At 36.4% G+C, this 72,089-nt stretch overlaps 4 protein-coding genes across 4 annotated transcripts; 3 read left to right on the top strand and 1 right to left on the bottom strand.

Moving 5' to 3' along the window:
• The first annotated feature begins 10,866 nt into the window (after positions 1 to 10,866).
• Positions 10,867 to 16,162, top strand: LOC122304393. The gene is made up of 3 exons (XM_043116648.1): positions 10,867 to 11,041; positions 11,836 to 12,043; positions 15,715 to 16,162. The coding sequence occupies exons 2-3, from the start codon at positions 11,862 to 11,864 to the stop codon at positions 15,899 to 15,901; spliced, it is 369 nt and encodes a 122-aa protein (XP_042972582.1). The 5' UTR covers positions 10,867 to 11,041; positions 11,836 to 11,861; the 3' UTR covers positions 15,902 to 16,162.
• A 4,042-nt stretch (positions 16,163 to 20,204) lies between these two features.
• LOC122305699 lies at positions 20,205 to 47,143 on the top strand. Its single transcript, XM_043118262.1, has 5 exons — positions 20,205 to 20,261; positions 26,331 to 26,434; positions 43,522 to 43,693; positions 43,810 to 43,950; positions 44,119 to 47,143. The coding sequence occupies exon 5, from the start codon at positions 45,626 to 45,628 to the stop codon at positions 46,931 to 46,933; it is 1,308 nt and encodes a 435-aa protein (XP_042974196.1). The 5' UTR covers positions 20,205 to 20,261; positions 26,331 to 26,434; positions 43,522 to 43,693; positions 43,810 to 43,950; positions 44,119 to 45,625; the 3' UTR covers positions 46,934 to 47,143.
• On the bottom strand, positions 35,686 to 39,270 carry LOC122304867. Its single transcript, XM_043117130.1, has 5 exons — positions 37,852 to 39,270; positions 36,740 to 37,728; positions 36,526 to 36,613; positions 36,000 to 36,432; positions 35,686 to 35,891 (listed from the first exon to the last, which is right to left on the bottom strand). The coding sequence occupies exons 1-5, from the start codon at positions 39,268 to 39,270 to the stop codon at positions 35,686 to 35,688; spliced, it is 3,135 nt and encodes a 1,044-aa protein (XP_042973064.1).
• Positions 47,144 to 52,520: 5,377 nt separating the features above from the next.
• LOC122304868 (uncharacterized mitochondrial protein AtMg00310-like) lies at positions 52,521 to 53,365 on the top strand. Its single transcript, XM_043117131.1, has 2 exons — positions 52,521 to 53,060; positions 53,129 to 53,365. Exons 1-2 carry the CDS (start codon positions 52,521 to 52,523, stop codon positions 53,363 to 53,365), a joined length of 777 nt encoding a protein of 258 aa, XP_042973065.1.
• The last annotated feature ends 18,724 nt before the right edge of the window (positions 53,366 to 72,089 follow it).

The following is a 72,089-nucleotide window of genomic DNA, read 5'->3' on the forward strand; positions in this document are numbered from 1 at the left end:
TTATTATGGATAAATATAAACTAATTAGATATTAATTATTTATAAATTTTTAAAATATGACATAAGGTTCTATTTGTTAATTGTATAAATTCAATATTAGATTTTTTTATTTATCTAATTTATTAATTATTAAATCTTATTTAAAAAATAAACAATTCGAGCCGAGCTTGAGCTCGACTCGACTCAAGTTCATTTGTAGGACAAGCTCGAGCTCGAGTTGGAAATTTAGTTTACCTATTTTAGCTCAAATAAAGAATAAATAAAAATCTAGAGTTCGGCAAGTCAAACACCGGCTTGGCTCGACTTAATTATGACCCTATGTAGGGGTTTAAGCCAGTCAGTCCAGATTGAAAAAATCAACCGAACCGACCCATTCAGACTATGTGACGCCCCCAAATCCCCACGCACGAACACGAGAAAATCGAGACGTCCGGATGGTGACAACCCGGGTCACCATCCCATCGACGGGTGCCAAGTGTGTGCAAAGGCAACAAATGTGCAAAAGGAAACGCAGCGGATAACGAAAGTCATATAACTAAGTACCAGAATTTTTTTTTTCTTAATGTAATACAAGCTGTTTAAAACATACGTAAATAAAATATTACAAAAACCCAAATACAGTTTTAAACAAATATAAAACATATAATCAGCAACCCAGCGGAGCCGCATCCTCGGGCTCAGCCTCCTCCTCCTCATCCTCATCACCTGCACCAAAAGCTACGGAACCACAAATGGTTCCGCAGGTAAGTAAACCCAAACGCTACCAGATAAAAACACATAGGACTCAAACAATATGCATGAAACATGCCCAATGCACAAAGCCCATAAAACATAATTTTTTTCCACACACGCCAAAAATCCCATTTGGCCCAAAAACATATCCTTTCCGAAAAACACACCAAAAGTCACATTTGGCCGCCAAAAGTCCATTTGGCCCAATATCTCGCCAGAAGTCCATCCGGCCCAATATCTCGCCAGAAGTCCATCTGGCCCACGTCAAAAGTCCCATTTGGCCTCACAAACCATTATCCAATTTTAACCGTATACACCATGACCTCCCCTAGGGGTCATCCGCACACCCTGGCTCCAGTGTCACACCGTAGAGTACCACCACGCATGTGACACCTAACGAGCGATGCTCGGTTCCGCGCCCGGCGCGTTCGTAGCCAAGCATCCCCTAGCCCCGCTCCCGTCATCGCTCTCGACAACTCAGGGGACATCACTCAGTTTATTCCGCTCCCGAGTGACCAGAGGAGCTCCACCGAGATAATAACCCATCCCGACTTGGGCTCGTGATACACACGCACCCGCAATACACTTACGCCAATACACAGGCTTTTCACATAAATCCACAAACACACGTGCATGCACCATGTAATGCCATAACAATGCATAATAAAATAATCCAACAATCATAAATCAAATAAACAGGCAACTCCGTCCTCCATCCATCCGACCCCCGAAACTCCTCGGACTCAGTCCGGAATCAACAACCAACAACAGTAAATAATTGAATGAGCAATATATATTAAAATCTGAAAATAGGGTTTGGAAAATACTTACAGCGCTATATGGCAATTTTAGAAAACAAGCGGCGTTGCAAACGGCGGAGGAAAAGCAACGTAACAGTGTAATTTACACTGTTGCCGTGGGTAATAAATTACCCACTTTCGAACGAGGAAAAACCAAAGCTCGGGATTGATAGGGAAGGGTCTTGAGATATTTATGAAACTAAAGGAAACGAGTTTTGGCCGTGGGTGGTGGTGGAAACGGCGGTCGAAGGCCAAAAAGGGGCTGAACGGAGATGAGCTCGTGGGAGCTACTCCGGCAACGGATCGGGGCCAAAATTAGGTGGGTTAGGTCGGCAAGAGGTAGGGGAAGAAGCTGTGAAGAGATGGTAGCCGGAGGTGGTGCGACGGCGCCGAAATCGGTGAAAAACCGTGTGGCTTCAAAGGGCTTTTCCGGTCAAACGGCCAGCCGGATGGGGGAGATATTTGGTGGGAAGGTGCGCTGGAGGGAGGGGGTTCGAACGAGACTGGCAGCGAGCCAAACGGTGGCCGGACGGCGGCGGTCTGGGCTGAAGAAGATTCCGGCGACAGGGGTAAAAATAGAGCAGGTGCAGCGACTTCCGGCGGCTCTCGAAAGCTAACGGCTGGTCCAATGACTCTGAAAATTGGTGAGGATGATCTATGGTGGAAGGGGAAGAGAATGGTGGTGACGGTGCATCAAACGGTGGCCGGACGGCGGAGAACCGGCCGGTCAAAGGGGCAGCGACGGGATGGATAAATGAGAGAAAAACGCACGGGGGGGAGGGGTCGACGCACGGGAAGAAAAGCAGGAGAAGAAAAAGAAAAAAAGAAAAAAAAGAAAGAAGAAGAAAAAGGAAAGAGAAAAAGGAAAAAGGAAAAAGATGTGAAAAGAAATGAGGTCCAATCCTCACTCCGGGAAAACAAAACAAACTGCCGAAAAGAGATTAAAAACCACAAAACTAAAAGAAATAAAACACAACATCAAGTAAATTAAAAACCAATTTTAAAACGCATGTAAATTAAAATAATAAATTAATATATTAATTAAAATAAAAACAACCATTTCAGCGAAAATACACTCAAAAGCGGGTCGTCACATCCTCCCCTCCTTAAAAAAAATTTCGTCCTCGAAATTTGCAAGATCAACCATCAGCGCCAAGCAGAATACAATATACAACTCAGATTATACTTTGAGAAAATGATACCATCAACCAATTCCACATAAGTATGAATAAAGCTCTCCCCAAATATACTCCTATAAGCAATTCCATCACATTTGCACTAATCTCCCAGAGACGCATCACGTCTAGAACTCTTAAAGTGGCCACATAAACAGAAATCACTACATCCACAAGAATTTCAAAACCGCACCCAAGTAAATTCCAACAATTAGTGTCTTTCCACAATAAACTGTGTTAACCTCAATCAGCTCCTGTGTTATAACCTCCAAACCTTCATTATACACTATCTCTTGGTAACGTAATAATCACTGCCAAAATAAACCATCAATCAACATAATTTGTACAACCAAATGATTAACTTCTTACTAAAACTTCAAGTCATCACTAATTTTTCAAAATCAGCACAAGATTTAAACACCTAATTATCTCCAAAATATCACGCTTCCGTGCGCACTCTGATAACTCGCCAAAATGTAAAAAGACTATATCCTCATAAATTAACACCCTTAAGTACAAGCTAACTCTAACACCTGGAAGCAAGAAAATCCTTTACCACACTTTGATAGAAAATAAAATCTCCCAAAATCATGAATCATCACTCCTATCCCTCAATTATCTCTAGCTACCTTAATCAAATCAAAATCATCCCCTAAATTCTGAATATCGTCTAAATTTAGAGATGACTAAACACACTACGAACCACGATTGAATTCACCATAACCTTAATGAACTCTTCTTGAAAACTCACTTACCTACTTCCATTCTCATAATCCTAGTAGTAGCACGACTATTTCCTTCAATTGCATACAAAATTAAATCTCAAGATAGGCCATGCTGTACATATCTCCAATCCATCAAAACTATTGCACTACCCTCCTAACTCCTACTGCTTATTACCTCACGTACCTGTTTAGGCTAATCACCGTTGATCCCCAAGCTTCCACTTTCAAGATTTTATTATCCACTACACATTGCGACCCAACAATCTCTCAAGTTAAATAAAAAAAATCTATAATTCTCCCAACTGGACACTCAAAACTCCAAAGGAAAGTATAGCCTCAAATTTAAATTCCTGTGTGACCTCAAGTCACAATTAATTCTTGAAGATAGTCTCAACAATAAATGCCAACCATCACTCCAATTGGTAACCCACTTCAACTGTACACTCCGATCAACTCACCAAGAACTCGAAGTTAAAATCTATTGAATTTAATACTATCACATCTAACCCACTTCAGTACTCACCAAAGCTACTTCTCTCAAGCCAAAAAACTAGGATTTGTACTCTCCGAAATCCATAAACCCTCACCACCACTATAAATGGATCTCATGTACCCTTAGCTAAGATCAATAATCATTCTAACGTATAAGTGATCCATCACTTCCATTTCCAACATCCGTACCTTATCCTCCAAAATAAATAAAATTTCATTTCTCAAAACCTGCATCATCTATTATCCTCAACTCGGTATGAATCAATCTTAAAACTTGTCACTATAGCCTCGAGCTATAACAATTATTGCCAACCCACATTCCATTGAGTAACACGCTTTGACTGAACGCTCCAATCGATTCACCACTATCACGTGTCAATCTCATACGTCCTTAGCCGAAACCAATAGTCATTCCAACGTACAAGTAATCCATTACTACTATTTCCATCATCTGGACTTATATCCGCAAATCAACATGAATCATTCCTATATCTGCTTAACTTATACCCTTAACATCAGCAAATAGTTATCGCTCAAAGCTTTGTACTGAAAATGACCTTAAACCTGCTAATAATCCGTTCCCAAAAGTCTCAAGAACATAAGGTCTCAACTTCAATCGAATTCAATGCCAACAATTAAACTATTGCTTCCAAAACCTCAATGGATCTATATCTTCCGAACCGACAAAAATCATTTCCTAAAATCGATTACTACAACCTCGAGTTAACAATAGTCATTTTCTAAACTAAGTCAATATCTACAATCCTCAAAAAAGTATATGAGCTAAATCATTACCTTCCATTCTCAAAGAAATGTACCCCAGAAAAATTTCATATTATTAACTAAACTCTGATCAACCCCATTTTAATGGTTGCAAACTAATCACTCTCCAGAGTGGATCAAGCTAGCACCCCAAGTCTGTAAAATTAAGAACTCAACTCTTATTATAAATTGGTCCTTCAACTCTGCAATTCTAAAACCTTTAATCAAATAAGAATCATCTTCCGGAACTTCTAAGATCAAGGAACTTACATCCCATAATAGAACAATCGACTCCCAAATCTTTCAAATTCTAAAACATTAATAGATAATAAATCATTTTCTGAAATTCTCAAGATTGGTGGTTTTAATCCAAATCATTCACCTTAAAAGCTTGTAAAATCTAAAGCCCCAATTGCCACCAAATTGCTCATCCGAATCAGCGAAATTCAAAACTTGAAATTTAATTATTTCCCCCCAAAGCTTGTCGAACCTAAAACCTTAATTACCAAAATCTTATTTCCTAAAATCTATAAGGCCTCAAACCTTAGATAAAATTATCTTAAACCAATCCTTAAAGTTCGTTGAACCTACACTCTCCTATTCTATAGCTTCATTACATAAATTCTACAAAACCTAAGACCTCAACCATCTTAAGCGACTTAAAGCTAACTCCCCTCCTTAATTGCAACTTACATTCCTACTCCCAAGAAATTGCCTGATCCATGTCGTTCCCTTCTAGCCACAATATTATGAAAGTAACCCACCTTTATAAAATTCAACCCTACTTCACTAAGTTTTTTTTTTTTTTTTTTTTTTTTTTTTTTTTTTTTTTTATCAACGACATTCTCAATAGTACCGTCCTCCTGCCATAGCACAATCCTCAATCCCACTTTAACTCCGGACAAAACAAAACAAAACAACTTAAAACAAAATAAATAAAACAAATAAACAACATCCTTGCAATTCAAATAAAATCAAATCAAACCAAACCAAATCAAATGGAATTAAATAAAATAAATTCAAATCAGATAAAATCGAATCAAATAAAGAAAAACAATTCAACTTAAATAAATTAAAATAATTTTAACACCAACTTTTAAAACTTTCTGGTACTCCACCTATGGGACGCATGGTTTTACCCAGAGCCGAACCGCTCTGATACCACCTGTGACGCCCCTAAATCCCCACGCCCGAACACGGGGAAATCGAGACGTCCGGATGGTGACAACCCGGGTCACCATCCCATCGACGGGTGCCAAGTGTGTGCAAAGGCAACAAATGTGCAAAAAGAAACACAGCGGATAACGAAAGTCATATAACTAAGTACCAGAATTTTTTTTTTCTTAATGTAATACAAGCTGTTTAAAACATACGTAAATAAAATATTACAAAAACCCAAATACAGTTTTAAACAAATATAAAACATATCATCAGCAACCCGGCGGAGCCGCATCATCGGGCTCAGCCTCCTCCTCCTCCTCCTCATCACCTGCACCAAAAGCTACGGAACCACAAATGGTTCCGCAGGTAAGTAAACCCAAACGCTACCAGATAAAAACACATAGGACTCAAACAATATGCATGAAACATGCCCAATGCACAAAGCCCATAAAACATAATTTTTTTCCACACACGCCAAAAATCCCATTTGGCCCAAAAACATATCCTTTCCGAAAAACACGCCAAAAGTCACATTTGGCCGCCAAAAGTCCATTTGGCCCAATATCTCGCCAGAAGTCCATCCGGCCCAATATCTCGCCAGAAGTCCATCTGGCCCACGCCAAAAGTCCCATTTGGCCTCACAAACCATTATCCAATTTTAACCGTATACACCATGACCTCCCCTAGGGGTCATCCGCACACCCTGGCTCCAGTGTCACACCGTAGAGTACCACCACGCATGTGACACCTAACGAGCGATGCCCAGTTCCGCGCCCCGCGCGTTCGTAGCCAAGCATCCTCTAGTCCTCGCCAGCGAAGGGCCACGGAGTCGGTGAGTAGGGCGATGCTCGGTTCCGCGCCCGGCGCGTTCGTAGCCAAGCATCCCCTAGCCCCGCTCCCGTCATCGCTCTCGACAACTCAGGGGACATCACTCAGTTTATTCCGCTCCCGAGTGACCAGAGGAGCTCCACCGAGATAATAACCCATCCCGGCTTGGGCTCGTGATACACACGCACCCGCAATACACTTACGCCAATACACAGGCTTTTCACATAAATCCACAAACACACGTGCATGCACCATGTAATGCCATAACAATGCATAATAAAATAATCCAACAATCATAAATCAAATAAACAGGCAACTCCGTCCTCCATCCATCCGACCCCCGAAACTCCTCGGACTCAGTCCGGAATCAACAACCAACAACAGTAAATAATTGAATGAGCAATATATATTAAAATCTGAAAATAGGGTTTGGAAAATACTTACAGCGCTATATGGCAATTTTAGAAAACAAGCGGCGTTGCAAACGGCGGAGGAAAAGCAACGTAACAGTGTAATTTACACTGTTGCCGTGGGTAATAAATTACCCACTTTCGAACGAGGACAAACCAAAGCTCGGGATTGATAGGGAAGGGTCTTGAGATATTTATGAAGCTAAAGGAAACGAGTTTTGGCCGTGGGTGGTGGTGGAAACGGCGGTCGAAGGCCAAAAAGGAGCTGAACGGAGATGAGCTCGTGGGAGCTACTCCGGCAACGGATCGGGGCCGAAATTAGGTGGGTTAGATCGGCAAGAGGTAGGGGAAGAAGCTGTGAAGAGATGGTGGCCGGAGGTGGTGCGACGGCGCCGGAATCGGTGAAAAACCGTGTGGCTTCAAAGGGCTTTTCGGACCAAACGGCCGGCCGGATGGGGGAGATATTTGGTGGGAAGGTGCGCCGGAGGGAGGGGGTTCGAACGAGACTGGCAGCGAGCCAAACGGTGGCCGGACGGCGGCGGTCTGGGCTGAAGAAGATTCCGGCGACAGGGGCAAAAACAGAGCAGGTGCAGCGACTTCCGGCGGCTCTCGAAAGCTAACGGCTGGTCCAATGGCTCTGAAAATTGGTGAGGATGATCTATGGTGGAAGGGGAAGAGAATGGTGGTGACGGTGCATCAAACGGTGGCCGGACGGCGGAGAACCGGCCGGTCAAAGGGGCAGCGACGGGATGGATAAATGAGAGAAAAACGCACGGGGGGGAGGGGTCGACGCACGGGAAGAAAAGCAGGAGAAGAAAAAGAAAAAAAGAAAAAAAAGAAAGAAGAAGAAAAAGGAAAGAGAAAAAGGAAAAAGGAAAAAGATGTGAAAAGAAATGAGGTCCAATCCTCACTCCGGGAAAACAAAACAAACTGCCGAAAAGAGATTAAAAACCACAAAACTAAAAGAAATAAAACACAACATCAAGTAAATTAAAAACCAATTTTAAAACGCATGTAAATTAAAATAATAAACTAATATATTAATTAAAATAAAAACAACCATTTCAGCGAAAATACACTCAAAAGCGGGTCGTCACAGACTAGACCGAATCGAACTCTAGACCAATCAGTCTTTGTCCCATAAATTATGGACTGAAACCATTCGGTCCGATCCGTGGGTCTATAAATTTTAGACCGAATTGGATAGGACCGAACCAAACCCTTATATATATTTTTAAAATATTCTTAATAATTTAACATGATATTTTTACATAGTAATTATATAAGTTAATGATGTAATTTTCATCTAATTTATTAGCATTAATCATATAAATTATTTTTTTAATACATTAGTTACATAATCTATATTAATAATTCATTTAAATTTAGTAATTTAAATACATTTTTTTATTAATTTATTTAAAAAATAAAAATATAATTAAATCAGACTGACCGAACATTAGTTACCAGTCCAATACCTATAGATGTTTGATCCCTAGCCGTATGCGTGGTATTATTATAGGGTGTAATTGAGCCGGGCCAAGCCGAGTCAAGTTTTGGCTTGCCAAGTTCGGCTCGATTCAAAATACTCGAGTTTGAGTTTGAGCCCGAGTTCGAAATTTTTTTTAATTCTTTATTCGAACTCGACTCGATAAGTTAAAATCTCAACTCGAGCTCGAGTTCGAGCTCGTCTCACAAACGAGTTTGTTTATTTGTTTTTTTTAATAAGATTTAATAATTAATAAAATAAATAAATAAATAAATAACTAAGAACTAATATTAAATTTATACAACTAACAAGTAGAACCTCTATTAAATTATAAAATTATAAAATATTTATAAATAATTAATATCTAACTAGTTGATATTTATCCAAAATAACAATATATTATATGCTTACATATATTATTAATACATACACTTAATATAATAGAATATATCTATTTCATATATGGTTCCAACATATTAGTATATGAAATTATTAAATTTTATCAACTAATTATTATACAAATTATAAAATATACATATGAAATATATTTACTATATAGATATAAGTAATTAGAATACATATTATATATTTAATTATAAAAGTGGTATGCTTATATTATTAGCTAATACATATATACATGCATAGGTATATGTATATATTTATTAATATATGAATGAGTTTTAATCGAGTCGAGCTAACGAGTCGACTTGAGCATAAACGAGCAAGCCTAAACGAGCCTTAGTCGAGTCGAGTTAAGTTTTGTCGAATATGTGTCATTTACAAATCGAGCGGGTATCTGCTTTAACGAACGAGTTTTTTTTTTTTTTTTTTTTCACGAGTCGAATTTGATTCAAGTTTAATCGAGCGAGTACCGAGCGAACTATCGAACAGACTGGTTCATTTATAGCCCTAGTGGTATATAGTGTTATCGGGAAGAACTATATATGAATTCTCATAGTTTACTGATTTACTAAATCTGTACCAATTTCTAAAATCTGTTTTAATTTTCTACTGTGTAACATAATGATTTATGAGTATAATCTAATTATCACGCATCTTTACTTTTTCATTTTTTTTTTATTTTTTATTTTTATCTTTACTTTTTCATTGTTATCTCTACAAGGAGTTTATTCTATCTTTACTGTAGAATAGACAAATCATTGTTCCATATTTAATATGATAATTATATTCGTTTTGTTTTGTGATATTATCTGCCTCTGAGAGGATTTATATATTTTAATAGACAGTGTGTGTATATATATATACATATATCGCTTATGTGCTAAAATTAGTTTTTATTTTTTTAGCCAAAAAAATTTTAGGCCGCATTTGAGTATAAGAAATATTTAATCTTATATCATATCATCATTATAACTTTTCAAATTTTTTACATAAAATATAATAAATAATTTAAATTTTTTTAAATCTTATAATAATAATAATATTAAAAAATAATATTTTAATAATATTTAATTCATTATCTAAACAAAACCTTAGTTTTTTAACTTTTATAAAAAAATTAGTTTTTTAATAGAAGTAAACGTTTAAGGGAGATATTATTTATTGAGGAATGCTACACATCATTCCATACCACACACTTTATATATTAAAATATTATTTTTTATTTTTTTATTTCATTTTATTCTTATTAAACTAATTGAATTATTCTATTTATCATCCATACACTATATATTTATTATAGAAAAGATAAAAATAAAATAAAAATAAGTATTGTGTGTGAAGTGTGAGGATGATAAGAAGAATTTTCATTATTTTTTAGAGTGTTGCTAGGGTGTGCCCCAGAGGCTACTGTCGGGCATGTCTTTAGGTAAAATTTATTTTTTAATTTTTAAAAATCTTCTTATTCATATTTTTAACATTTTTAAATATTTTTAAAAAATATAAAAAATACTAATATACTAATAGTCATTTTTTTAATTAATAAAAAAAATTTTAAAAATAAATACATGAACTATCAAAATAAAAAAGTAAAATGTAACGACTTAATAGCATTATTCTATTTTTAAATTAACTTGGGAGTTATTTTCACATTGTTTAACTAATGAGTAATGTTATAAACAATTATTTTTAGGTATTTTTTATACATTTTATTAATATGATTATCAATATTAATTTTTTTATATATAATTAATTATATCAATAAAATATATAAAAAAATATATAAAAATAATTATATATAAAATTTTTATTAGCCATAAACATCCTTTTTATTTTCTTTTATTTTATTTTTTAATGATAAACCCATATTTCATTTCTTTTTCAAACAAACTAGTGAAAGGTCCAGGCACTGGTTAATTAAACCCCTCTCAATTCTCTTTCTTTTTCACGCTCACTGAACGTACCTAGCGGCGGCGGCGACGACAAAGCCAGCATCGACAGAACTAACAGGCTCCTATCCGTTTTGTCCTTTTCTCTGCCCTTGATTTCAAATCAAGAACAATAAAGGGTAAATCCTTAGAATTCACTTCGTCTGCATCTAAGATTTGCAGTATGTTAATTGTATGCTAGTCATATACGAATATTTAATTGGGTCGCTGGGGATTTTCATTTTCAGGCTTTAGATCTTGTGTTTTTTTGGTAGATCCACCTCTGTTCCTGCGCTTTGTGACACTCCCTTATTTTGGAAAAACGTACTCGTGAAGTATGACCATCGAAATGTAGCATGTGAATGCTTAAATTTAGAATTTTAGATTCATACCCCAACACGTTGAACGCGAAATGGTTATGAACTGAAGTATTGGCCTTTTTAGCGCAAGACTGGTATTTATGCTGTGATAGGTTGTGAATTGAATGAACCCTAATTGTTAGTCCTATCTGTATTGGTTGTGGCTTGTTTTCCCTCACTGGTCCTGTTGAACGAATAGAATAGCGATGGGGTTGTGTTTTTGTGCCCCTTGTTTATCACTTATGTAGGAAGTTGCCCCGCCATAGCTTACTAGGGTTGATTTGGTGCTAAAAAAACGTAGAAAAAGCTTGGAATTGAAAGTTTCCTAGCAGATATATCTGTAATTGGACCTGGGCTAATAAGAACTTTGCCTCACTAAATTTTGTGGCTCGGTTTGCTATGTTTAGAATAATAATGGAAGTTGCTTTGAATTTTTATTTTTAAGTCCCTTACCATCCTCAATACCCAAAATGGTGTTCATTTGATGTGAAAACTATTATCTTTGAAATAGTATATCCATGTTTTAGCATTGACATGGCTAACTGAGTATTCCATCATTATCGGCTTATTTTCAGTGATTAAAACTTAATTTGGGAAGGTGATGGCAACAAAGTTGCGGCAGTTACAATCTAAGGCTTGTCAAGCAACGCAGTTCGTCTCCAAACATGGAGGTGCTTACTACAAGCAGTTGTTGGAGCAGAACAAACAATACATTCAGGAGCCACCTACAGTGGAGAAATGCAACCTCTTGTCAAAGCAATTGTTTTACACTCGACTTGCTAGGTTGTAGTTCTACTACCTTTGTTGTCGTGGCATTTGAAATTAATTTTAAGTTGGGTTTGCTGGGCTTTTTCCCACTCATTTGTCTGATGAATTGTGTTCCTTGTTAGTGTCATAGATGGTTCAAAGACATTTGAATACAAGATTTTAGCATTCTAGATCTTAAGACAAAACAATTACTTGCAAATTTATCAAATGGGATGTTAAAATGCTATAAAAAATGTTTTAAATAAGGATAAAATCAGCTGAATAAGTTTTATAGTACAAGTTATATTTAATCGTATTCTAATGGCTTTGGTTGTGGACCATCTATATTAATGCAAATATCAAAAAATGAAGTAGGAGTTTGGTATGTTTTTTCGGTAGAGCATGACATTTATTCATGCGATACTGACTGGTGTTTTTGATTGCTCATAGTTGGTGCAAATTTAATATGTTTCTTTTTATTGGCTTCGTGGTAAGACACTGCATGTGATGGGCACTATAGTTACACACGATAGGGTAAACATCTCAAGTAATGCTCTTTTTTTTTGTGATAAGTAAAAATTTATTAATGTCAATAGGTGTAGGCAAGTAAACTGGCATCTCAAGTTATGCTCTTAACTTGTCCACTTGAACGTTTGAGAAGTTTCAAGCCATGCAAGATGACTTGGAAGGAGAGTATGGGATTTGGCACAATGGTCTATAGGACCGTTAGATAGCATCTTTGCCATGGATATAGCCACCAACTTTTCTTTTATACTAAGACTTGTTATTTTGTGTCTTTAGTTCTACGTAATTGCTGGAGTAATTAATGTTTAATTTATTTCTCTTGTTGGTCTAAGATCATATTTTATTACCCTTCTCATGATATTTATCATTTGTTGTGCTAGTTGGATTTCATGTATGTATGAGTCATAGATTTAAGATGGAAGGATATCGTTCCTTGTTTTCTGTGCACGGTAGTATATACAACATGCCAATTGCTGTAAACATACTTCAAAATAAATTATTATGCGGATATCTTCTTTAATAGGACAATTAATTACCAGTTTCAAATGTGCTAGTGTTAAGGTTTAGATATTGAATCAGGTGCCCTTTGAAGAGTCTTTTGGGATTATTTTGGGACTTTCAAGGACTGGTAATGGGTTAGGATACTTTTTTAATGTCATTACTTTTGGGGAGAGGTGATTATGAATGTTTGGAACTTCCACTCTGGTTTATATAAAATCGTCAACCTTAGTCACTTAATGAGTTTACTCTATGTAATGAGAGCCTACACGACCTTTTCCTTCTTCTATAAACCAATAACCATACGATCTAGTGTGGATTTAAAAAGTAAAGGTTCCCAATAAAGAAGATGATATTGTTCTAATGAGTCACACCACAAGTGTATAATGTTATATTGATGAGAATTTTGTGCTTTAAATCAGTATTGCAAAAAACTCTGCCAAAATTAGAATCTAAGTGAATTCAATACCACTAGAATGAATTAAGTATAATTAATGATAATTTCATTGCTTCTGCATCGTAGAAAAGGCTATTTTAGAAATTAGGTTTAATAGCTTGTGGAAAATTATTGTAGTGGTCACTGGGCTGTAATCTTTTTTCAAACTGGTTATTAGGGTGATATACTTTCAAAAAATTCCTGAGGTAATGAACTTATATCAAACCGGTGCTTTTATCCAAATTTCGTTAATTCATTAACTGAAATTGCTGACGTGTTGGTCATTTGCCATGTCATAAGAAAATATTAAAATGTTGGAAAACATAAAAAATAAATAAATGTATTAAAATATTAAAAAAATTGTATTAAAATTAAAGAAACATAAAAAGCTGACCGGAAAACTTAAGAACTTTAAAATAAAATAATAAAATATAATATAATTTATAGTAATATAAACAACATTAAGGATTGGAAAATGCCATGCACGAGTTTTTTTTTTATTTTTTATTGTTGAAATATTATTTTATTTAAGTTTTCTTTTTCTAACTTCAGTTTATAATGTTAAATTTATTTATTTTATTTTATTTATTAATTTTGTTTTTTTTTTTAGTTTTTCAAGTTTATATTTTTCTAAGTTGTGTTTTTTCTATGTAGACCTGGGGGGAGCATACCCCCAAACCCAATGCCTTTACCACTTGAATCAACCCTAAGGGTTGACTTTACACTTCCACAATACTGTTGATATAGATGTATGGTATCCCATTGTTGAAATCTGTCTGAGTCCGATTTGGGTTTTACATCTATTCTTTGTCCCTGCCATGCATCGAAGTTAACTTGGGTCTTAAATCTATTATGTGCTTTGACCAAGTTCCAGGTCTTGTCCTCCAAAGCGGCTGCTTTAGGGGTAGCTCCCTACAAAGTGGGGATAATTGCTACCCTACCTTGCAATCAATTATTCATTGGTTCGTGCGCTTGCTGGCATTCTCATTTTGCTACCAACTTTCTCTTTGTTTGTCATGATTTGATGTTGTGCATTTTTTTTTTATAGTTAATCAAGAAATTTTATTTATAGAAGTAGGCTAAGCCCAAGTACACGGTGTATACATGAGAATGTTTTGATGTCGTACATACACCCTGATCAGTGATATTCTTTAACTTTTCATTATGTGTTAGCATGTTCCAGTATATTTTTTCAAATTGACCATGTCTCAGTACTATTCACTACTACTTTTATCTTTATTTGACCCAAAAAATTCTTCTTAAAGACATCGCAGTGGCAAAGATATGGCTTCTGTTATGTTTTGATTTACTGTTGTATTACTTATACTTATCAAAGGAAATTATCAAAACTAACTTATACTTATCAAAGGAGTTATATTCATTTATAATAACATTTTACTGCCCACTATAAATGACCAGGGAATTGCATCATACTCTTATAGTTTTATCATCTTTTGTGAACAAAATATCATACTCTTATAGGTATTAATTATTGAGATGCTAATGCCTGATCACACTCTATTTCCTCTGTTCAATAAATGTTTTTACGCTGAGATGGAATAAAAGAAAGGAATATCATCAAGATGTAAAGCTTGAATTGGCATTTTAACTGTCCGTTCCAGTTCCCATCATGGATGGTTGTAAGGAGGAGAAGATAAGAGTTGAGGGGCTTAGATGATTACATAGAATGGATACTGTTCTAAATCAAATTTTGCACCTTAATGGAAAAGAACTTCAAAAACACTTCGTGGACAAAATAAATGTTGCCCCATGTCTTTTGCACAGTTGAACTCCAAAGTCTCAATCTGTTTCGGATTTTGGTAATAGAAAATCTATTGAATAACCTTACAGGACTTGGCAAAAAAATAAATATACTCTTTTGTAATTCTCAAATCACAATATAAGGTTATATTTTTCTGTTTCACGAGAATCCATTCATGAAAATGGTTTTATGATGTTTCTCATTCTCACTTTGCCTTGGGTTGTGCTTGCTAGAATCGGTCAGTGACAATGTGTCTGATACCTGCTTCACTAATATTTATTTGGGTCACAATGTTTCTTGCTATATGGTAAATGCTGTCTCAAAAGAAAAAAAAAATGAATAGCTTATCCCCTCTTCTGGAGAAAACTTAACATCACAAATGCATGTTTTTCTATACCTGTTAGTGAAATCTTGTTGTGGTTTTGCTTCAGATTTATAAACATACATCAGAAACTTTATGGGACTTATTTCTTATGTTCTGTACAGTATTCCTGGCCGTTACGAGGCATTCTGGAAGGAAGTTGATTATGTGAAGCATTTATGGAAGCACAGGCAGGAGCTGAAGGTTGAAGATGCTGGTATTGCAGCTTTATTTGGGCTGGAATGCTTTGCATGGTTTTGTGCTGGGGAGATTGTGGGAAGGGGTTTTACTATCACTGGTTACCATGTCTGAGAATGACAACTGTTTTTAGGGGTTTGAATGTGTAAGCTTCTCTTTTCATTTGAGCGATTGGAATCGCGGGAACCCTGCATCAAATTTTTGTTCTCAAAAACTTTTTGAAACTGGGAAATCGGTGAGAATTTCTCTGAAAGCCTTAATAATCCATGCATTTGAAGTAACTACTTCCTATGTACCTTTTTGTTTCACTTGTTATCTATGGTGGAAGCAACTGCTGCTCATGAATGAATGAAAAATACTGCAAATTTGTATTGATATGCTGATTTACTACTCCAACATAAGTAACTAATATTTATATGTTCGAGCTTCTTCTATGATTGATACACTCAAAAGTAGAATCGAGTTTGGTGTGATGAGACAATTTGGCTATTGCAATCCAGTCATTTTTGAAGTAGGCAATTTGGAGGAGCTTTTACTTCTATACAATATCACAACATTTTCTCCAAATTTTCGCGTCTGATATTTGGCAAATATTTACCTGCAATGACTTTTTGTTGTCCCATGTTGAAGGCCATGGCAGTCAACAGTTAGAATTCTGCGGACCAACTTCGATGCTATTGTCAGTCAGGAATCAGGGTGATTGTTCTTACGTCTTAGGTATTAACTGGGCGCAAGACCCTAGAAGAATTTCTCCCTTGATCTATTAACATGGTTTACACTTCACAAGCTAATGTGAAAAATACACCCTTCACACTGTTGATGTGCCAACACCTGGGCGGATTTTTGTCACTAGGCCCAAAGGGGGCTCTCAAGGCCTAATTTATCAAAAGGGCTTCACTAGAGGACAAAATGAGAGACAAGGAAGAGAATGGAAGAAATGTAGAATGACAAAAGGAAAAGAATGAAAAAGATATAAAAGAAGAGAAGAAACATAAAGGAGGAAAAATGAAGAAATAAGAGGGGAAGACAAATGACTTGAGGGGGGCTTCGGGTGACTTTCGACAAGGCCTCTTGGGAATGCTTCTTCAACTTCTAGACACGGGTTCTAGCTATAGAGTTAAGATTGAGAATATAGATCTTAAAATGTTTTGTACAATGAAGATGAGAGATCCTGAGAGATTATAAATCAAACTTATTATAATTAATTCTCCCATCTCCAAGCCTCCTGTAGACGTAGGTCTGGTGTCAAATCACATAAATTTATGTATCTATCTCTCTTTATTTTTCCTCGCATTTATCTTGTTCACCATCATGGGTATGCGCACGAATTCCGTATAACTGCACCAAATCAGCCAAGGGCCTACGCAACACCAATCCGGGCCCAATGCCACCTCAGCACACCGGGGAGGAATTCTTCTCCTCTTCCAGACCGTTGACAAAAACCTTCGTAAATAACTTGATTTGCAAGAAAAAAGCTTAAAAATCAATCTCTTACAAATGAAATGTTGTTATGTCAGTAATGTGGATAATTTGTTCTCTACACTGGCTTGCAAGTAGGAGTACTCGATATCAACTGGTAATTAAAGATGATAAAATTTAGGGTTAAAAGTTCTATTACTCTTTCTTTACTTTCTTTTAAAGAAAAAGCTATTCTTCATCATGAGTCTTGTCAGCACTAGTTATGCAAATTGATATGTCATATTTTAAGTAGCATTTTTTTTTCATTTAAGTAATTAATTTATGAAATAATTTAAAATGTGGAACATCATTCGATGTAACTAAAAATAATAAATCAATACTAAATTCAAGTATTGCTCAATATTAGTTGTCCTAGAGAAAAAGCATGAGATGATGTTGATGCTTGTTCAATGAACTTGCTTTCATGCATTGCAAATGTATTTGGTTTTTTTGCTATCCATTGATGCTAATAGGTAGCATTGGTTGAGGAATGAAATGGCTAATATGAAAGAAGAGGTGGGAGAGAATGAGTAATCTCTCCTATATATCCCCTTCATTTATGTGCCAAAATAAGAGTGATTTTATAGGAAAGTAGAAGAGAATTTTTTGTTGAGTAATGCTAGATATAGCCTTGAAGATTATTGATTAGAAAAAAGGACAGTGTTATATGAACTGATATTTGACCAAAGAAGTGAATCGATGACAACAAAATATATATTTTTTAAAATTTTTTTCTTCTTTTCCTTTTATCATTTTTATATAGTTTTAAATATTTTATAAAAATAATAAGAAAATATGAATTCACCAATATTTACTTCCTTAATTATTAAATAAATAAATAAAAATAAAAAATTCAATCAATCACTTTTATTAATCTAACTAACAGAAAAAAAAAAAGATAAAAAAATGCATAATTTTTTTTTTTTTTTTTTACCTTTGTGATTAAGAAAATGTTTTTTTAATAATGTTATTTTTTTTAAAAAAATATTTATAAATCTTAAAAAAATACATGTAAAAATAAAAATAAAAATACACTAAAAGCTACTAACGATATCTCCCAGCTCCCGGGAGTGTAGCATGATCCAAAAAAGATAGCAAGAAGCAGACGGATGTTTGCTAAACAGCCAATCTAGCAACTAATTTATATATGAGTTTTAAGATGCATATCATAAATTAGAACAAGTATGATAATTGTCAACATAATTATAAATTTATTTAATAAAATTTTACAAATGATTATAATTATATTTTAAAAAAATGGAAGAAACGGAAAATATAAAATTATTGAACACATAACGAATCAAATATTTAAAACTCATTTTATTGAAATTACAATAGGAATTACGTTACTCCACCCCTTGTATGACTAATTACGCATGTACATAATAATAATAATAATAATAATAATAATAATAATAATAATAATAATAATAATAATAATAATAATAATATTTTTATAAATGAAAAAATAAAATAATATTATTTTTAATTTTTTTTTTTAAAAACTATTGGATATAATTGTTATTGGAATGATAAAATGTAAAAATAGACAATTCATTTGAAATTTCAAAAAGTATAATATTTTTTTAAATGAAAATAATATTAGTTTAAAAAGTATTATTTGGTATGATTCATTACTATGAAAAATAATATGAAGATAATTATTATTATTTTCAAACGAAATCCAGTAGTAATAAAATATTATTCTTTAAATTTAAAGACAATATTTTCATTTTTGAACTTAAATATAATATTATTGTTCTTTTCAAACTTTAATTAATATTAGAGTAATAGATGACTTAATTGTATTTTTAATGATGAATTCGAGGACAAAAATGCTAATGTGAACGCGAACAAAATCTACTATTCATGAGGCTATAAACTCTTTTATTGTAGAATAGATAAATATAATTTGACAAGTATTAGATATAGTTATGAGTTATACAAGTATCACACACTATTTTTAAAAAAGAGTGAAGTCTATTATTAAAATTTTATTTTTTTATATAGATTTTATATTTACTTATTTTTTTTCAAAAAGAATGAATAGTATTTGTGTATTCTATAACTGTAAATATCATTATTATATATGATGATTATTTAAAAGGATATTTCTTTTAACGTGTTGACAAATGCAATGTGTATGGTCGATGTTGTTTTAGAAGATAAATTATATCCATAGATTTTGACAATTAATTGTTTAAAGTTATTGGCTTATTTTAAATATTCCATCAGTAAATTATATTATTAAATAAATGAGTATTTATAAGTGAAATATTATAAATATTATTATAAATTAAGGGAATAAGCAAGTGGATTGCAATGTAATTAAATATTGATGAAAATAATTGAACATTTATGAAAATAATTGTGACTTTGTGAGCATCGTCACACGGGAGAAGGAGAGAGAGACTTGCGAGCAGGTTCACAATTAGTACAACAAAATAGTTTGGTCAACCCCGTCCATCCCATGTAGACGCCTGCTAGTTGGTTAACTCCGAAGCACGATGGAGACAACACAAAGGACTACTTTATACTTTACAAATGGCGAAAGTTTAAAATTCAACTCCACAAAAGTACGTATTGATTCCCTTTCTTTTCTGAAGTTTGCTCTGCAACGCGAAGGATCTGAATTTTGGCCTCAAACTTCGAATAGCTATGCTAAGTAGGAGTTTCAAGCCCGCCAATTGGTAAAAACTTCACCTTTACTTGGATGTCTTCTAGATTCCAAGTTTTCTCGGAAACCAAACGTATTATTTGTTACTTGCTTCTCTAGAATCAAAGAAATGTTATATCCTTTTTCCTCTCTCTCTCTCTCTCTCTCTCTCTCTCTCTCTCTCTCTCTCTCCTGATTTTACTGTTTGATTGACGAGATTTTGATTGGATTTGGATCGCTAGTTTTTGATGCAGCAAAACTACGTTGAAGCTTTCGGTGTCGCGCATAAAGCTGTTGAAGAATAAGAGGGAAGTAGCTAAATTGCTCGAGCTAGGGCAGGACCGGACTGCCAGAATTCGGGTATGCTATGACACTATTGTTGAATAAAACCCCCAAGTATGAAATAGGTTTGGGTTTGCAGCCACCCACCCCATTCTCACCAACCATCCATCCACCTACTCACCTCCAGAGGCTCTTCTGGTCAAGAGGAGTGGGTGTGTGTCCCCCCATTGCTCTCCTATAAAAGGAGAGCTCTGCTAGTGATAGAGTGCAGTGGGTGAAGAGAGAAAGAGGGACGTGAGAGAGAGTAATAGAATTTTGTAGAGTGTTTTGTAAATCTCGTACAAATTCTATAAAAGAGGCTCCAGTGAACGTAAGCAATTTGCTGAACCACTTCAAAATTGTTTTGTGTGATTTTTGGACAGGCCGGAGGCACAACAATTGGTATCAGAGTTCTGGTTTGAGCTGTCCAAAAATTCAAGTTGCTCAAAATCAATTTTTGACAACTCCAAGGTGTTCCTCGAGTCGAGACGAATCCGTTACCGCAAACGGAATCGAAAATGGAGGTCGGAGGAGCCCACACGCGCCCCTAAAAGGTCAGCGCGTGCACCTGCTGTCATCCACGCGCCCCTAAAAGGTCAGCGCGTGCACCTGCTGTCATCCACGCGCCCCCAAGCGCATCAGAGGTTGAAGACAACTGAGTCACACGCGCCCACGCGCCCTCACGCGCTCCAGAGGTTGAAGACGCGTGACGGACACGCGCCTCACGCTCCCCCACTCGCCCTACAGAGGTTCAGCGCGTGAAAGGCACGCGCCTCACGCGCTCCCCACGCGCACACAATGCTGAAGCGCGTGTAAACCACGCGCCAACTCTCGCCCACTCGCACTGTGCAGCGGGTGCATCCCACGCGCCAGACAGATCACAACCGTCCATTTTTCAGATCTATTTTCGGCTTGATCTAAGCCATTCGGAGTCCGATTTCAGCAATCAAATAGTGCTTTCCTACTATTTGGATCGTTCCGGACTCATCCGTACGGTTAGAGTTTTGAAATTTTGAGTCTAAATTTTTTAAAAATTCAAATGGAAGGATCTGGAAGAGACATGAGTTCTGAATATGCCAGTAGCTCGGGACGTCGGTCCACTGTGTCAAATGCCAAGTTTGAAGTTGAGAAGTTCGATAGAACAAGCAACTTCGGCATGTGGCAGTGTGAAGTCATGGACATGTTGATCCAACAAGAGTTGGATATTGCGTTGGGAGGAAAGCCAGATAATATGACTGATCAGGATTGAAAGAAGCTTAATACTCAAGCTTGTAATACAATCCGATTATGCCTTACCAAAGAACAAAAGTATTTTATCATGAAAGAGACAAATGCTAGGGTACTTTGGCAGAAATTGGAGGATAAGTTCATGAAGAAGAGCATTGAGAGCCGTTTGCACTTGAAGAAGAAGCTCTTCAGATTCCAATTTCGTGAAGGTATTTCAATGTCTGAACATCTGAATAATTATAATCAAATTCTTGCTGATTTGTTAAACTTGGATGTTAAAATCGAAGATAAAGATAAGGCTTTACTACTGTTGAATTCCTTGCCTGATACATATGAGCATTTAATTACTACTCTATTGTATGTGAATGAAAATATTAGTTTTGAAGATGTATCTAGCTTTTTAATTAGCAATGAGTACCGGAGAAAAGATAAAACAGGTACACTAAGATACATCAAGTGAAGCGCTAACAGCAAGGGGGAGACCACAGTCAAGGTATCCTGGAAGGAGGAAAGGTTTTCATTCGAAAACCCGGGCCACATCACGTGGTTCATCAGTCGGCAGAAAACTCGCCAGAGACGAGTGTTCCTTTTGTCACAACAAAGGACACTGGAGGAAGGATTGTCCCAACTGGAAGGGACAACAGCAGAATCAACCCACCACAGCCAATGTCATGGACAGAGATGACGAGTCAGATTTTGCCTTGGCAAGTTCATCATCCATTTGTCGTTCCAATGAATGGATTATGGATTCCGGATGAACCTATCATATGTGTCCCAGTTGGGACTGGTTTACTGACTTCATAAAAATTGATGGTGGAGCAGTACTTATGGGCAATGATACTGCCTGTAAGACTCAAGGAATAGGTAGCATTCGGTTAAAGCTGCATGATGACAGTGTCAAGACTCTAACAGAAGTTCAGTACGTTCCGGACTTGTGGAAGAATCTCATCTCACTGGGATCTCTGGATTCAAAGGGATTCAGAATTGCCATTGAAGACGGAACTCTCAAAGTACTAATGGGAGTTCAGGTGGCAATGAAGGGTTTAAGGCAATGAAACTTGTACTTCTTGCAGGGAAGTACTGTTGATGGAAGAGCTTCCACAGGCTGTGAGAAGCTAGATGAGACTGATGCCGACACCACCAGTCTTTGGCATATGCGTATGGGACACGCAGGAGAAAAAACTTTGCAAACACTGGTGAAGCAAGGCTTACTCAAAGGTGCCAAGACAGGTAAACTGTCTTTCTGTGAGCACTGTGTATTGGGGAAGCAGAGGCGGATCAAGTTTGGAACCGCAGTACACAATACATAGGGAATTCTTGACTATGTGCATTCTGATGTTTGGGAACCTACCCAAAATGCATCTTTGGGAGGTAAACATTGGTTTGTAACTATTGTTGATGATTATTCTCATCGTGTGTGGGTGTATACGATGAAGAATAAAGATGAAGTGCTAAAAATCTTCCTTAATTGGAAGAAAATGGTTGAGACTCAGACCGGCAGGAAGATCAAGCGGCTCAGATCTGATAATGGAGGTGAGTACACTTCAGACCCCTCCATGGAAGTATGTCAGAGAGAGGGAATTGTCAGACACTTCACGGTACGAGGTACACCGCAGCAGAACGGTGTGGCAGAACGAATGAATCGTACTTTATTAGAGAAAGTGCGATGTATGTTGCTGAATGCTGGATTCAGTAAACAATTTTGGGCTGAAGCTGTGACCTACGCCTGCCACCTCATCAACCGACTACCAGCAGCTGCCAATAATGGGAAGACACCCATTGAAATGTGGAGAGGTAAACATGCTACTGATTATGACTTTTTACACATTTTCGGATGTCCTGATTACTATCATGCTAAAGAAAGTAAGCTTGATCCTAGAGCCAAGAAAGTAAAATTCTTGGGCTTTAGTATCGGAGTAAAAGGGTATAGACTCTGGTGTGTAGAGTCCAAAAAGGTAATCATTAGTAGAGATGTTACATTCAACGCATCTGAGATGCTTAAGTCACATAAGCATAAAGATTCCAGTGAAGGCAGTAGTGATGGCGAAACATCAGATGATTCACAGAGTGTGAAGTTTATTTCAAAGAAGTTGGGAAAGCATGGACAAGATGAGGTTGATAATCCAGTCACAGTACCTCCAAGTCAACCCGAGTGAATAGCGACCAACAGACCGAGATGAGAGAAACGTGTACCGACACGTTATGCAGACTATGTGACATATGCATTACCAGCTGAAGGGGGTGAGATCCCAACCACTTACAGAGAAGCCGTACAGTCCAGTGAACAAGTTGAATGGACAAAGGCGATGAATGAAGAGATGCAGTCTCTTCACCAGAACCAGACTTGGGAGCTTGTGCCGCTTCCAAAAGGAAAGGAGACAATTGGTTGTAAGTGGATCTTCAATTAGAAAGATGATCAAGCTGCTAAAAATGGAGTGTGATACAAAGCTAGGTTGGTAGCCAAGGGCTACGCTCAGACAGAGGGAATTGACTACAGTGAAGTATTCTCTCCTGTTGTAAAGCATTCATCCATTCGGATATTGTTAGCTTTGGTTGTACAATATGATCTTGAGTTAGCACAGCTTGATGTAAAGACAGCTTTCTTACATGGTGATCTAGAAGAGGAGATTTATCTATCTCAACCAGAAGGATTCAAAGAAGCTGGCAAAGAGAATTGGGTATGCAGTCTGAAGAAGTCTCTCTATGGCTTGAAGCAGTCACCTCAGCAATGGTACAAGCGTTTCGACCGCTTTATGTTGGATCTGAAATACACTCGTTGCCAATACGATCATTGTGTATATTTCAAAAAACTTGCAAATGGATCTTTCATTTATTTGCTTTTATATGTAGATGATATGTTAATTGCATGTAAAAGCAAGGGGAAGATAGATCGCTTAAAAACTCAGTTAAGTAATGAGTTTGAAATGAAAGATCTGGGAGAAGCACGAAAAATACTGGGGATGAAGATCAGCAGAGATAGGGTGAAAGGTACAGTTCACCTTACTCAGAAACAGTATCTGAAGAGAATATTGCAACGATTCAACATCGACTCGAAGACGAAGCCGGTGAGTACTCCTATGGCCTCATATTTCAAACTCAGTGCATTGCAGTCTCCTAAAACCGATGAAGAGCGGGACTATATGAGCAATGTCCCATATGCAAGTGTTGTTGGAAGCTTAATGTATGCCATGGTGTGTACACGACCTGATATCTCCCAGGCCGTTAGCTTAGTTAGTCGCTATATGCATAATCCTGGAAAGGTTCATTGGCATGCGGCTAAGTGGATTCTACAGTATATTGCGAGGACCGTAGATGTTGGTTTGAGGTTCGAAAAGAGTGAAGATAGTCTAGTAACTGGATATGTTGACTCAGACTATGCAGGTGATCTTGACAAACGTCGATCGACAACTGGTTATGTGTTCACTATGGCTGGAGGACCAGTTAGTTGGCGATCAACTTTGCAGTCAACAATTGCACTATCATCAACTGAGGCTGAATACATGGCTGTAACAGAAGCCGTGAAAGAAGCTATTTGGTTACAGGGATTGGTAACAGATTTGGGCTTTAAACAGCAAGAGGTTACCATTTACTGTGATAGTCAGAGTGCAATTCATTTGGCCAAGAATCAAGTATATCACTCTCGAACAAAACATATAGATGTCCGATTTCACTTTGTACGTGAAATATTAGAAGAAGATGACATCAAACTTCAGAAGATTGGCACTGAAGATAATCCAGCAGATATGTTGATGAAGGTCGTCACAGGGATCAAGTTTCAACATGTTTGGACTTGATCAGTATTAAACGCTGCTGAGCACCCTTGGGTGCATTGGAGCGCATTCAACAACGGAAGTCTCTCATGTCAAAGAATGTGGTGCATTCATTTGAAGAATGAATCAGTTTGTAAGCATCCTGGTATGGCACACTTGGGTGGAGGGGGTGATTGTTGAATAAACCCCCCAAGTATGAAATGGGTTTGGGTTTGCAGCCACCCACCCCATTCTCACCAACCATCCACCCACCCACTCACCTCCAGAGGCTCTTCTGGTCAAGAGCAGTGGGTGTGTGTCCCCCCATTGCTCTCATATAAAAGGAGAGCTCTGCTAGTGATAGAGTGCAGTGGGTGAAGAGAGAAAGAGGGACATGAGAGAGAGTAATAGAATTTTGTAGAGTGTTTTCTAAATCTCGTACAAATTCTATAAAAGAGGCTCCAGTGGACGTAAGCAATTTGCTGAACCACTTTAAAATTATTTTGTGTGATTTTTGGACAGGCCGGAGGCACAACAACTATGAATTATTTCATTAAACGTTTGTAGGTGTTTAGGTATGCACAATCACACGATCATTTCACGTCATGTATGTTGTTAACGTGGCACCTCATGTCTTTGTTTTCCATTTGCACCCAATTTGGTGGGCGAAAGGGTGAGATTTCTGCCACCTTAATTATTTAAGGACTGGATTGGAAGATGTTTCTGATGAAAACCAAAGCTGGGTCGATTTTTAAGGACCAAAATTGTATCTGAGTGGGAGCTCCCAGCTCTTAACTTGCTTGCTTTCCTCTATATAAAGACTAGACCTTAACTGCACCGTTTTCCTTTGCTTACTCTTGTGATAGTATTCGTGCGCCATATCCATGAGGCACTTCAATGGAAGTAAATATCTCATGAACATGAATTATACAAGTTCCTGGTTTTTGCAACTCGGTTGGTTGTAAGTCTACCAGGACCAAGATCTTTACACTTTACTTATCATATCTGATGTTAACAGTACAGTATATCTACGTTAGTTTGGTTCTTCTTTTGTTAAGGTTTTCGCGGTGATAGGAAGTGTTGCATTTTTTTTATTTTTTGGTTAATTTTTTCTTTATCTCCTGCATTTCAGGTTGAGCATGTTGTCAGGGAGGAGAAGACAACATCTGCATATGAACTCATTGAGATATACTGCGAGCTTATTGTGTCACGCCTATCAATCATTGACTCGTAAAAGTATGAAATGTGTTGAAATTGTGGGCAAAACTATGCATTTCGTGGGAAAAATGTTGTCTTCACAAAGTTCTCCCGTGGAAAGTTCGTGGCATATAAGTTGCCGAAAAAGATATTATATCCCACGAAAACTTTACTTCGTGGCAAATAGATACTTTTCTTCACAGTGCATTCCGTGACAAGAGCCTTCACGAACTCGTGGCAAAAGGCAATTCAATTTATTAATTGCTCATGGGAATTGGATACTTCCCATGAGAGAAGTTTGTGGTTATTAGTATTACCCACGAACACTATCCGTGGGTAATTTTTGGACCTCACATCTGTACTACATGTCGTTTGTTTTTTTCCCTACCAAAATTTGCCTGTGGAAAATGTGTAAAGGCCATGAATAAAACTAGTGGAAAATATGAATTAATATTTTCAGATTTTCATAATTCGCCACTCACGATACTCGTGGAGAAAAATATAATCTCCACGAGCATGTGTACGTCGGGAATTTGGATATTATAGATATTTCCAGAAATTTTTGCGCATGAGAAGTAATTAATTTACATGAAGGTTCTTCGTGGGAAATAGCTTTAATTTATAATAAACAAGATTTTCTTTTTCCACCAATGTTGTTCCCTGGGTAAAAGTGTAAACATTATATGTGCCACTAAGAGGCCAGGTCCCGTAGATAATGGAATTGAAAGCCTGAAAACATTTCGCAACAATTTGTACATTACTTTAGGTAAAAACCTGTTTCTTCAACTTCAATTTGGTGAGATTATGGCACATATACTACAAAATACAGTCAGATATATACAAATAACACAATCCCATAATTCAAGTTATGAATAAACATTCTTACTATTCCAGTACTGTCCATTTACAACATGTTGGAAGTACATTACAAAATGTTTACCAAATGGGAAGGACAAGAGGGCCGTGATCAGCATGGTTATACTACATTCCATACTAGAGAAACTTGAACCCATATTACAATTATATTTACTTTCCCCCTCACACAACTTGGCTCAACATAATCTTCCATAATAGCATCATCAACATTCTTGTGAACCTGATCTTCCCAGCTGAACAAATGACCTTGTTTCCTCTTGTCCACACATTTCAGATACTTGAGAAGAACCTGAATAAACATGTGTACAAATAGACTAGACTTAGCTATCAATAATCTTAGATTCACATTTCTTCAACAAATCTCAAAGAATGCAACCTAGCCATAGCTATTGTGGTGTATATATATATATATATATACATCTTAGTATAATATATACTACCCTGGGATTTACAATATTTGGACCTCATGCATGTATATGGTAGTTTAGTTGATCAAGTTAAAGACTGGTAACCTACAATATTGAATGAATTTTCCATAACAACTCAGGGAAAATAAAACTGAGTTTATATTACCAACTCCATCCAATACATTTTTTCCATAGAAAATGTCACATTTCTATGATCCTGTTATGTCACTTCCTGTAAACATGGTATACATTAAAGTACACCACAATGTAGATGCCATATATATGCTAGACATTCAAATCTCTAACCCTCAATGTATGTGCATGTTGTGTAAAGGCCAACTCAGAACATACCATACTCAACAATTAATTTTGACACAATGTTACAATTATACAAGTTTTCCTGACCATAAGCTCCACCCCATTGAAAACTTCATTCTTTTGGTATCTATCACAATACCCAACAAGCAACCAATCCATTTTCAGATTTCACCAATAATTCTAAACATGTATTCTTGTCCTTTTTCTCCCTCATATCCTATATACTTCTCATTTGACAATATTTCATTAGATAAACACCCTGGTAACTTACCTAAGTAACAAAAATCCTTCAGGCTTGGCTGTGTCTAACACCATTAGATTCGACTCCTGACCAGACATTTTCTTGTATATTAACAACTGAACAATTGTATCCCAACTCTCCAACAAATGGTGCCTGCAGTATGATTTTCCCTCTTCTTTGCCTGTCCCACAATCTTGAAGGTACAGAACTCCAATGATTGATCTCTAAGTTATTAAATATATAACTTACAATCATCTACCATTGCCTAATCTAGGAGAATGCTGTATTTTCACCCTCAGTTATCAAAACTCCCTAGGTTCTACACAATCCTCATTTTAACTTTAACAAAACCAGATTACCACCAGTTCATGATCAATTTTAATTATAATTCATTTCAGCACATTGCCATCTTATTATAATCCAGATGTGAAGATGTATGATAGAAGAATTATGAAAAATATCTTTTGGAATTATATTGCCAGCCATGTGTATATTTTTGTACACTTGGCGACAGCTATGATCAATAAAATTAGTGTGCCTTTGTTTGCATCCAGCTATTTATTCTCCCAAATAGCCCAGGCAAGTATGGATCTATTCACATATTATAAACAAACCTATATTATGCATGATGAGATAGGTATAACAACATCTTGATATTAAGCTTATTCGATAAACACTAGTTATCGGAAAGAAACTATTTACCAGCACATAACCATTTTGCTAATATCCAGTAATATGTTGATAAATTCCGTTTTTGGTCATTTCCATTTCAACTGTGACCCTTCAGTTGCCTTCCATCACATAACTGGAGTGTTTTTTAACCCTAATGGAGGCAGCTACCTTAATGCTCAACCATTGTAACCCTGCAACAAAAAAAAAAACAATTCAAAGTTCAATTCCCGGATATGTTTCTTGAGTCAGATAATTAGCTTTTCAAAACTGCGCTACAAACCAGTAGGTAATAAGATCAGATATGAAAGTGACTGACTCACATTCTCAAAAAAATTGGACAGTTGCGTGAGTATCACCAAACCTGTAAAAGCTACTTCCAACTAGATTTAATAGTTATATATATAGTAAACACAAAAAAATGCTGATAAAATGCTATAAAACCCGACCCTTTCATGCCAAAACACCCCAACCTTCCCATACAACCCATCCAAAAAGTTGGCATACTTAGTAAAACTGCCATCTCCCTATGGGGAACACAAAACACAAAATGTTTTTCCCAAAACTTTTGTGATCCAAAAAAGTTAGAACCAACTGAGAGATGCCTAAGCATCTCCTTGAGTCTCTTGTTGAGACTCCCTACTTGTCCCCAACTGTGATGATATCATATTCAGTTGTTTGTCATGCTCAGAAAAAGCATTTCTAAGAGCAGCCATATCACCCAAAATTCTCTCTAGTTGTGTCTTGTAATTGTCTGTACTATTCTTGATCCTTTCATTCTCCTCGGCCAAACTTATAAATGCCTTGTTCTTTTTCAGCGAAGGGCTGGGATCTGGAATGACTGAGTGGCCTAGCCCTTGTGCATAGCCTGATTTGAATCCTAACACCTCTTTGAAAACCTCGGCTGCAGCTTCATCGCCATCTTCTTCTGATTTTGCCTCATTCAACCGCTCTATCATAAGATTCTAAATTTCTACAAACAAAATTATTCAAGCATTTCAGTGTATGAGGAATCAAAGGATTAATTAACTGAAAATAACACAGGATAAGTTAACTCACATAATTATGTTCAGCTGCTGCATTGATCCATTTACCCTTCTCCCTTGACCAATGTGTTTCTTTGTAAAATGCTATCATATTCGGTGCCTCCCCACTCTTCATGAACAAAATTATGTTAATTTTAGCTCAAGTACGGATTTACAAAATTACACAACCTATTTTAATGAAAGTTTGTCTTACTTTCTCTTCCAATATCCTGACAAAGGATTTCCTTCCCCCCGTATGCTTAAACTTCTGTTTTTTCCTATTATTAGTGTTTCTATTCGACTGTTCCTGAAATAATTCACAATAAATAAATTATTTCAGCTCTGACACAGCTTACAGTACATTAATCAACTCAAGCTATACAAAAACATCTATTAGACAATCAGGTATTATAGGCAGATTGTTTATAAATACTCAAAATCCCCAACTTCCCCCCCATTAATACAACTCAGGTTGTACCTTGAATGAGCTGCTGGCCCACCTTGAACATAGCCACTCCCAAACATGTGGCTCCACCGACGATTTTCGACCAGCTAGTGCCTCATCGTGTGATCCATATTTCTTGTAGTGCTTGTGTAGTTCGTAATGGTATGCATTGTACTTGTCAGCAAGTGCGTTTACCACAGCTTCGCGATGGTTTTCCTTGGTCCAATCCAAAATGAAATCTGCCTGCACATGCACCAACATCATATCACATGGTTGTCGCTACTCTGAAAAACATACATTAAACAGAAAATTAACTCAAACTTTGTGAAACTGCACATTTTGGATAACCCTTACTCTAACACGATTGATAAGCTCATGCTTGTGCTTGTCGGGAACCACACTCCAGCTAGCATTCTTCATATCTGCATGTACTTTCACTATCCAACTCACTCGACTACTGAATACATTGGCATGTTCGCATGATGGACCCCTATGCCCGTCCTTTATATTTACAGGGATCTTGCCCAACTTCTGTAGCTGTTCAAATGTTGTACCCTTTGCAAGCCCTCTGCCTCGTTTTTTTATGGGTGGACCTGTAATATAAGTGTTATTACAATATAGTTATCAGCAAGCGTTAGGAATCTGGCATTATACAAAGCACGCTCAATTAAATCCCAAAGTCTTTCTTTCTACATATATAAGACTTGAAAATGCCAAACCTGTGATGTCTCCCCCCTCATTTCCGTCTTGTTGTACAACATTCCTTGTGTCCTCTACACAACCTTCTGTTATTGCTTCTGGTGCAGCATCAACTATGGGATCCTCCTCATCCCTTAGGCCCCTTCTCGGAGGCAGTACATCTGAAACAGAGGCATTTTGGCTTGCTGCTGTCCGAGGGGGCCCTCGGGGTAATCGTCCCCGACGTCCACTTTTTAGGGGTGGAACTGTAATCAAAGTGGTGAATTATTATGTACTGAGCAACAAGCATATTTGACATGCAATATTAAATAGCATAAACTTCGAATGTCAATCTTTCTGCTATATTATAGAAACGGGCCTAACCTCTGATGTCTCCCCCATCATTTCCAAACTGGTCTACAGGTTGCATTACCTCCTTTACACCCACTTGTGTTACCAAATCTGGTGTGGCATCAACTATGGGGGACAACACTGCTGGAACATTTTCAATTTGGCTTGATGAAGTCCTACATGGCCCTTGGGATTGTCCCCTCCGTAAGCTTTTTATGGGTGGACCTGTAATAAAACTCTTATTAATTTATTACAGGTTAACATTCATCATTGAGTATTCATTATAACTAGTAATAACAGGCTCATGACTTTCTTGATAAATTAAGGCTACAAAATGCCAAACCTGTCACGTCTCCCCCCCCCCCCCCAATTTCCTGACTGTTCTACAGTGTTGTTGATGCCCTCTACAGCCACTGGTTGCACTACTTTTGGTGCAGCATCAACTATGGGATCCTCCTTATCCCTTACTCCCCGTGTTGGACACAGCACTGCTGGAACTTCTTCGGTTGGGCTGCATGCTATCCGAGGTGGCCCTCGGGGTAGTCGTGCCCGACGTGAATTTTTTACAATCCAAACCATTATGTTAATTGATTGTAATTACAAAATCATTTCATCAATGCAAGCTGTCTCATAACCCATGGTTAGTGCAGTTTTCGCCACTATCAAACTTGTTATAGTTTAGTTTTTTCGTACTTTTATACATTTCTATTTGCAATGACCAACAATTACATACGATAACATTTAAATGACTGGGCATAATGTAACAGAAAATAAATCTATGTATTTATTGCACTTCAATATAGGAATGCTGAAACACTTTACCATAGCATATTAACAAATTTTTTCAGCAAAATATCAACATATAGTTCAATATGGACAGTGATCCAAACAGATTATCTTATAAGGTATGACTAAATATGGTTGCAATATTTAGGAAAAACCCTAAATATTTATTATTGGTGTCAAGTTTTACAAAGTTCAGCTTCATAAACACTTTTGTATCATCAGTTTCAACAGATCCTGCTAAGCAAATGCTATACTCTTTGCCTTTATTAGAATGCTTGCAATGCATATTTGTTATTGAAGATGTCCTAACCTTTTGGCAAAGTAGATCTGTCATTCCTAAGTTAAGGGCCAGATTGGAAGGGAAATGCCATGATTTTGTTGAACACGGTTTCTACCACCCTACTCTATACCTTCTATCAACAACATTTTTACAGTAGATAAAAGAAAGCTGCTGTCTTTTTCAAGTTCATTGTTCTAAAATGGATACCCCAGCAGGAAAAGTTATTCCAATCTAGCTATGTCAAACCATATTAGAGTTTCCAGTTTGTGTAAATGTTTTTAGATTCAGACTGACTCACAGATCTATGTATGTTTAGAAAAATCCCTTCTTTTAACACAGGAAAACTTACATAGCTATAAACAGGAAAATCAGGAATCATCCATACAAAATAAGGCTGGGCTGAGTGTAACTATGTACCTGTTCTTGGGTATGTTCTGGTAATCCTCTTGTCACACTGAATGAACACAATGTTAATTCTGCAGGTCTGAAAATCTGATCTCGTGCAAAACCAATGGCTTTTGGGATTGTGCTTTCAGACACTACCCTCTTCTCGGTGCTTCATTTTTCAGCCAAGACTGAAAGTTCTCAATAGGTTTTTATTTGACAACCCTCTGGTACCCACGAAGCTGTGATGTAACTGGGCAGCTGTCACTTCAGCAAAAAAGTGTGGCGCGGGTTTTGTTAATTTTTTTGAAAGCTGAATTCCCGCCTCTAGCAACTCATCAATTGGTTTGAGACTATGTAATAGTTTTATTTATTTCTAATTTATGTTAATGTGCTTCAGGATTTTCTCTTGGGCTATTTGTACATGTTTCTGTTAACAAACATGTACAAATGTGTAATGGAGAAAGTTTACCTTTGTAATTAATATCTTATTTGTAACCTAGCTAGTATGTAGGGGACACATGGGCCACATACGTGTAGGTAATGCATGCCATATGCATCCCAGCCCTCAACATTTGTCATTCAAATGTTAAATTTTTTTGCATGCCAATTGTGGCCCACGTGTACAGACATTATGGGAATGTACTCTTGCATGGTCCATTTCACATTTGTACCATAGTAGAACCCAATTAACATGAATTGGGCCTATTGTTTTGGACACTATATGCATAATGGTAACAATAGTTTCCATTTTCCCATTATTAATACAGGCCAGAGCACGAATAACATTCTAAACTCTTACCTGTGTTCTTGTTTACGCATGCCCCATTGATTATATAGTCTTGCCCTGTTATTTGCATACGGTTTGATTACGTTCATGATCACTGTGTATACAATGTTAAAGGATTGATTACTTTGGCCATTCTCTTGTATACAGTGGAAACATATGCATTAGGGCATAAATATATTCCCTCTTAATTCTTTAAAAACTTATCAATATAAGTTTTGTTGGCCATTCCTAAGTTAATAACGCTGTTATATAATCTGCCGAAATATATTGAACAAATCTAGCTGAAGGTTCACCTATTAAAAACTCCTCGGCATCATTATCATTTATGTTGCAATGGCAATGATGATTGGATCATTACCTCCAACATTTATTGGGATATTATGTCCTTAAAAACAAGTAATTTTCTTGCCCAACATTCTGTACAAAGTTTACTGCCACTGCAATATTGTTTGTGGATGTAATTTATTCATATCTTATTTGCATCACAAGCCAAACCAATGTGATACATTCATCGTACCTGTATTGTTTTATGCATACTTAGTAACCTCCCTTTCATGCACTTTTACTAATGTTCAGCTTAGAATATTCATACTAGCCTCTTCACAAAATTATATCACTCTGCCAAATTAATTGTTGCACAGTTCCAATTCAGCCTTATTCCATAAATCAGTACGTCATTTACAATTATGCTGAACCATTCTTGAATAAGTTTGATGCTCTGCTTTGGCGTTGGTGGTATATAATGTGCCATATATACCTTGCTTCATGCACTTTTAGTTATAATCATTTGGATTATATTCCATTCTGCAAAGCAGTGTTTGAATATGTCATACTTACAACAAATATGCCGTTAAGATATTTGCTGGTCCTTTATATATGTTTGATTGAGTGGCTGGTGTATGGTGAACTATATAGGATGATGATTAATAGGAGTCTCTTTCTTGTTAGTTGGGTGTTGATATGCTTTCTATCATATTTGTATTTGGCTGCTCCCCCATAAGCCATTCATGACACCGTGGTAATCATATTCCAAGGTGTAAATTAAAGTGTTTGCCTAGTTACATCAGCTAGAGATTAATGTAACTAATCCCTTCTGCGTTGTATCACATTCATTAACTAAATGCTTGGGAGTATGATTCATGTCATTTAGCTACCCCAACATATCCTCTACCAATATTGCTAACTACTGGGACAAAGTGGGGCTATATTAAGGAGAATTGAAATACATGTATATTAATTTACCTGTAACACCCATACCAGTAAGTAAAATCCCTTCTTTTAATAGGGACATTTTAGGTGATATAACATCTTCCAATCGAAGCTCATGCACATTGCCACTACACACTACATGGACCACAACCTTATATCAACTAAATATCCTGGGCAGAAAGCTAAACAATTTTCAGTACATGAAATATACTGTTACATAAGTACCAAAATTAGACTACAGATTCCTTATAGTTCAATATCAGGTACGTCATAAACAGGTAGATCAACCAAAACAAACCAAATGCATCACCACATAATATGCAAATCAGTGTAACATGAGCATTTAATATATCACAAAAGTCAGCCTTAAATGCATATTGTAAACCAACTGAATAACAAAATGACCTCACATGCTGAACCACATTATCATTTGTCTTCTCCCTTGACACATGCATTGTTGAAGTGTGGAGATGGAAGGACACAAGTAGGTAACCTCACGCATTGTCTGCAAGGATAATCATTTACACCAAGTCAGGCCACAATATAATTCATCCTAAGTTAATATATACATGTTTGGTTTTTATGGAAATACTTAATATTTAACATAATAAGAAAGTTGAATATGTGATAAGGTACTGCTTTAATCAACTGAAATACATGTCTGGTCGAGTTAAACTCTCTGAACTCTTGCTAACTTAATGAAAGCAATTAGATGTTAAGTGACCAACCACATTCACAAGAATTATATAGAATATAATTCTTTCCACAAGTGCATGCTGTTTATAACTGGAAATCAAGTGTCATATTTAGTACCATCATTATCCCCGTCATCTATGTTCTCCATCCAAAAAAATCATTGTTTTGCACGTCATCATTATCAGTGTCCTCATCATCACTTCCTGAGGATAATTGTGATCTAGATTTGGTTGATGGATCAACTGGTAATTGCTCTTCCCCGACCCGGGTCAATGGATTGAGAAATCCATCATTTTCATCAACAGGACCATAGTTCCTAACATCAGTGTCACTATCGTCTTCTGCGTCAACAGTGGAGGAATCATCATCATCATCATCATGGAATTATGATGATTTATGCCCAATATTGTAAACATTCCTAGTTGATATCTTGTGTACTGCATGCCAACTTCCCCCCAAAGTTGGGTCCTTAATGTAAAACACTTGCAATGCTTGGGAGGCTAGGGCGAAAGGCTCATCTTTATACCATTGCCTCGAAGTATTGACACTTGTGAAATGATCCCCAACTTGTATCCCTCTTCTCTTGTCGCCAATGTCCCACCAATCACATTTGAACAAGAAGCACTTACGCCAACCCATGTAGCGTAATTCTATGACCTCCGTCAACTGGCCGTAGTAGTCAACAGGGTTACCTTGATGGTTGCCATAAACAATAACCCCACTGTTTTGGGTGAGTCGACGCGTTTCGAGGTTCTTCGTGTGAAACCGAATTCCATTCATGATACAGCCATGGTACGATGCGACTAGTGGATCTGGTCCACATGCTAATGCATATATGTCATCTGTCACCTCGGGAGGAGTCATTGCATGCAACTCCGCAATCTACATTGAAATTAGACAAATGACTTCAGAATCATGTAGCTGGTCCTTTTCCATTAAAGGGTATTCCTTATATTTAAATAAGGGAAATCTTACGTGTGCTCTGAACCATGATAGGAATTGACTTTGGTGCCTATGCTCGAAGTTACTCAAGCCCTCTTCCTTCATCTTGTTATAATGGTCACTACAAAAACCAGGATCGACATTAAGTTATAAACTTACAATAAAAGACAATTCCAAGTTAATAACATCACGAGGGTGCACTTGCTCTATATAGTGCTCAATCTCCGGGCAATTATTAAGCACATACCACTCAGCCTTGGACAACACGGTATCAGGTAATACAGATATTTTTGCCCCACCTAATGGGCGAACCTTTTGGGGGAAAACAGATAAACTTGGCTGTTGGGAGCATAAACCAACATCAATGTTCCTTTCCTCTCGGTTATGTCTAGTCTCAATATCATTAAGGTACATAGAGCAAAATGTCAAGCACTCTACGTGAACATATGCTTCAGCAATGGATCCTTCTGGACGGGCTCTATTGCGAACGTACCTCTTGAACTTACCCATATACCTCTCAAAGGGGTACATCCACCTATACTGAACAGGTCCTGCTAGCAATGCTTCGTCTGGTAGATGAATAGCAAGGTGCACCACGATATCGAAAAATGCATGTGGGAATATCATTTCCAGTTTGCAGAGAATGATGGGGATATTTTTTTGAAGCCGTTTCAACATTGTTTTATCTAGTGTTTGAGAACATAATTCTTTGAAAAACAAGCACAACTCTATTAGGGCTCGACGCACATTAGCAGGTAGGAACCCACTAATTACAACCGACAACAAGTATTGCATGAAGATATGACAATCATGGCTCTTCATTCCCATTATTTTCCCATCACTAACGTTGACACACAGAGCAATATTTGAGGCAAAACCATCAGGGAATTTGACGTCTGCCAACCGAGCACAAAGACTCCTTCGCTCAGTTGCATTTAACACGTAACATGCACACTGCATAGAAGTATGATCACCATCATGTTGTAGATGTAACTCTTTCCTTAGTCCAAGATGTTCCAAATCCCTACGCGCATTGGCAGTGTCCTTACTTTTGCCATCAATATCCATCAAAGTTCCCAACACATTATCACAAATGTTTTTCTCAATGTGCATGACGTCCCAGTTATGTCTTAATCCCAAGTCTAACCAGTATGGAAGCTCAAAAAAGATACTTCTTTTTGTCCAATTAAGTTCATTGGGCAAACGTTTCCTCTTCTTTGAAGTAGATTTACCAAACTGCACATCTGAGACCTCATTTAATTGTTCCAATAAAGCATGTCCTATGATCAATTTAGGTTGGAGACGGTTTCCTCCTTACCATTAAAAGCATTTTTTTTTCTGTCTCCAACTATGATCTACCTCCAACCAACGACGATGGCCCATATAACAGTGTTTTCGTCCATGAACCAACCACAATGAATCTGTTTCAGCATTACAAGTAAGGCAGGCCATCTTACCCTTTGTGCTCCAGCCGGAGAGATTAGCATATGTAGGGAAGTCATTAATAGTCCAGAGCAATGCCGCCCTCAATACAAAGAATTCTCGTTTGTATGCATCATATGTACGAACTCCCTCTTCCCATAATTCTATCAACTCATCTATTAGTGGATGCATGAACACGTCAATATCATTTCTCGGTGCCTTTAGTCCAGGGATTAACAAAGACATCATCAAGTACGGATCTTTCATGCATAACCAAGGAGGCAAGTTGTAAGGCACAAGTAGCACCGGCCAAATACTATACGGCTTGCTCATGTTATTGAATGGGTTGAACCCATCACTCGCTAAACCAAGTCTGACATTACGAGGATCTTCAGCAAATGAGGCATGCTTCCTCTCAAAGTCTTTCCAGACCTGTAAATCTGCCGGATGTCTCATGTGGGTGGTATCATCAACACGCTCTGTTTTATGCCACCTCATGACTTGGGCAGTCTTCTTTGACACAAACAATCGTTGCAACCGCGGCTTCAAAGGGAAATATCGGAGGACTTTTTTGGGTAACCTATGTTGGGTAGATGTGCTTGAGGCCCACCTAGATGCATTACATTTAGGGCACTCATCCTTCTTAGCATTCTCTTTCCAAAATAAGGCACAATCATTTGGACATACATGTATCTTTTTGTAACTAAAGCCCAAACCACGTTGTAATTGGCGAGCCTCGTTATATGAGGCAGGGAAATGTGCTTGAGGAAATGCAGCTTGCATCAACTTGATAACCATGTCAAACGACTTCACAGTCCAACCACCAACAGTCTTTATATGAAGCAACTTGACTATGAATGATAGCTTTGAGAACTTAGAACAATTTGGATAGAGTGGCATTTTGGCATCATCTAGCAACTCATCGAAGTTAGGGGGTATTGGAGTATGAGCGGTGTGTCCTTGGGGAACTCGGTCTGCAATTCCTTCTGGACTAGAGGAATTGTCCATGAAGGATCCAACACGGATGTCATCTAACATCTCATCGACATCATCAATGTAGTCATTGTAGGAATAGTCATCAATACCCTCTTCATCCGACAATGTGGTGTATTGCACAGTTTTCTCCTCGCCATGGAATATCCATTCTGTATAAGATGTATCTATCCCGACAATGAACAAATGATCTTCAACCATAGAGATAGGATGGAAAGATCGATTTCGGCATCGCCTACATGGACACCTAATGCAGTCTCTCCTCGGTGCATGGGCCTTTGCCATATCTATGAATTTTTTTACGCCCTCAGCATATTCGTTGGAACGCATCCTATCTTCAATATGCATCCAAGCCCTATCCATCTGGTAACGACACAAGAAATTGTACAAGTTCAGAAGGATATGAAAGAATTCTTGGTAGACTATTGAAAGTAGGAACGATTATAATGGTTTGGGGGAGGGAAAACTCTGTCATCTCAGAAAGAGTGGCAAAAGTTAGATGCTGACTATTTAGATCACATGAAAGCCTCATATAGTTTAGTTGATGAGGTCCAATTGACTTTACCTAAGAGAATTGGTTCAGGTAAACTCAAGCTAATGAATATAGGTTTGCTTCTATGGTCATTTATTCACCGTCTAAGTTGGACAGTTTTTTAAAATTGTGTGATCACATTAGCTAGGAAGTTCTATGGTGTTAAGGTAGCTAACGTGCTTACTTCTGGGCTTTTTAAATGTTTTTTTCCATTTTACATTTGAAGGTAGCACACAGAATGTCTACCATACAAAAACATTTAATTGCGAGAGTTTGAGGAAACATATGAACTGACATACACATTAATTTCTGGTATAAAAAGATGGTGAGCACACTATTGCTTCCACTCAGTTCCAAGAATTGGCCCTCTAAGCTATTGGGTTTGCAAAAAATGATTTTACTGGCTTTTTTGTATACATAGATGTATTGATGGTGTTATGACGGACTTGCATGGGGAACAGAACTTCCGTAAGGTATGACTTGTATTGTTAAACTTATGTAAGAATAATCCCAATTAGAGTGTAGTGGTAATCAATTGTTGTTGTAAGGGAGAGCAGGTATTTGATTTAAATAGATTTCATATACAATGATCAGTTTATTGTACCAACATGTCATCTATGTATCAAATACAAACTTCGAATTAAAAATGGTTAGTGTAATTGTTCAAATGGAAAAAATTAATAAAAAACTATATTAAGGGAAAATAATAACATTACAAGACATTATTGTTTTGTCTAATCCAATGTGTAGTGATGAATAGGGAGGTATTAACATTTTAATTGAAAACATGTATCTATCAACAAAATTCTGAAGATGGCTTTGAAGAAACCCCATAATTAGTATGATATAATGTGAGTATATAGAGACCCAAAATTCTGAGAGCCATTTTTGGGAAACTTACACATAACTGGTATTCTGATTAATAAAACCACCAGAAATCTGATTATTTAAAAAGATAACCAGGTTTTTTTTATATAAGCAAAATAGAGAGGTGGTTAGTACAATCTACCAATGGAAGGCATCATCCCCCTCATTTCCCTAGCCATACCTGAAGATGTAATAAGCATGTTCATTTCAGATAGACTCAGCAATAAACAGAAGACTGAATGGGAAGGACAAGCATTTGAATAAACATTTATTCAAAACACTGAAGAATGTGTGGCACAAATAACAGTAGGAAGTGAAGTTTTGGAATCTCTATTAGCAAAATTTTAAATATATTATGTGAATGGTAGATATAAGAAAGACAAACAGACCAATTGTATCACAAGTAGTAAATTAAGGATACTTGACTCATAAATAAATTATGAGTGGTGAATGTGCGTATGTAGCTGCAAGCATTTCCAATGATACATACAAATGTGCTTTCTTCACATTTCAACCAAGTGATACTGTTATTGATAGGTAAATAGCATAACTTTAATTATATTGATTTTTATTAACTGACGGAAAAATAAAAATCAAAGAAGAATCGGCTCAATCATGAAATCCCAATTGCATAAGTATATAAGGTAGATTATATTTGTATCGGGCTAAACCAAAAGGGTAATAGGAATGTCCTTTTTCAGGAAGGGATTGTTACATTCAGGGCTGATATTAATGATGGATATTCATAACCATCATGCTATGATGATGACAACATGTTTGGTATCACATTCCAGGTAACAAGTAGGTGGTAAGGGGTGATGATCAAGGGCTGGGATCAGGTCTGCAGAATGTCACTTGAGGCTGCAGATGATTATAAGGTGTATGGAGAGTTGTTGATGTATTGGATACAATTTTCGATAATTGCATCTAAGTAAATACAAAGATTTCACATGTTGCACCATTGGTCTGGCAATTCAAAATGACTTTATACTACAGAATATGTGGTAATTCTTTTAGGCTTGTAGTTATAATAAACAGTAAGATTCTACCAACTATATACAAAACCTGTGCCATAAGCATGAGGTACGAGGATTTTGTAGTACGGTCAGTTGCAACCCATAAAAAAGCCAATTGTGCACATGTATGTAAAGGTTTGAACCCATCTGTACATAGGTATAAACAAGATTGAAACCCTGTTCTTTTCAGATTTGGAAAATAGGTAAGTTGATAAGCTCATTATCATGGGAAAAAGGAATAATTAGAATTTACAAAATGCAAGAGGGATAATGGAACACTGATGGTAGTCAACCTGTGAGTGTCACACGCCGATCGATTTATATATGGGGATACATTATTAATTTAATCTAATGTCCAGAATCAGTCCATTATATGATTAAGACAAGACTGTTAAAGCAGAGAGAGGTCTATATCACAAAACTAAATTTCATTGATAATTTATTAACCTTGACACCAGTGATTTTGACATTGGATTGGGTACCAACTGAAAAAGCAACTTCAGTACTGCTCTTTCCATGCATCAAGGTTAATAAGTACTACAAGGTCAACATCCTGGTTTATGGCAAATAATTGTAGCATTTAACCTATTTATTTGGAAACATCCAAACATGCTCAATCATTTGCCATATCCTATCAATAAAATACTTGATAATTTGGGGTTGCTATCATCTATATCTTAGTTTTTATATGGGAGTGTGGCTATCATCTATCACCCATGAACGGCTATGAGCACAAAAACTCAAGAAATCTGATGATTTCTAGCACTAACAGGGCAAATCTCCCTGTCCTGAGATATATAATCATGTAATTCCAAGTGTAAAACATTCATAAGCCTGATTCACATACCAAATAGCCTAAAGGGATAAACAATCGATCACATAAAAACTACTTGTCCTGCGTGATGCCACAAAACCACCAATCCAATTCAATTAAAGAAGCTGCAAGTGAGATTTCACAATACGAAAAGTGCACAAAAATCGTACTAGGCCTCAAGAACCAGAGATACACAAGCATAGAAATCTCTTCCTATAGGCGAGAGAATTACCAGGGGAGAGAGAGAGAGAGAGGGAAATTTGAGAAGAGAAATTAACAATAGGCAAATGTTCTTAAGAGAGAGATTAACCTTTTTCCGTAGAATATTCAACAATCAATAGCGTAGCCGTGAGTTGCGGCAACCATCCTACAGTGAGGTTCCACGGGGCGGCGAAACGAGAAACCACCACCGGCGTATTTGGTGAGATTATGCGGTGTTGAACGGGTCAATTTGGGCTAGGGATCTCTTGGGCGCAGATTTAAGAGAGAGATAGAGATTTATTCCAGAAATTGCAGCAAAAACAAAGCCGGTGTGATTCTCTTGCCCGTTTGTGTCCTCAACTGGTGGTAGTGATTCTCTCCGAGGCCGTGAAAAGAGAAATTTCGGCCGGATTATCCCCCAGATTATCCGGTGTTGAAGGGCACGATTTGGGCGTTAGGGTTCTCTCGGGCGCAGGTTGAAGGCATCGATTTCTGGTGTGTTTAGTTTATATTGTTATCGGCAAAAATTAAAATAGACTAGAGGTAACAACGGCAAACTTATTAACACGAACACTATCTCCTCGCTTTAATAGGTTAAAGGCCATGACTTTTCATCCGTCGCACGTTTTTTGGTGATAAACGTCAAAACCTATTGCAACGGAAGGGATTTGTCCCATTATCTAGTATTTCCCACAAGCGTTAGTCACGGAAAATAAAATCGTGTGAAAAAACGCTTTTTCTTGTAGTGATAGAATCTGTTGAGAGTTTTCATATTGGAGATTTTTGGGCAGTTGGCAAATGCCTGATGTTGTTTAAAGTCATGTTTAATCATGTGGCTCTAAAGTTTGTGTGTGTATATCTAGATATATATGTACTAGTACTATTTAGCTTCAGTCCCACTGACTGAGACATGAATTATGGTCTTGTAGGTCCTCTACTCTTAGATTGAGTATTACATCTTTAAATTAGGTTGACGGTTGACTCACAAAGCTATTAAAGGAAGTAAATTTCCAACATTATGATCTTAGCTGTGAAGGGTTATGGTCTTTAAAGGTTTCTATTTCCCGTGGTTAGGATGATAATTTAATAAAATAATGTGGTCTTTGTTGGTTGAACTTCCTAAATTCCTAGTTCTTGCATTTTGAGAGCTTGTATTGTATTGATATTTTCTAGTCTTTTTCCAGAAAATGTCCCATTGATATGAAGGAAGCAATTTCAAGTGTAATATTTGCTTCTCCAAAATGTGGAGACATTCCTGAGCTCATGGATGTCCGAAAACATTTTACAGCTAAATATGGGAAAGAATTTGTTTCTGCTGCTATTGAATTACGACCAGAGTGTAGTGTAAGCCGAATGGTAATTTTTCAGACTGCGTGTTTTTTGGATGATTCAAAATTACAGAGAGTAACATACAATCTGCAAACGGACTATGGTTTAGTGTTACTGCTTTTTGGTAACTTTGTCCTATTCAGTTGGTTGAAAAATCATCTGCCAAAGCACCTGATGGCCAGACAAAGATCAAAATTTTGAGAGGCATTGCTCAGGAACATAACGTTAAGTGGGATCCTAACTCATTAGAAGAGCAAGATACAAGGCATCCTGAAGATTTGCTGGTAAGATTCATTTGAAATAGTCCTTACATTACTTGATGTGACATTGTCGTAGAGCCTAGCTAATATTAAAGTTCGGAAGCAATAATGTTTTTTTTTTTCTTTTATATATTTGTATTTCATTGTTTTAAAGGGGTTTTTTGTTCATTCCATTTTCAAATATTTGATCAGAATGGACCAAACACTTTTGAGAAGGCCAGTAAAATATTTTTGGAGCCTCGTGTCCAAGCTTCTCCCAGTCGTGATGACAAGGGACCTCCAAATGTTCATGTTCCTCCTAAACATGATGTATCTGGAAATTTCTATGAACACCATGCAAGCTATTCACCTCCCTCCCAAAATGTTAATTCTGCAGATGGCGGTGCCAAAAGAGCGACAACTTTAGGTACAATTTATTCTGATGTGGGAACTACTGGTATGTGAAGTATTCGTTTAAAGATGAAAAATGGCTACTCCTTTGAGCTCTCATATAGAGGCAATTTTTTGTATCTACTTCCTCTCAAAGTGTGCTTATAGCCTTCTCTGTCATATAGGAAATGCAAGTGAAGAAGGAGAGTCCACGCGTTCGTATTCTGGGGATGGCAGTGCTTTTTCTCTGGGTGGGAAGAATTGGAATATGGAATTTAAGGACACTACAGCTGCTGCACAGGCAGCTGCTGCATCTGCAGAGCTTGCAAGCATGGCTGCCAGAGCGGCTGCAGAGCTTTCAAGCCGTGAAAAAGTCACTAGGCAATATTCTATGGAATCACCTGAGTACTCTGCTTATGCGCCAAGTGGTAGAGAGTCGCAAAAATATGCCAGATCCCAATTGCAAGGTGAAGATCTTGCTAAACGTCCGGTTAATAATGCCTTTACGGGAAGAAATTCTTGGATGCATGTTGATCAAATTGATCGCACTAAGCAAGATATCCTGGGAGGAGAAACTGAAAATTCTTACAGGATTAATCATAAGAACACTGATAAATCTACCCGTTCAGCTTCCTTGATGTCAACTACAGCTTCCATTGATAATGGTCCATTGGTTAGTGGTTTCCCAAAAGACAGATAGATTTCCTCAAAGGAATTCATCTGATCTAGAGAATAGTGATTCTATAGGTGGGGAGAGTACGAAGAGACAATCCAACGACAGTGAGGCAGAATTTGTTAGTAAAATGAATGATAGTATGGAATATGAGAACATTGATTATAGTGGAGACGTAGGGATCAGAAGACAATCCAGCAGAGATTCCTCTCATTCTCATTCAAGCACTTTCATTGATCATCAGGAATGATATCTTGAATTTGAACCACCAGAAACTAGGGCACGATGCTGGTTGGGAACCTTTTGTTATTGATCAAGGAAGCATCCACAGCGATTGTAAGGAGACTTCTTATGACAAGGATTCTATAGTTTTTGATGAATATTGTTCAGATACTGATGACTATGAATTCGATGTAGACGAAGTGTTCAAGGGACAAGAATCTAGTTTGCATTTTTCTTCTCCAGGTAGAGAATCATCTGAAAATCTCTAGGAAAGAGAAATGCTTTGAGCACCAGGAAAGACATTGTTGAGTTATTTGGAAAGTCCCATCCAATCACATTCTTTCAGCGAGCAACATTCTTCTCTTCTATTTTCTGAAAGTTCTATGGCTCCTGCACAACCACATGACTTGTCGCATATGACTTGTGACGATTCAGATGGCGAAAGTTCGGGTGGTGGAGAGGATCTGGAGAAATCCAAGTTTCTTGGGAGTAAGAAGGGTGGTGCATATCCTTGTGAACAGAATGTTTATTCCAGAAATTCAAGAGTCGTACAAGATTACAAGTCGGGGGTTAACAGTATCATCTACAGAGAGAGAGAATTTAGCGTATAAGAGAAAACCATCATTGATACCCTATTCAATTGATTCAGATCACATGGAAGTAAGCCTTGAAACAAACCAAGGAAAAGAATATCGCAGCGTCTCCGATAGAAAGTTCGGTTCTAGTGACCTGCCATCTCCAAAACTTGAGAATTCTGGATCAGATTTGAGAACTGAGGAAAAGGAGCACGTGCCAGAGTTACCAGATACTTGGTATGACGAACTTCTGAAAGGGTCTAGTTCAGATAGTGGTAACGGGTTGAACCTTGCAAAGTGGACAGGTGGCCTTCGCAATAAGGGTTTCAGGCGTCCACCTTATCCTACGAGTCCATCAGGAAATGCATCATCATTCAGAAAACTATCAGGCAATACTTCTTCCATGATTGAGCAATCCTCTCCTTCTGTAACTGTCCGGACTTCAATTAGTCCTAATGCTCACAATCGTGAGCCACACAATCAGAATGTGGCTATAAAACACAGTAAAGAACCAGGTTCAAGTGCTCTGGTCTCATCTTCTGATTCTGATGAGGATTCAGAGCATGCCTTAAAACAGAATATTAGCAGCAATCAAGAGCCATACAATAAAAAAGTAGGCAGGAAAGTAAATAAACATTCAAGCTCAATGGTCTCAACTAGATATTTTAATGCAGATACCAGTGATTCTGAGGGAGATCATCCTAAACAGGATTTCGGTGGTAATGCTTGCACAATTACTGTTTCTCAAAGTACAAAATCTGCTGCTTCAAGTACCAGTAGGAGTTCTTATTCGAAGGCTACAGATGGCTCCAAGGCATCATTGACTCCTGACCATGCAGCAGCAAGGAAATCCTCTTCAAGAATATCCTATGCCATGGAAGATCTACCGAAGTCCATGTCTCAGAACAAGAGTTCAGATCACTTGGGAAGTTCTGAGCTGTGTCCGCCAACAGTGCAGGCAACTTCTAAGCCAATGCTAGAATTTAAGATGTCCTTGAATGGGGATAGTCTAAAGTCATCCACAAGGAAACTTCTGGTTCTTTTCCAAAGATACCAACATCAGGTAGCACTGAGATTCCGAAGTCTGCAAGTTCAAGTGCAGACCGAACTCCATCTAAGGAAAAGGCCAGTCATGTTCACCCAAAGCTTCCAGACTACGATGTCTTAGCTGCATACTTCCAGTCTCTCCGGCAGGGTCGCTAACAAATTTAGTTAGTTGAAAATAGAATACAGCTAAGTTTTTAAGTGACTATTATTGGTGTTATTCCCTTACAATGCTTGTTTTTGTAAATGCCATTTTGATTTTATATTCAAATGATTTTGTTTATAGGATTTGTAAGATGAAACTTTCCTTTGTCCAAAACGAATCAAGACAGTTGCACTGTATGTATTTTATTTTATTTTTTTTCAAAAATTCTTTCTTCTACATTGGCGAAATGCAATAAAATGGTTTTCTTTTGGTTGAGTTGGGGGATGAAAATTCTAAGGTTGCAGGCCTGTTTATCTTGTGTGATTGTTTACATTTGTCCATAATAATTTCTGTTCGACTTTTAGTTAATTGCTCTCATACTTGAAGCTGGCTTGATTTTGAGTAGTAATGTCTTGAGAATGTTCCATGCTTGGCCTTTGATCTGTATATATGCTATGCCTCATCTCCATGTCAATTGATGTCGAGTTTATTTCATATATATATGGGCAACCTAAATGAAATATTGTTAGGATAGTGAGTTGAGATGGGGTTTGAATGAATTGTAATGATTAGATAAAATGAATTGAGATGAGTTGTGAAGACTTTTGTATCCAAACCGGGAAATGAAAGTGTATTTTGTCAAAAGGGGTACCCATAGTCCATAGTAACCCCACAATGCTTAAGGCCCCTCTCTCTTGAAATTAATAAGTGATCAGGATATATGGTGTATGAGATCCCACATTATTCGAGAGAGAGAATTTCTTGTTTATTATAATTGTTTCAATAGTACTCCAATTATATTATTGACTAGTTTTTTTAAAATATAGCCAAGATGTGGCTTGAGCCTCCCTTGAATATTACATTACCTTTAATAATTCTCTAAGGACTTAGAAATTTTTGTGTTCTTTTCCTGTTACTACTCTTAGTAACTGTAAGAACTGATCTTCAGATTAGTAGTACCATAATAAAGCAATGATCAGATTATCGCTTCGCAAGCGCTTGGTAGTAATTGGAGCCTACATTGGGGATCATTCAGTCAACATTTGGTACTCTATTTCTCTTCTAAAACCACGGTTTTTTTTTCTTTTTTAGCTTTTTGTGTGATATAACTAGGGCTTTAACTTCAAACCGGATGCGGTGAATAGAGATTTTACACCCTCAAATCAAAATTCAACACGTATTCATTTCAAGGGAGGAAGAATGAAACTGCATGTACGAAAACAAATCTCATTCAAACATCTCGTCGTTGCTCTCTTTCTCCCCTCTCTTTGCTTGTTCGTGCTCTCTCTCTCTCTCTCTCTCTCTCTCTCTCTCTCTCTCTCTCTCTCTCTCTCTCTCTCTCTCTCTCTCTCTCTCTCTCTCTCTCTCTCTCTCTCTCTCTCTCTCTCTCTCTCTCTCCGTGCAAGTCATCGCAGATCTCCCCATCTGTCCCTCTCAATATTTTCGTTGAAACAGATGTGTAACTTCATCATTGTTGTCTTCTCCGCTTGAGTTTCTGCTAGAAAACTCTTCCCTTCCAGCTTATTTGCACTTTTCTCTGCCTCGTTTACTTCGCTTGCTCCTACATAACAAGGCCATACTCTGAGGCACTCAGTGTTTTCTCTTCTCTCATGAGACAGAGTAAAACTTTAGTGCTTTTGGTCTCCAAAAGCTTCGGGTCTCACATCCTGTGAGTTTCAATTATTGTGGCCGGCTGTTAGTGTCCAACGTCTTTGAGGGAACGAATGGAAGTAGATGAACTAGCGAGACGGTGGGAGAGGATACAATTGTCTACGGATGAAAATGAATGCTTCCACGTGAAAGAAGAGAATCTCAAGAATATTAGCAGAAAAGGAAAACACTGCATTGTGGGTAAAGCTCTAACCGAGAAGAATGTTAATAGCGAGGGATTCAGAGAAACGATGTCCCAAGTGTGGAGGCTTGAGGGATGGATTAGCCTTAAGGATCTCGGAGACCAGAGCTTTCTGATCGAGTTTCAAAACAGAGAAGATAAAGACAAAGTGCTGAGCGGTAGACCATGGTTTTATGATAGAAGCCTGCTAATGTTACAAGAGTTGGATGGCACGGAGTCCATAAATGGTCTGAAGTTTAAGTATGAACCCTTTTGGGTCCAACTCCACAACTTGCCATTAGACACAATGACAAAAGAAGTGGGAGAAGAGTTGGGGGCCTCCATCGGGCATGTCATCAGAGTAGAGGTCGAGGCGGATGGTCGTGCATGGGGAAGATGTCTACGGGTTAGAGTTGCAGTAAACCTCCACAGACCTCTTTTAAGGGGAAAATGGTTGGTTTTTAACGACCAAAAAGTCTGGATCTCCTTTAAGTATGAGAGGTTGCAGAGCTTCTGTTTCCAGTGTGGTACGTTATTTCATAAGGGGAAGAACTGCATAAGGCAGCACTATGAACAACAAGGTGTTGAACCAGAACACCAGCAGTTTGGTGCATGGCTAAGAGCTCAACCTATGCACATTAGTTCCTCCAATGGGCGCAGGTACGGCGGCACTAAGGGCGGTAACTAGCATCGACAGCAGCAGGGAGGCTATGAGCACGATGTAGAGGAGAAGTCCAGTCCAGAAAGCCATGCTATCAAACAGGACATTTTGGCGCCAAAACATGATATGACTAAACAGGAAAGTCAGGAAAAAGTCCACGGGGCTAGTAGAAAGCAGGAAGATATGGGCGTGAAACTGACCAATGGGAAAGTAACTGGACATACGAATGAACCTCACATCACGAGATAGCTGGACAGTCAAATCTGCAGGGATCAGGAAACAGAACACATACACGAGGTAACATCTCTGAAAACTGAATCTGAGATGCAAAATTCTTCATTTCTATCTAGCATGGAGATGGACCTTATCTCAACTGAAGAGCCTAATGGTGGTCAGACTGTAGTAGAAAACAATTTAAATGAAAATAACAAGGAACTAACTACCAATGGAGAAACAGTAGAAGGTATCTTGAATGACAAAAGAACAAAAAAGGAGTTAGTAAGAGGGACTGAGATTACACAAGGAAAGAAGTGGGAAAGGCTTGCTAGAGGGGGTCTAAACCAAGATGGAGGAGGAGGGGCCGTGACCTTGGAAGATGTAAATAGTCTAAAAAAAAAAAACTATAGTGAGCAATGTTAATCCAAGACGCCAAAAGAGGAAGAATGTTTCCATGGAGAATAGCAACACAATGGCAGAAGCTGGTTTCCAGCCCTGCCAGAGACAATGAGCCTCTTAGTGTGGAACTGCCGAGGGCTTGGAAACCCTTGGTCAATTAGGATCCTTAACAAACTTGTTAAGGAAAAGGGCCCACTCTTAGTTTTCCTGTAGGAAACTAAGTGTAGTAAACAAAGGATGGAGGTAGTCAGGAGATCTCTGAAGATGGATGGATGCTTTGATGTTGAAAGTGTTGGAATGAGTGGAGGTATTGCTTTGCTGTGGAAGGAAGAATAGGAGGTCCAAGTGGTTAGCTATACCAGGTGGCATGTTAGTGCAGTGGTTAAGGAAGAGATGAATGACAGAAGGTGGCATTTCACTGGGTTTTATGGCCATCCCGAGACAGCCAAAAGGAAGAGTAGTTGGCAGCTACTTGAGATGTTAAAGCCTCAATCATCAGTGGCTTGGTTATGTGCAGGAGATTTCAACGAAGTGTTGTATCAAAAAGAAAAGCAAGGGGCATCCAGCTGACCATACAACCAAATTGAAGCATTTAGACAAGCTGTTGAGATATGTGGGCTCTATGATGTGCATCACCTGGGACAATACTTTACATGGTCAAACAACAGAAGGGGTGAGGATTTTACCAAGGAAAGAATAGACAGGGCTATGGCTAATAAGGAGTGCAAGAACTCTTCAGAGGTGCAACATGTACTGCACTAGCAGCAGTAAAATCAGACCACTCCCCCCTCTACATAAACAAACAGTCCCCAAACCAATGTAGGAAAAGGTGAAGTCCAGGATTTAGGTATGAAACTGCTTGGGATCTACATGAAGACTGTCATAATATAGTGGCAAATGGATGGAAGAGTACTAGACCAGCTGGTCTCTTAGGCTGCACAATGAGGCACAGATTGGAAACATGCCAAAAGGCCATACAACAATAGAGGAAAAAAATAAAGCAGGATAACCATAAGCACGATGCAAAGACACTACAAAGAATAAGCCACCTTCAAAACAATGGTACTGGTTCCTATATAATAGAAATGCAACAGCTCCAGAAGAGAGTAGAATCATCCCTGGCTGCAGAAGATATGAAGTGGCGTCAGAGGGCAAAACAACACTAGCTAAGACATGGTGACAGGAACACACACTACTTCCATCAGCAGGCCTCTCGGAGAAGAAGAACCAACACAGTTAGAAGCATTGAGGACCAACAAGGGAGAGTAATTGCTGACCAGGCAGGAATAGGTGAAGTGTTCATAGGTTATTTCTCTACATTATTTTCCACCTCTTGGCCCACTGGTATTGATGAATGCTTGCATGCCTTGGAGTCAAAATTGACAGGAGATATGAAGTCCTGGCTCTCTAAGTCATTCACCCGAGAGGAGGTAAGAGGTGCTGTGTTTCAAATGAATCCATTAGGGTCACCTGGATCAGATGGTTTCCCAGCTCATTTCTATCAAAAACATTTGGAAGTGGTGGGGGAGGAAGTATACTCTTATGCACTCGAAGTCCTAAATTGTAGTAGGTCCCTCCAAGATGTTAATGACACTTACATATCCCTTATTCCCAAAGTGAAAAACCCTAAGAGAGTAGCTGAGTTTAGACCAATTAGTCTTTGTAATGTGCTGTATAAAATTGTGTCTAAAACCCTTGCTAATAGAATGAAAGGTATTCTCCACAACCTTATCTCACTCAACCAAAGTGCCTTTGTCCCGGGTAGGCTCATCTCAGACAATATATTAGTAGCCTATGAAGTTTTACACTCTATGAACTCGAGAATGAAGGGAAAGAGAGGATGTATGGCACTAAAAATTGACATGAGTAAGGCATATGACAGGATAGAGTGAAATTTTGTTGAAGCTGTAATGGTCAAGATGGAATTCCCACTGAGATGGATTAGGCTCATTCAGTCCTGCCTTAATTCAGTATCCTATTCCATTTTAGTTAATGGAGAGCCACCAAGGAAATTCATGCCATCGAGGGGACTTAGACAAGGAGATCCAGTGTCTCCCTACATTTTCATCATGTGTGCAGAAGCCCTCTCCTCAATGTTGAAAAGAGCTGAACAAGCTGGACAGATCACTCCTGCACCTGTTGGAAGAGGTCCCATCAAAGTTAATCATCTGTTTTTTGCAGATGATAGCATTCTCTTCTGTCAAGCAACATCCAAGGAACTAGCATGTGTCCTCAAAGTCCTTGAAGTCTACGGAAAGGCATCGGGTCAAGTCCTGAACAAAGATAAGTCATCAATCCTCTTCAGCAAGAACACACTGACAACATGTAGGACTCAGATCTTGCAGTAAGCAGGTGTTAAAGCAACAAGTAACTTCGAGAAGTATTTGGGACTTCCAGTTGTAGTGGAGAGGCAGAAAGTGGCAACCTTTCACACACTCATTGACAGAACTTGGGCTAGAATGGTCAACTGGAAAAACAAGTTTCTATCAAGTGCAGGGAAAGAAGTCCTCTTAAAATCAGTGTTACAAGCCATTCCCTCGTATGCAATGGGGATTTTCCTACTACCAACCTTGATTACAAACAGTCTAAACCAACTTATAAGAAAATTCTGGTGGGGATACAATGAGGATACCTCAAAGATTCAGTGGGTAAGGTGGAATCAACTCAGCTACAGCAAAGAGGCAGGTGGTCTTGGGTTTAGAGATTTCAGAAGTTTCAACCTAGCTCTACTTGCTAAACAAGGATGGAGGATTTTACAGAATCCGTCCTCTTTAGCTGATATGGTCTTAAAACAAAAATACTTTTCAAAAACTGGATTCTTGGATGCAACACTGGGGGCAAGGCCTTCTTTTGCGTGGAGGGGAGTGTGTGCAGGTCTGGAAATTCTAAGAGAGGGACTAGTGTGGAGAGTGGGCAGTGGGCACAATATTAACATTTGGAAGGACTGGTGGATACCTCTTTTCCATCAAAAAGAGTTGTCTCTACTCGACCAGTGGGCTGTGAGTGTGAAAAGGTAAGTGATCTTATAAACAGTGATCTAAAAACCTGGAAGCACCCTCTCATTCAGGAGCTGTTAACTGCACAAGAGTATGAAGCTATAAAAGCAATTCCCATCAGTGTTGGGGGTAAGGAAGATAGGATGGTCTGGCACTTCACCACCAATGGCCAGTATTCAGTTAAAAGTGGGTACCATGTTCACAGACAAATGGAGGTTGATTTTCAGGGGGAGTCATCTAGAAAAACACAGGTCAAGCATGTGTGGAAGAGTATATGGAAGCTAAAGACCTCTCCAAGTATCAAATAGTTCGTGTGGAGAGCATGTAGTGAGGCCCTACCAACACTAGCAAATCTAAAGAGGAGAAAGGTTGTAGAGGACAACAATTGCCTTATCTGTTCTCAAGCCATTGAAACCTCAAGTCATGCCTTGTGGAGCTGTGTTGCGACTCAGGTGTGAAAACAAAGCTGTAAAAAGGTCTAGAAAATGTCCTGCCAGTGACCTCTTTTTTGATATCTGGTCCTTGCTAGTAGAGAACTTGGATGCTACTGAACTAGAAGATACTGCAGTTGTACTGAAAAGGATTTGGTTCAGAAGAAACGAGCTGTATCATGGGAAAGGATTCATGCATCCCACTAAGCTGTATCAACATGCCATAGAAGAAGTATCCTTTTTCAGAGAATCCCTTGTAACAGACCAAGGAACAAAGACACAAACTGGATCAGCAGGACATAGGCGAGCCAAACCAATGCAGAACTTCTACAAGCTCAATTGGGATGCAGCTGTTAGAGCAAAGGAGGGAAGAGTTGGGATAGGTGTGATAGTCAGGGACTTCCAAGGACAGGTAGTTGGCACTGCAAGAGCTCAAAGACCTTTAAGAGGGACTCCTTTTGATGCCGAGGCTTATGGTCTGTTGGTTGCAGCTGAGTTTAGCAGAGACCTGGGGTTGCAACAGGTTTGTTTGGAGGGTGATGCAAAGCGTGTGGTGGATGGGTTACAAAAGCAATGGACTGGAGCTTAGGGGGGGTGCCTAATTGAAGATGCGAGAAGGGTACGGAATTCAAGTGTCAACTGGACAGCCTCACATGTCCATAAAGAGGCAAACATGGCATCACACCAACTTGCAAAAGCGGCTACAGAGATGGTAGAAGATGTCTATGAGGTTGAGAGATGCCCGAGCTGTGTTTTCTATATTGTACATAGGGAGATGATGCAGCTGAGTGGACCTATGTCACTTTGGACCATAGAGAGTTGAATCACTTTATTTCATGATTAATGAGATCAGTATTTCAAAAAAAAAAAAAACAAGGCCATACTCTGGTACCCATTTTATTTACCATCAAACAGTGTGGTTTTTCAAATTGCAGTTGTTATTTATTTATTTTTTTTGTCATTTTGGTTTCTGGGTTGTGTTACTCGTTGAACATTGAGTCTGTTCTTTGTGTTTGTGATTTTGGCTTATGAGGTTGCATGGGAAAATGTTTCATGTTTGATGCTTTGTCTTGTTTGATTAATGATTTCTTAGAAAAAATTGTGTTAGCATTGTAATTAGGGGTGTGATCACAAAACAGTATACTCTTTAAAATGACATCATCTCCATAGTGATGGTTTCATAAGGGGTAATGATTGAAGAAGTGTCAAGAGACACAACATTATGTTGTGTCACTTATTAATAGTTGTATCATTTGCCAACCATTGTATTACCAATGGTTGTGCCCCTTGTCAACAAGTCTCTCATGGTTATAAATAAGGGTAATTGGTGCACAATAAAGGTACTTAATTCTTTTTGTCCATCACTAACTTGTGGGACAAATACCCTTACAGGAGTGTCACCATATTGTCGATTTTCAATTCGATTTTCATCCATTTTTGTTCTCCGTTGTTTCTACAGTGATATCTAGAGCCTGGTCCTGACAAAGAGATTAATTTCATGCATTGAGAATATGATCAATAAGCAAGTGCTTAGTTTGACAACCACACTTCCATATTACAATAATCTTTGAAGACTTTCGAATTTAAGAGAAAAGCTTTTCCAAATTACAATGGGAGGCCTAGAGTAATACTCAGAATCTTCAAAATATTGTAAGTTGTTATTATTTTGAAAAAAATTATTGGCATTTTTTTACACAAAGAAACAGTGCATTGTCCAACAAATTTACACAATATCACTGTTTTGGCCAGTCACCTGAGTCCCTCACCACTGCCGAGATTCTAGAGTGTCAGGGACACGTCGGAACCCTAGTCGCCGTTGTCAGTCTCGCCAAAGGGAAGCACTGATCAGTCATTCATAGAGATTGGTTTCAGTCTGCACAAGGAAGATGAAGGCAACTTTTCTAGACGAAACAACACAATGGTCAAAAGAGTTCAAATTACTCTTGGCTAAAAGACATTGTCGTTCACCAAGTGAGGAGGCAAACCAAATTTTTGTTTTGGACACTACTGAGAAACTGATTCCCATAGCGAACGATGCCGTTTTAAGCAAGGAGTGAAATGAAACCATTCCAAGAACATTGGAAGCAGCCTGTAAGAAACAACACGATGTCGTTTCGGCCAAATCGAACAATGTCATTTTATTTGGAACAGGCTCACCCCAAACAGCTTGAATACAGGCCAAGCCTTTAGCCCATTTTGTAGAAGCTTGTGGGCTTATAAAGAATTAGACCCAAGCCCAAGCCCAAGTCACTAGCCCACAAGCTGACCCACTTTCTACAGATTTAAGCCGAGTCACAAGCCAATCTCTGAGTTGAGGCGCGAGCAGAGAGAAGGAACGAGCTGTTGACTGCACTGCTGGCCATTGGTTTTCTTCTCCTGGACTCGGTTTGAACCAGCTGAACCGATTGACTTGGTTTTCAAGATCGGTTAGGACTAGATTTGGTATTTTGGGTTGTTCAAGGTCATTTCAAGATCGATTTGGTCTATTAAAAATCCATTGTACTCCAAATTTCATGCTAAATCATTATGGAGCACTCATTGGTTGAGATTATTGCCAAAAATTCTTTGAAAATGGAGAAACATCAAGGAAAGTTCGTGGGAATACTTGATCAAGACGTTACTTCCATTTTTCTCCTTATTTAAACTATAATAGGAGAATTTCGAAGTTGCTACCTTGGATTAAATCCAAGGATTATTATTACTATTGAGTTTGTAATAATTTTAATTTTTTCACAGTTGAACTATTGTATTTAATTTATTTACAATAGAACACATTTATTATTTCTATTTTTTTTTTGTTAATTTTTAAGGTTAATATTTATGGTATTGAAGAAAAATATTGATCCCTCAAGAATAAAAAAACTGAATGGAAGAAATTTTCGGGTTTAGAAAAGGCATATAACTTTTTTTTCTAACACATGAAAAGATCTTATAGACATTAACAATATCAAAGTCATAAGAAAGTGTAGAAAATGAGAATGGAAATAATGTACGAAGCAAAGATAATTGGGAATAACAAAATGCATGGGCAAAAATTTTGATTTTGCATTGTATGAATGATCACATCATTCTTCTATTTGAAGACTATGAAACTGCTACAAAAATTATGGATGCAGTTGATGCAAAGTATGGTTTAAGATGAGATACTTATATACAATTATTATTGGATAAGTATAACGGAACTTGTATAAAAGAGAATGATAACATTGGTGATCATGTATTTCAAATAGAGTTGATTGCAAAAGAATTATATGATGTTGGTCATCTTTTCACTAGTAAAATGCAAGTTACAACCATACTAAATAGTCTTCATTTATCTTGAGATCACATTGTTACTTCTTTAACACATAGTGAAAATAAAATAACAATGACATTGCTTCTAGTACTTTTAGTACTTGAAGGAGAAAAGATGAAGAGGAAGAATAGAGATGGTGAATCATCCAATTTATTGATAACTCAGGATAAGCGTTACATAGAACAAGATGAAGCCAAAATAGTTTAAGAAAAAGAAATAGTTGAAAAGAAACAAAGTAAGCAATTTATTGGAAACTGTTTTAAGTGTAGGAACAAGAGGCATTACAAATCACAATATCCTAATAAGAAAAAAGCACAAGAAAGCAAGGAAATTGTGATGATAATCTCAAAAGTAATGCTCATGAAACCAACGTCAGTTTCATGATAGGCTGACTCTGCAGCAACAAGACATATATGCAGGAACAGATATATATTTGTCAAACTCGAAAATAAACAAACAGGAGAGCACAAAGTATATATGGGCAACAACATATACTGCAATGTCTTGAGGCAAGGTACATGTAAATTTAAAATAAATGGTTCCGTTATTTTACTTAGTAATATATTATATATACCTAGTATTCGTAGAAATTTAGTATCAGTGCATGTGATCAGAAACGCTACATAGTTGAGTTTAAGTCTAGAACCGTTGTAATAAGTAAGGATAATGTATCAGTGAAAGGCGTGAAAGATCACAATATGTATGTACTGAATGTTAATATTAATAAAGTATTTATTTTTTATTATTTGAATGTTTCTACTGATTGTACATATTTATGGCATTTAAGATTAGGCCATATAAATAAAAATAAGCTGATCAAAATGTGTAAAAGTGGATTAACACCATAAATAAACTCAGATAATATTAATATATATGAACCATGTATCAAAAGAAAAATGAGTAGTAAATCTTTTTCAAAAAGTTGAAAATCTACATATTTATTTGAAATTATATATTTTGATGTTTGTGAACCTTAAAAACTAAAACCCATAAAGGAATGGAGTACTTTATTATTTTCACAGATGACTATTCAAGATATGGACATATCTATTTACTCAAACATAAATGTAAGGTAACTTAGAAATTTAAAAAATATAAAGTAGAAGTAAAAACCAGTTGGGTAAGGCCCACTAAATTTTTGAATAGTGGTAAAGGATGTGAATTTGAAACTTTGGATGATTTTTGTAACTGAATGGTATAAGATACATTTATACTATACTATATAAACCTAAACAAAATGGCACTATGGAAAGAAGAAATAGAACTCTATTGGATATGACGAGATCAATGATGACATATGCTGATCTATCAATACATTTTTGAGGTGAAGCATTATTGACTGCGACATATATATTAAATAGAGTTGAAACCAAAGTAAAACCTCTTACACCTTATGAGATATGGATGAGACATAAATCAGACTTAAGTAAATTTAAAGTGTGGGGTTATAAAGTACAAGTGCTTATCCCAAGGCCACTAAAAGATTAATTGAGAAGTAAAATCTGGGGATGCAAGTTTATTGAGTATGTAGAAAACAAAGTGGCTATAGATTTTATCATTCTGAAATATGATTAATAAAAAGTAAAGATGCCGTTTTCTTAGAAAATACAAACTTAATTACTCCAGTTGATCAATGGATTTATTAAATGATTTAGAGAATCAACATATCTCCACAGAGTCTAACAATGATAATTTTGCTTTATTCAGTTACAGAATAATAAGAATAAAAGAAAGTAAGATGAAAATCAATCTTCAAGTATTGATGTTGGAGATAGTGGGAGCAAAAGAAACAAACGACCATTGATATTATTTCAAGATCATTATCCACTAATTTTTCTAAGAATAAAAGAAAGTTAGACAAAATTCAATTTTCAAGTATTGATGATGGAGATAGTGGGAGTAAAAGAACTAGGCGACCATCGATATTATTTCAAGATCATTATGCACCAAATACCAGTTTGGAAAATTTAGAAAATTATCTTGAAAATTTTTCTGATGAAATCAATAGTATCGATTCAGATAAATGGTTAGAGGATATGAAAAATGAAATAGAATTGATAATAAAATAATGTTTGGGAGTTAATAGATCCTCAAAAAGATAGAAAAACTATTGGTTGTAAATGAGTTTTTAGAAAAAAAAATTCAAAGTTGATAATAGTTTGAAAATATATAAAACATGGTTAGTGGCCAATGGATGTACCCAACAATCAAGGGTAGACTTTGTAAATACAAATTCACTTGTAGCGAAGTTCATATCTGTAAGGATTACCTTGTCTATTATTGCCATGATGAATTTGAAATTACATTAGTTAGATGTAAAGATAACTTTTCTTAATGATGAATTAAAAGAGAATATCTTTATGATTCAACTAGAAAGATTCCAAATTAGAGGATATGAAGAAAAAGTCTACAGGTTACAGAAGTCACTGTGTGGATGAAACGTTTTATTGAAAACTTAAATTTGGCTATATTGACAAAACCAATCAATGTATTTATGATCAAGTAAAGGTTAATTTTATTTTCTCGACCGAGATGGTAGCAGATTTGATGACCAAAGGATTATCTCTGGAGAAATTCAGAGAACACATGACTAGAATGGGGTTGAGAGAAACCTTGGTGAAGAAACCTCATGGTCGACATGCATAACTCACGAAATTCTGGGGACGCCTAGAAAATTGGAGTTATGATGATATCCAAATGAAGATTTTGGTCATTTTTTTCTTAGTAAGAGGACAATATCCCATATTTATTGATTGCACTAACTTGTGGTCGAAGAAAACCGTGGTTACAAAACCTGACACCCAAGTGTTACAAATAATTCAATAAGTCTATAAGACCCAAACTCAGGCGAAAAAAAACTAATAACCATAAGACTCAATACAATCTAGTCCAGAATAACCAAAAAAAACAAAGGAAAACACTACAAAGCCAAAAAAAAACCTGCAATACAAAAGTTAGCTCACACAAAATAATAAAACAAAACAAAATCCAATGAAAAAGAAATAGACTAAAATGAAGCTGTGGTAAACCCAGTTTGTCTAGCCAATAATACCCTTCAAAAGATGTAGCTACTCCCGAGAATCCGCATAACAAAAGTTTTTCCCATTCTCTTCGTGATGTGTGAGAAAATCAATAGCTTGATTACCCTCATGAAATTGGTGTAAAACCAAAACATTTAGCCCCTCAAGTCACCGATAAGGTGATTAAGGAAAATCTCAGGAAGGGCCTTAGGGTGAGTACTTAATAAAATTTTAGTGCAAGTTGATTAATCAAGTAATTTGTTGATCATTCGTAAAGATGCTGAAAAGGTGATTAGGGAAATCCTTAGGAATAGCCTTAAAAGGAAGTACTTAACGAAAATTCAGTACAGGTCGATACATGTGTTATGTATTCGACTGAAATCGTCAATTGTGATAAGGATATTGATTATTGATCCAGTCACGGAAAATTGATGCCGTTCACTAAATTTTTAGTGAAATGAAGTCACCCATTATATGTGGTCACTGGAAGCACATATAGTGGAGGGTGTGGTTAGATAAGGTAATGACAAAATCATGCACACATAGAGGCTTGTCATGCTCTAACGCTGATATGCAAGAGTATGCAGATAAGAATTGAGTAGTAGAAAACTTATATTGGTACCAAGGTAAAATACTCAACTAGATCATCATCGTTTTGTGTGATCAAGTGTGAGATATAATTCTAAGCGGCATGATCACCAAACTATGTACCACTTAAAATGATACCCTCTCCATGCTGATGGTTTCCATGGGAGTGATGGTTAAGGAAATGTTAAGAGACACAACCTTTTGATTTAGTCAAAAGGTTGTGTCACATGTTAATGGTTGTGTCATTTGCCAACTATTGTATTACCAATCCCTTTGCCAACCAGTGTCTCATGGCCTATAAATAGGCACCATTGGTGCACAAGAAGGTACTTAATTCTTTGTGTCCATCATCAACTTATGAGACAAATACATTCACAAGAATGTCACCATATTGTCAATTTTCAATTCAATTTTCATCCATTTTTGTTCTCCATTTTTTTTATAGGCATATCGCTAATTGAAGCTTGAGAGTGGTTGGAATGCGACGTGGAGATCACAACCAAGCAGAGGGAGGAGAGAGAGAGGAGGGAGAAAGAGAGAGCAATGACAGTGTGTTTGAATGAGATTTTGCATCTCTGAGTGTGGTTCTATTATTTTGCATCTCTGAGGAGGGAGAAAGAGAGAGCAATGCCGAATTGTTATTTGAGGGTGTAAAATTCTCTTATTCACCGCATCTGGTTCCTAGCTTCTCTGTATAACTAAAACAAGCGATGTAAATGACCACATTTTTTGTAGTGAGGTCACATATATATATATACACACAAGCGTGAACTAATTAGAGGCCTATTCAAATCGAAGTGTTGTTGCATTCTTTATATGATAAAATATAACCCGCAAAATGCACATCAATTAGAACAAATCATTAAGAATAAGAATCAATGAGGAAAAATAATAATTCTTAACATGTTAATGAACGAAATAATAACAAAGTGTTTTAGAGTTTTTTAAATTATAAAACATAATTACTAATCTGGTAATAAAAAAAAGTAGCAAACCTCAGATAGATAGGTGAAGCAAAACATGGTTTCCGAATCAGTTAAGCCAATAAGCATATATACAACCATTATAAAATTTAGTATTTGTTAGCTGCGGGCATATATTTATTTCACTCATGAATATGGCTACCTTGTTTTAAGGTGGTGGAGTGTTTTTATTCATAAAATCGATCTTCCCAACTCAACTCATGTATAGTTTTCCATTACTGCAAGGCTCATGCTGAGGTCTATAGTGTTTGAATAAATGAAGATGATCTTGAAGGTTGAATGTTTTGGATTAAACTAATGAGAATGCAAAATAGAAGGGAATAAGAATAGAATGTTAACTTTGACATCCTTTATAGCACACTAATCATATGATTGGACCACGTGTTTTTTGTAGATGTTAATGGACATAAAGAATTATTGAATGGTCTTATTTCTAAATAACTCATACAATATGGTGTTATTCCAAAATAAACCACATAGAGACCCTATCCTAAGCCGATCATACAAGGGGGATGACCAAATTTACATTAAAGTTGGCCAAAAAAATTTCAACAGTAACAATGTAATTTTATTTAAGAGACGATTAATACTATTTAATTAAGGCAAAATAGACATTAAAGAAAAGATTAAAAAGCACAACAAGTGGCTGGAACATCTAAATGAAAATTTTAGAGACAAATAATTTTGCCCAAAAAACACAAAACACTATTAGGCACTTTTATAATAAAAGAGACAAAAAAAGCTAATTCCAAACTGACCCAAAGGATAAACATGTAATTTTGTTCATTAGATAAAAAGCACTATTCACCTTTAGAGAGGCGCTTTTAAATATATATACTAGGAATGTACAAGAGTAACGTGTAAAATATGTTTGTCTAATTGGGTAAAATAATTATTTAAAAAAATAATATTTTTTATAAAAAAAAATGATCTTAATCAATAATTTAATGCATTGGAAAAAAGAGGTAAATTCTAGCAAATAATTAATCAATAATTTAATGCATAAAAATAAAATAAAATATTTAACAAATATATTTAGATAATAATAAATTAGTGAAGCATAATAACTTATCTTTTTGTCAAAATCTTCTGATTTTTATTTTTCAATTATAAGGACAAAAGCAACCTCTCCATTGGCATCTAGCTTTCAAAATCATTAATTGCACTTTCAGCAAATCTTCCTTGATATCCTTCAAAATCCTTTGAGCTAGTCTGCTCATCTTTTTTTTTATCTGTTTTTTCTAATTATTAATTTTTTTATTTATTAGAAAAAAATAACCCCAATCCACAAATTTTGTAACAATCACAAGTAGACTTTTTACCCTTTGATTTTAGGGTTTTACTACGTACAAGTATAGTTGTGCACTAATCTATGTACCAATACTGATTTATTCATACTTAAAATTTAAATTAACAATATTTTTAATAAAATCTACTTTTTGACCAATCACACCATATTGGTATACAAATTAGTGCATAATTATGCTTGCAACTATATTTTTCCTTGATTTTATCATGTTAGTAACTTTTCAGTACAATCCATGGGTCTTAGGAGAGGGAGGAGAAACATAGACTGACATAAAAACAAGCCAACCAAGAACTCCTCTATCTAATAAATTTCACATCTCTGCAACTACATGTTATTTTGTTCCTCATATGATCAAAAGAATATCTTTTCCTAACAAAAAGGCAAAAGGAAAATAAAATGGGAACACAATCAAAGAGCAGAGAATGAACAAAAACGAAAACATCTGCTACAAACCAAGCTCCCCTTCATATGTACCATTGCAACACTTCATGGGCAAGCCCTTTTTGTCTAAAAAACCATGGAAGTTCCATGACCTTAAATCTGGAAGATTATCCAACATCATGACTACCACTAAGTGCACTGCACAGTATTAATTAAAAGTGTCAGATGAAACTATACATATAGTAAGAAATTCAAAGTGAGAAAGCAATGCACTAAAAAATAGAATACAGGCACTGACAGGGGCCTCATTTGCAAAATGTCCCACTCGTACAGTGGTCCATAATTACATCATTTACTACTTCTATGCTCAAATTTAGTTGTCTTCAATTATTCTCCAATAATTACATATCAAAGATTGTAATGCTTTTTTAGCAAGAACCCTTTCTCAGCTAACTGGAGGTGATTGATAGAGAAGAATATATTCAAACTCGAAACATATACTTCAAACGAAATGAGAAGAAGCAGATAAAAATAAACATTTCAATCTAACAAAAGAAAATATATAGAATACATACTTCATAAGATTATATATCTGGCATGATTCATCTAATAACCCAGCATCGAGTTATGGCCCTTAGATCTGATACACCTCCACCTATCCCATTGGGACACGGTAGACAATTGAAGGGTTGAAACCCCCTAAACCCATCCCCCCCCCCCCCCCCCCCCCAAAAAAAATAATAATAAATTTGAAACATTCAATAGCAAAAAGTCTTGATGCAAGAGAATATGAACATAAATAGGCAAGTTTGAATCTCTACATCCACTCGTTTAACAAAAATATAAGTCAAGCATATAAACATCCACACGAACATAATATTATGAAGTATGCATATTTTATTTAACACAAAATGATATTAGTTTAAGTGGGGGTTGAATCAATAGGCCCAGAATTGCACACAAACTGTTGACAGCTCAAAAAGTTCATAGCCATTAAGAAAGGGATGGGACACTCTGATGTTACTGGCCCTTTTTTCTCTTGATTTTTGGTAGTCTGCACGAACTCTAAATGATTTATTGGTATGGGTACCCATCCTGTCCAATTGAATTGATATGTGTGATAATAGAAAATAAGCAAACGTGTTTCTTGTGGCAGACTCTATTGCTAAAAGCCTAAAAGGAACTTTGGTCCTCTCTTTTGTGTAAAAAAAGAGAAGAAGAAGTTGATTTCCAACCAGCATCATGACCCCCATTTTATGTGGTTCTAATACTATCTCTGCTTCTTCCACCATATATGATTATCTAAGCCGCCGCCACCACCACCACTGCCACCACTCTACATTCCTTCCTCCAAAAAAAAATATATGTATAAAATAATTCAATCCAATATGTATAAAATAACAAGAAGTTGACACCAACATAAGGGAATTAAAGTCAAATTTGCTTTAATATGCTTATCAAATTTTATTAGAAATGGGTTCCATTTGGTCAGGAAAATTAAATTTTGGTTCATAAAGATCAGGTTCTTTTAGAAATTTTGTGTACCTGGGAAATCAATAAGATTCTTTCTTTCTTAAATTATTACTGTAGAGCTATGAATTTAGATGATCAAATGAAACACATTCAATATGGTCCGACAAGGGTCTTGATGGAATAGAGGTTCCACCTCAAACTTTGGCTTCAAGGAATATAAAATATTATTATATTGTATTTGGTTTCGAGGAACCTCTGAATTTCACCAAATCCAAACTAAATCACAAGCTTCCTTGCTTGCATATCATCGATTTGTCTAATTAAAACATAATGGATGCATTCTTGTGTAAGACTTCATTATAGTCGTGACAAGCAAAACAATGCAACATGCAAATAGCTTTAAAAGTTGTTTTTAGATTGAGAAACAGAGAAAGTAAAGAGCAGAGAACAACAGGTAGACCTAAACACATTAGGGCAACCTGCATCTCCTGAGCTATAGCAACATGTAAGCAAGTCAAGTGCAGTTAAAAGGTATTGAACCTTTCGCAAGTTCAAACATATTATCTATTTAATTATATAAAAATCAAGTTTTAATTGCTGACTTGACATCCATTCCACATTATTCCGTGTTAAAATAAAAGGCGCAAGAAGCCAACACAAACACTCTGAACAAGTGCTATTTTTGTTTGAAACCAGTGATATTTCAAAGTGAGAAAGCAATGCACCAAAAAATAGAATACATGCACTGATAGAGCCCTCACTTGCAAAACATCCCACTCATACGGTGGTCCATAATTACATCATTTACCTATCCTATGCTCAAATTTGTCTGCCTTCAATTCTTCTTGATCAATAACTACATATCAAAGATTGTAACACTTTTTTAGCAAGAACCCTTCTTAGCTAACTGGAGCTGATTGATAGAGAAGAATATATTCAAAGTCGAAACATATACTTCAAATGAAATGAGAATAAACAAATAAAAATAAACATTTCAACCTAACAAAAGAAAATATATAGAATACACACTGCACAAGATTATATATTTGGCACGATTCATTCAACAACCTAGCACCGAATCATGGCCCTTTGATCCGATGCACCTCCACCTGTCTTATTGGGACACCGTAGAAAATTTAGGGGTTGAAAATCCCTAAAACCATTGCCCCACCCCCCCAAAAAAAACAAAAAAACAAAAAACAAAAAAAAAACAGAAAAATTGAAACATTCAATAGCAAAAAGTCCTGACGCAAGAGAATATGAAGAAGTTTGAATCTCTATATCCACTTGTAAAAATATAATTAAAGCAAATAAATATCACCATGAAAATAATATTATGAGGTATGCATCATTTATTGATCTCTGCAAATTTTTCTTTCTTAAATATTAAATATTAAAAAAAAAACTGCAAAAATGTATCAGTATCAATATTTCTTCGGTAGACCTACCTATCACTTATTATTATGTATCAGTATCCTTTTCTGGTCGTTTTTCGAACTACCTTTCTAAACTAACATTCTATTGCTTTACATGATTGTTCTGTCTTTCGATTGGAATTGCTGTAACGACTCTGGCATGTGAGATGTGCAGTACCCCGACGCCAGTTTAATAAAGCAATGGTCCAGCATCATTGTTTCCCAAGCACTCGTACGTGTATATGTATGTAACCTATTGGCACATGTTGAGAACGATGTTTGGCACCTGTTTATTTTTTTCCTTGTCGGAATGACTTATTAACCGAGATGACATCTGATCCTAGTCAGACATACATGATATTATTTTTATAAATTATTTAATAAAAATATATCTAATTTAACACATAATTATATATTTAAACTATATCGGTAAGGAACTTAATTATAATAGTTCACGTGGAGTGAAATATTTCTTACATTCTTTTATTATTTCATTTCAAAGCCCACACGAATCTGAACATATATTTTAGTGTTGATTTTGTTCTTTCTTTCTCCTAAAGTGTGCAGTTATTAATGAAATTCGTATTATTTCATGTCAGAAGCCATGTGAAATCTCATGATTTATATATATACACACACACACACATATATATATATATATATATATTAGTAAGGGCAATGTGCCCTGCACGTGTGCCCAATTGAAAAAAAAAAATGATAACATATAATAAATGAGAAGGTAAATCAAGAAAATTAAACAAATTTCAAACATGTCATAAATTTACAAAAATTTAATAAAACATAATAAAAAGTTTAACAATAATTGTATAGTCATATTTATTAAATAAAACTATATTAACATGTTAAGAATAAAACAGATCGAATAAATAAATTCAATATTCATATAATCCAAAATTGAATGGAATAAAATACTGCAGGGAATGAAATATTTTATTACCAGTGTTTTTAACAACACTATTAATAGTATTATAAATATCAGATTTGTGATTAATATAAAATTTATTATTGAACAATTAATATAACATTTTGGAATTACGAAAGTTGTTATTAATATCAGTACAATTCTTATAAAAGGAATAAATTTATCCAAATATATGAAAAAAAATATTTACATTTTGAAATAATGTATCTAAATAAATCATTAAATAAAAATGGGAGAAAATACGCCATATGCTTCATTCACTATTAGGGTTTTCGAGACAACCCAACCTCCAAGGATTTCCAAAAGTTCAATAGTCTAGACCCCTCATTTCTATTTACTTCCTTTTTAGATATATTCTCTCCTCTAAAAAACTCGTACGAAAATAGAAAAATAACAAAAGAGATAGCAGGTTGACAGACCAAGTGTCATAGCATGAAACGCAATGTTTCTAGTAAGTGAAACTCATAATGACACCGTTCTGAATCATTAGACATAAACTTAAATCAAAGTACTTCACTTCCGTTGCTTCCAAAAACTTCGAACATCTTTCTCTCAGCCATTGTCTTCCTAGCTAACATTTCCCACGGCGCTATCTTCCTCCTTAGTTATGATTCATTACATTCTTCTTCACTTGCTGCATCGAAATTTTCTATTCTCAACATGCTCTCTTTCTCTCCCCCCTGATTTCTCTATCTCCTCTCTTTGTTTCTCTTTCTCCTTTTCTTTCTCTCTCTCTCTCCATCTCATACCCTCACTGTGACTCTACAGATGGCCACATGCCCCTCCTCTCAATACGGCAAACACCAACAAGAACAACAAGGGCAAGAAACCCTCATCCTCCAGCATAATCACAAATAGCGACCCTTCGAGAACAGCAACATTGACGAACATAAGAAGCACCACCTACACAAAGACCGCGGTTGTCTGTGGATTTTTTTTTTTCATTTATCTGTTTGTTGGATCCTTCTTCTCCATTTTTTTTCTTCGATGTAAATGTGGCTATTCAATTTTTGTTTGTCCAAATGGAGGTTTTTTTGTTGGGTTTCTTGGTTTGATGTGAAATTTGTTCTTTCTTCTAGGTATGTGTGTGTGTGTGTGTGTGTTTTTTTTTTTTTTTTTTTGTAGATCTCATTTCTTTTCTCTCAATGGGATCTGAATCCAAAGAGCAAGTTGAGACTTTTCTCTTTTTTTTTTTTTTGCCATGTCATTGTTCTTCGATTGAAAAGTCCACCATTTCCGAAATATCTTCGGAAAGCTAGGACTTTTTGTTGGATTCTTCTTCTCTATTTTTTATTTCTTGGATTTAAATCTGGTTGTTCGATTTGTGTCCGTCCAAGTGGAGTTTTTTTTGTTCAGTTTCTCGGTTAGATATCAAATTTGTTCTTCTTTCTTCTGGGTATGTTTTGTTTTTTGTGTAGATCCTCTCCTTTATTAAGAAAAGTCAAAGTGAAAAGGCAATATGAGAATTTTCTATGTTAATGTTCCTATACATGCACACTAAGGATATAAAATTAGAAATATTGTCTCATCATATAAATGCAGTTTTAAAGATTTTTGTAACTAGAAGGAAAATATATTTTTGAGTTAAAATATTTTTTCAAAATCGCAATCGTATGAGTTATATGATGAGAATAGTTATCTCACAGTTTAATGATTTGTTAATAATGGAGTTACAATTGAATTATGGTGTGAAAGCAGTTATTACATCAAACTAGCTTGATCAATTTTTGGTTGAGTCAAGAAAACTACTCGTATTTTAGGTAAGGGTGGAGAATTGTGGATTTTTTGTAACACTTATTTTTTTGGAAAGATTATGTTTCATTCCACATTACCTTAACCTTAATATTTTCAAATATATATATATAAGATCACAAAAATAGTGAGAGTAAATCAACAACTAGTGTGAGTATACCTTTGAGTGGTGGTGTACCACTAGTGATAGTGACTCTCAAAATTCATAGAATATAAAGATCCTCATAAATAGTGTAATAACTATATATCAATATTCTCTTGCCGTTTAGAGACTGGAAGAGAATATTTATAATATAACTCCACTAAAGGTATTGAATTCACATAATAGGAATCCTAACATAGAATTTTAGGTTCACTTCGCTTATATGATCCAACCTGAGGTTGTTGATCTGATTGACACAAGAAAAGTGAAGTTGATAGAGGTATAGATCAATCTCTCAACACTAATTGAGTTGCCCTTAAATAACCATTGATCGCACATTTATTGGAACTTTTCTTGAAAGAGTTAAATAGTTGATTCTCGTAGGAGAATTAGATGGTTAGATTTTGTGATGGTTACATTTTGTGATGTTTAGATGTGAAGTACTTTGAGTGCATGATTGTTGCTTGTACGATTTTGGTGCAAAAAGTGAATGAATGATGCTGGTATTGTTTTTGTTCGACGTAAACCATCCATCTGTTCAAAGATATCCAATGTACCTAGTTGTTTTTTTTGTTTAAGACCTATTGAATAAAATGAGGGTTCTTTAAATGCTATTGATAATCTTAAAAAAGTATCCTCTTAAGAGATATGACAACCTAGTTATCTTAGATTATTAATTGTCGCCTAATGAGAGGTTTTCCATACAAAGATGTAGTGGATACGGATTTGTGAAAAATAGCTAAGACTCATGTCTTGTGAGACTGTGTATGAGAAACATGGTTTCTAGGAGCTTTTATTCAAAATCTCTAGACAATTAATGAGATGGAAAATACCAAAAAACCTAGTTTTGCCTTACATACTATTTGGTGTTTTCATTATGGTTTGCTCATGAGAGTTTGTGGTTGAGATTTTGTTAGGGGGTAAATATGGCTTATTTGATTAAATGAGTTTGTGATGCGATTGGACAAGTCGTTAAAAGTAATGACTAGACTATTATGATTGTCTTTGGAAGCAAAGGTCCTAATCGTTTTACCCTTAATAAAAAATGAATGATAGTTATCTCACATGTTGTTAAGTACAAAAGATTTATATAAAATCCCGAAGTCGTAAATTGAGTTTGCTGAAGGACATTTGAGGTCACTTAATTTGTAGATTTTTAAAAGTCGTAGTAGGGCCTCTTGACTAAGATCTAAAATTTATATTGTTTCGCGATGAGATTCACTGACTTCATGGTTGTGCAAAAGATTTTTATATATAAAAGTAGAGTCTCTTGGTATGTGCATGTTTTTTAAAGTTATTACACATGAGAATGCGCATTGAAAGAAATGGTCCTAAAACTTCAAATGAGAGTTGTGATTTGATTATTTTTAGTTGATTATGTGATTTTCCTCTGTCGTGGTATTGCTCGTCATGCACATGACATTGATCTATTCTATGATTATGTGGCATGACTGGAAGCATTTTTTGGTAAGCACACATATTTACCATAAATTTAATAGTTATGGTGAAAAATATATGTCAATAGGTTTAGATCAGTTCACTTACATGAGAGATCGTGTTTAGCGCTATATAGGAGTAGCGAGCAAAGATGAGACAATGTGTCACTCGGTACTTGTCTAGAGAAGGATAAGTTGTAAGACACAAAAGATATGTCGCCTTAGTATGAGCTAAGATGAGATCCATCATATTTAAAAAGACCATGCATGGTTACCCACAATCCATGTAGCCTATGGTTTAGCCAAATGCGAGATCTTCTTAGGCTCTTCGGATAACGAGCAAATTAAAGGAATCGGTTTTAGGCACTGAAATAATAACTAGACTAAGTTTTGCACGATGTATTAAGATTAGATATACACTCTTTTTTTTTTTTCTTTTTTTGAAAGAAGACTCTATTGTAACATGTATTTCATATTACATGTGTTTTTGCAACCAGCAAAAGACGTGAGTGAATGGATCCTTATTTTCTCACCATATGAGTCCTGTAGGTCATAATTGATGATCTTAATTTATTTATGCCCTTAGAAGACAATTGACTATGTCATTAGATTGATGTTTTAGTGTCTGCTACTTTGGCATACTATCTATGATCATAAATGATATGATCTAAAGAGATATTGCTAAGAAAGTGACTGGACTGAAACTGAATGACATGAGAGCAAATGGAAGACTATTGGGTAACACATCGACAATAGTTTGTACTGTCGGCAAGTTATATTGCTTCTTGGGAGTTGCGACATAGTTATAAGTACATTATGTTTTATAGAAATTAAGCATTGCTCTAAGTCATTTGGACTTGAGAGGGATTAGGAATGAGATGCTTGTCAAGCTTGTAACAACTAAGTGCAAATCTCTCTCTCAAAAGAATTCTCTCCAATCCTGGCATCTAGTCTGTGGAGTTTGTGAGTATTGCTATGGTATTACTACATAGCACACATCACCATCGATATAAGAGTATTTCAGATGAACAATAACTACGATGGAAAATCTATGGAACCACCACCATCGATATGAGAGGATTTCGGATTAACAACAACTATGACGGAAAATCTATGAAACCACCACCATCGATACGAGAGGATTTCGGATTAACAACAACTGCGATGGAAAATCTATGAAACAACCATACTAAATTTATGATTTTCCAACGAGATAATATTGTTTCTGTTGTATACTTTAATCTAATATTTCTAATATATATAGGTAGTTTGTTCGTTCACCCTCTTTCTTGATCTTTGGGTGGGGTTAGTTACCAAACAATAATAATTAGTGAAACGAGGGTTTGCTCTAGTCATAATATTAACTATTTTTTTTTTCTTCTTCTATATAAATAAATTTGTCTTATGGTGCGCTTAATTCCTTTGTTAAATGCTCGTTTGGAGGATCATATATGTTTGGGTTTGACTTCCTTAAAAAAATGTTGGTATTTTTTTAATAAATAGTTTTTTTCTTTTTATATAACTTTTCAATGAGGTTACCGTTGTTTTTCTTCCATTAACTTTGGCTTTTAACATTGACGTTGGCTGCTTTTACTGGCTTGTGGTTGTAAAAAGCGTCCTCATTTACCATTCATTTTATTTGTCTTTTTATTCAATTGCTTAGCCGAGCCTTTTGAAAAATCTACGGTTGTAAACTCTAAAGTTATTAGACGTTATGAGATTTATTGCTTAAACATTATTGCCTTTATTCTCTTGAATTGCCAGTGGCCGGTTCTCTTGGTATTAACGTCTATCTTTTTTTAAAAAGTAAATAGAGGTTGGCGTCCAGGGTAGAGTTTTAAATTAAGAGTAATGTTATTTCTTT

This window comes from Carya illinoinensis, chromosome 3, assembly GCF_018687715.1.
Source record: "Carya illinoinensis cultivar Pawnee chromosome 3, C.illinoinensisPawnee_v1, whole genome shotgun sequence".
Lineage (NCBI taxonomy): Eukaryota > Viridiplantae > Streptophyta > Magnoliopsida > Fagales > Juglandaceae > Carya > Carya illinoinensis.

Excerpts from the sequence above, each read along its gene's own strand:
- LOC122304393 (XM_043116648.1), top strand. The coding sequence starts at position 11,862 with ATGGCAACAAAGTTGCGGCAGTTACAATCTAAGGCTTGTCAAGCAACG. Across the intron at positions 12,044-15,714 it reads TTTTACACTCGACTTGCTAG|TATTCCTGGCCGTTACGAGG; the intron begins GTTGTAGTTCTA and ends TGTTCTGTACAG.
- LOC122304867 (XM_043117130.1), bottom strand. The coding sequence starts at position 39,270 with ATGGATAGGGCTTGGATGCATATTGAAGATAGGATGCGTTCCAACGAA. Across the intron at positions 37,729-37,851 it reads GCCATCGTCGTTGGTTGGAG|TTTGGTAAATCTACTTCAAA; the intron begins GTAGATCATAGT and ends TCAGATGTGCAG. Across the intron at positions 36,614-36,739 it reads GTGTTGTCCAAGGCTGAGTG|TGACCATTATAACAAGATGA; the intron begins GTATGTGCTTAA and ends TGGTTTTTGTAG.
- LOC122305699 (XM_043118262.1), top strand. The coding sequence starts at position 45,626 with ATGGCGAAAGTTCGGGTGGTGGAGAGGATCTGGAGAAATCCAAGTTTC.
- LOC122304868 (XM_043117131.1), top strand. The coding sequence starts at position 52,521 with ATGGTCAACTGGAAAAACAAGTTTCTATCAAGTGCAGGGAAAGAAGTC. Across the intron at positions 53,061-53,128 it reads CTCTACTCGACCAGTGGGCT|GAGCTGTTAACTGCACAAGA; the intron begins GTGAGTGTGAAA and ends CCTCTCATTCAG.